Here is a 72,089-nt window from a genome sequence, read left to right on the forward strand (position 1 = left end):
CACCCGCTGCTAATGAGACCACTAAACTGTGCTCTCAGACAGGCCTTGGGCTGCTCTGTCACTGTGTGTGTGTGTGTGTGTGTGTGTGTGTGTGTGTGTGTGTGTGTACTTGTGTGTTTGTCTCGATGTGAGCAAGCTCTGTTTCGCGGAATTAAACTGTACAGTGTGAGTGTGTGATTTGTGTGTGTACATAATTACAGACATCATTTATAGCCCCCTGCAGGTGTGTGTGTGAGAAGACATCCAATGGAATGCTGCTTGTCTCCTCACACACACACACACACACACTCCTCTTGTCACGCTGCCAGTCTGCTAATTTAAAGTGTGTGTGTGTGAGTGATGTCAAACGTCATGTCATCACGTCAGGCTTCCTCACCGCCAAGCATGATGGGACGGCGGATTTATGGTGTTGAGTCAAGACCCGGGGCTCCGGCGTAGGGTACAGTGTGTGTGTGTGTGTGTGTGTGTGTGTGTGTGTGTGTGTGTGTGTGTGTGTGTGTGTGTGTGTGTGTGTGTGTGTGTGTGTGTGTGTGTGTGTGTGTGTGTGTGTGTGTCTACTTGTACTTGCTACATAGTGACGCAGTGATGAAAAGTGTGTCTCTCTCTGTCATCTCGCTGACACACACTCTTTCCTGAGCTGCCGTCCGACCCCTGTACTGTACAACACACTGAGGAGCGGGCGAGAGACAGGAAATGGGGGGGGGGCTTAGTGAGGTGTTTAGATTGAATGAGTCGAAGGTAAATTGTTTGCAGTGCTGCATTTCCAACTCCTTTTTTTTCCCCTTCCTCAATCTGATTGGAAATGTCGACGTGTATTGTTGTATTTTCTGTCCCTGACCAGTTTTTAGCCAAAAAAAAAAGCAGGGAGAGGTTGGGCTTCCCCCCTTTTTTTCATTAACACTCATTCACACCTGGAAGCTGCCCAGTACAACCACAATCAGATCTGCTGGAAACTGAGCAGCTGCACTGGAGAGGTTGAGATGACGTGCCTTGCTCATGGGAAAGGGCACCTCAGTGGTGGTAATGAGGGAGGGGAAAGTACCCCAGCCAGGTTTATTCTGCCTGTCTGGGGTTTTAACCAGTGACCTTCCAAGCCCGCCTCTCCACACTTTAGTTTAATGAAGGTTTCAGAGACACTTAAAGGCCCTGAAAATGTATTTTCTCAATTGGCTTCTTACTTTGAGCGATGTGGCCCGACATGAACACAAAGTTTGAACAGTTTTGTTTTTTTTCATATCAGAGATATCTGTGTTTGTGCTCAGATGGAGAAAGGTTAGTAACATTTGGATAAAAAACATGATCACAGTTGAGGGATTTATTGCTCATGTTGCATGGTCACTGTCTAAGTGCCAATAAATAATTACTAGCAATGTTTAACTTTTCAAACTTTTGACTGTTTCTTATTTAGTCATGAATATTTAATTTTATAGAGAAATACTTGACATTTGAAACCGAGTTTTTTCAGGGGTCACATGACAGATCCATATAGTAACATATTCCGTGACTGTGATTAACACAGTAACTGTGGTTCACTCTGAGACAACACTGCATTTTCTATCTCTGAGTGTTTTTAATAGTTTTTGGACAACTATCACAGAGGCAAAGCAATATCAGGCGGTAGCTACACAGACAGTACTTTTCTTCAGAGGAATTGTTGACTAATAAAATACCAGTCTTATACTTAATAATGCATATATCAGTAAGACTTAAACAACAGAGGGGACAGTTGTTTAGTGTGTGTCAGAATTTGATTAGTATCAGGAAGGTTTTCATCAACAGTTTGTTTGTGTCTCCATACCAACTGCAAACACTCTGTTCCAATAATAGACAAAACTTTACCGGACAACTGATTTCCAACAGATTCCGTGAAACCATTCTGTCATACACACATAGACACCCCCCCCCACAACCACACACACCCCCCCACACACACACACACACACACACACACACACACTTTTACCATCAGCTCAGACCACAAAATATGCCCTCCAACTCACTCCCTACTGTTGTGCCTGATTCCGTGAAACCACAGTCTCTCTCTCACACACACACACGCGCACACACACACACACACACCTCCTGCTTTTAAAGCGTCTCAGGGGGCCGCGCAGCGCTCTGTTGTGTATCAGACAGAGCAGAGATCAAGAAGATCAACAGATGACAGCGATTAGTGATGAAGAGGAAGTCATGAGTGCGTTCCCCCCCCTCTGAAGCTACACACACCCACACACAAATTCACACAGATAACACAACGCAGACTGTGACAGAGAGGACATGTGTGATGAGTGAAAATGACAACATACTGTAAGTGTGTGTTAGAGTGTGTTCCTGCTGAGTGAAACACCTTAAATGTGAGTACGATGATACAAACTGCAGGATGAAGAGAGAGAGAAACCCAAAGAGAGAATTAATGAAAAGATGAAAAACGAAGCGAGTAACAGAGAAAGAGGATAAATCCAGAGCAAATTAGTGTTAATGTGTGTGTGTGGTCACTCTTCCAACTCAACGTCTAGACATGCTTGTTTACATGTAGTGTAACAGACAAAACACACACATACAGTATATACCTACAGTAAGTATCCAGGCCATCTTCAGGCCTCTTTAATACATCTTTAAAAATTGTTAAGTGTTAAATTTAACATTTTGTACGCTAATTTTCTCCTTAGTAGCTTTAAAAGTGGAAAACAAAACCAGAAAGGGTTGTAATGTCAATGTTGACTTCTTTCTTCACATCTTCCAGTTTCTCACACATTTTTCCTCCTTTGTCTCTTTGTTTTTGTTGTTAAATTGGTTTTAAATTCAGTTCCAGAAAGAATTAAAAATGAGTCTTAAATGTAGTTTTGTGAAACCTGCCCATGCACCGGTGTCCCTGCTCACAAACAAAAACACCGAAATCTCAGAACCAATTTGGGCCTTCAGACTAAATGAAACATAAACAAAACAAATGAGACATTCATTGAACATTGGATGTCAAAATAATAATAATAATAATAATAATAATAATAATGATAATGTTGATGTAATGATGTTTTACCTTTTAATAATCCACACCTAGTTTGTATGAGTGAGTGTTGGGGAGCTATTGTTATGGAAAAGAAAATGTAAGATTTTGAGAATGAAGTCAAAATATTTAGAAAAAAATTTTCTCATAAATTTTCGACTTTACTCTTGAAATTATGACTTTTTCTTCAACCTAACAGCACATTTCAACTTTATTGTCAAAATCTCACATTTTACATTTTTATCATGAAGACCCTAATACTCTGCCATAAGTTTGGAATAAATCTATTACATTTAATTAGTGTCATTTTCCATCTTATTTTAATAATGACTCATTTTGACTCCTGTTTAAAACCCAAGTGGAGGAAGAGCAGTTCTAGCTAAAATGTCTCATCTGTCAAACTGTCCCCTCATGCAGAGCTGCATTCAGTCAAAACTTGTGTCGATTTATTTCCTAAAGTCACTGAAGAAAACTGCTGTTGCCATTTTACTGACCATCTGCAGGTGATGGCTGTTTGTTGTGTTGAGAGGTAACATGGATAATGAGAGTGATTACTTGTTTGTCAGGGCAACAGTTTACTGGCAGTCCAGTTTTTTTTCTTGCTGTCACTGCAGTAAACACAAGCACACATCATGCTGTGTCTTTTTGCCTTTCACTTGTCCTCACCATGATTTAGTTCTTTGTTAAGATGTACAAATGTGTCACACTAAAGTTTAATATTAAAGAGGAATGTTTGTTTTCTATTTGTTTTGTGTGCTTGCATGTGTTTTCCATTCCCTCCAATTATCTTAAAAGCCTCTCAGGAAACGAACAGAGCAGAGCCAGGTTCAGTTTGATGGTTAAACTGTGATTTTGTAATCTGAAAGATTAAGATAAAATTTGATTAAAAAGTGTTTCAATATCTATATATTTCAAATACATTAGGACCTGCTTCACATTGAAATACAGTATAGTCATGAAATTTAATTCACTTCAATTTTATTTATATAGCGCCAATTCATAACAGAAGTTATGTCATTGCACTTTTCCTATAGAGCAGGTCTAGACCGTACTCTATAATATTAATTACAGAGACCCAACAAATCCCACCATGAGCAAGCACTTGGCGACAGTGGCAAGGAAAAACTTCCTTTAAGAGGCAGAAACCTTGGACAGAACCAGACTCAATGGTGGGCGGAAAATGTTGAAACAATGGTACAACAGTTAAATGTAACCTAAATGTCTAAAAAAATCTACAGTTTTCAATCAAATTTGGCCCAGTTTTAATTGCTCAACATATCTGGACGTTGTGTTTCCTTCAAATCACCAAATCAGTTCTTTCTGAGAAATGAACAGTGCAGAAGTGAATTGTCTGTCTGTCTGTCTATCATGCCCATATGCTGTATTTTTCATAGTCATCATTTTTAATGAGTAGTTTGTGATATGAGAAAAACAGAATACAGGTGTATTTCAAATATGTTCATTATCACTTCTGTGACACTGAAAAGAATCATTTTACGATTAGACACTTAAAAATATATCACTCCATCGCACCAATTGTCACATTGGTTTCAATGGCCTCACAGCTTTTGGGACTAATTATGGGACTAATACACAGATGAACTGTAATGTTTAATGGACAAATTTAAAGATTTTTAAACTACCAGCAGGTTTTAAACTCTGTAATACAGCTCTTTGCCTGTAAACAACACTTTAAAATCATTTTGTAGACGCAACCATCACTGGTTCATTTTGAAATCTTGAAATCTTCCACTTGTTAGCGATACTTTCAGTTTACATCTACAGCTCAAAAGGAATTTTTGCATGTTACAGAAATTCATATATGAATATAAGAACTCAAATTCTAATGTGGAAAACGTTTAAGAATTAATTGTAACAGCTGATTGATGAGATCTCAGTGAGGAAATAGTTTCCTTTTCCTCCAGTAAACAATCAGCGAAACCAGAAGTGTGTGTGATTCTTGGTCTCTCTATTCCTGGCAGTGTGACACACACACATACACACACATACACACCCTCCCCTGGGCTCTCTCTCTTCTCTCAGAGGATGAAGGAACGGACGTCCATTTTTAATGAGTGCAACAGCGTTTGAAGTTTGTAATGATTCAAAGGATACAGTTCACTCCTCTCTCTTTCTCACCACACACACACAAACCTCTCTCCTCCTTATCTTCTTCTTCTTCTCTCTCTCTCTCTCTCAAAGACAACTTTCCCCTTTGCAATAAAACCCCTAAACCAGCCAACTCCCCCTCCAGCCTCACAAACACACACCAGCACCCTGCACAAGTACACTATATGGCCAAGAGTATGTGGAACTCTGAACTTCCACCCATGTATGAGAGTTAAAACATGGTAGCAAAGCATATACTGTATGTGAACAGAGTAAAGTAACATGACCAAAGGTATGAGAACACCCATATGTGATTGTGGGCTTTTGGAACCTGGCTGCAGGGATTTGCTCCAATTCAGCCACAAGAACATTAGTAAAGTCAACACGGCTGTTGGGTGATATGGTCTGGCTCACTGTCAGTGCTCCCGTTCATCCCAAAGCTGTTGAATGGGGTTGAGGTCAGGGCTCTGTGCAGGCCAGTCAACGTCTTCCACAGCAAACTGGGAAAACATTTCTTTATGGAGCTGGCTCTGTGTCATGTTGAAACAGTAAAGGGCCAAACACAAACTGTTGACACAAAGGTGGAAGAACACTATTGTCTAAAATATCACTGCATGCCGAAACATTCAGATTTCCCCTCATTGATACAAAGCAACCGAGACCAAACCATGAAAAACAGCCCCAGTCCAGAGGCACACCAAAATATTAGGACAGGGGTGTCCACATACTTTTGGCCATATAGTGTACAAACTTGCCAGACTTGTAAAAGTTCACTATTGAATGTAGGGGGTCAGGCTGGTCAGAAAAACAAAACAACAGAAACGCTCTCTCTTTTTCCTGGCAGTGCTCTCTTCTTTCCAGTCATCCCCTCTCTCTCTCACACACACACACACACACACACACACACAGACACACACAGGGACCAACCTGTTATTAACCCTGCCGCCCTCTAATAGGAAGGTGCTGAAGAGAGAGATGGACACACAGATAGAGATAAAGAGAGAGAGAATGACAGGAGGATGTGGATGATGGGGGCTTGCGAGCTTTAACACTTTGATCTCTCCCTCTCTCTCACACACACACACACACACACACAGACTATTATTATAAAGCACTGTGTGTCCCTTTCCACCCGTAGCCTTGGGATCAGGACACCAAGTTTGCTACCTAAGTGTGTGTGTGTTGCTGTGTGGCTCTTGACAGGCTGGTACAAACTGGCCAGAGTAAGGCCATGTTCAGGCCCGACATTAGCACTTGTTTAGTGTTTCTCCAGCCCCTCCCATCAACTTTACATTGAAATGATGTCGCACACATAAAAATAACTTTTTTAGGCTCAGAGAAAATACTAACCCATGATTTCAACATGCACAATATAACGAGCAACAACTGATCTTGTTTTCCGTTTAAGGTGTCCTGTCAACAGTTTTACAAACGTGTCTTTTATGATGGTGGTCTATGGGTGAAATACTTTTGTTGACTCACAGCAGCATTGAGCTCTATTAACATGTCCATGCCTGAGGCTGGTCTCAGATCCAACGTAGATTACTGTGAACTGTCTGAAAAGTTGTGATTGGACCTTCAAAATAGGGGATTTAATGCCTATTTCTCTGCAATGTTAGCATACAAAATACACAATATATGATGGTAATACACTTCCATGAAATTAATAACCATCATACATAAGAATTCTGGGAAGACACTTGTACTGTGACACTGTAGAGATGGGAAGGAACAGTTTTTATTTTATTTTTTCTTTAAAAAATGAACAGTTATAGTTTGTTTAATTACCATCATTGTCTTTTAAACTGATAACACAAGAGAGAGCTCCTTCTACACACACACACACACACACACACACACACACTGACTGAACACAACGGCATGCAAGCAAGCAGGGTTTTTTTTTCTTTCACATAATAAAAGAGGGGCTTATTTTTGTCTTTGTATGATCCCAACAGGTGGTTGCACTCAAGCACTGTGACTCAGCCATTTTAAATTTGTTGTGCAGAAGCACAAATATTTAAAAGTACATTTTAATGTTGCGTGACAACAGTTTATTTCACTCATTATTAAAATAATAATCCCAGGAAACAATATCTCATTATTGAGATAATGTTGTTTCCTGGGATGATTGTGGGATGACCTAATGTCACAACTTGCTCAAGAAAAAACGGAGGAGAGAATACAGGACTTAACTTTTTTTTACCTAAATAAGAAATAAGAAAAAATAAACTACAAACTCATGTGAAAACATGTATGGAGGGCTGTATGAAACACCATTGTTGTCAGTGACACGAGTGAGTTGAAAATGTGCTGTTGATTTATGGTGCAGCAAAGAAACCAAATGTAACCAAAGAAAAGCCAGAGGGCCAGTGGCTGCTGGCTTAAGTGCTATCAGACCAGGTGAGCTGAGTTTACCTGACGACCTGACTCTGCCCTCGTGCAGGGAGAGCATGTCCACGAGGGTCATCACCATAATGAAGCAATAAAATTTTTATAGTAGCATAATATGTATATGTGTGTTCTATATGTACATATGTGTACGTGCCACTGTTCATAAACATTTACATGCATAGGTGGTTTTACCATACGTCATAGGTAGGCAATTGCTTGGGCCCTCGTCTGCCAAAGCGCCTCATGAATTTGTTTCCTTTTTTAAAATTTAGAAATCATTTTCCCTTTATTGTCACTCCAAACGAATGATAATCTGTAATAGATAAAAATAAACCAGTCTACATGTAAATGCGGGCCTATCCAATGAAATATCTATATTTGACAATATTTATTCTCACCCACATTTCACATTTAATGGACTATTCCACCTTGACCTTCCGGTACCCATGCATGCTGCATTTGTGCCAAATCAAATGACAAAGCAATTCGAGTTACCATCAGAGACACACAGTCACTGTCTTTGTTATAAATAAATAAATTGGGGTCAGGTGGATGGTAAATAATTCGGAATCACATCATCTAATCGTGACTCCAAGGTAGGTTACATTTCATATCAGCTGCCGCCAAGTATAAATATCAGAACACTGGCTAACTGTAGCCTGTGACATTAACATGATAAACTTACATACTGACACTCTCCCACACACACACACACACACACACACACAGGACAGCCTCTCTGAGCCGCTACCTCAGCTACTACACAGGTTCCACACAGAAACTTTTACAAAGGGTCATGAATGTGCTTCTAGCGATGGTCAAAGCTCCAGCGGCCTGTCTGACAGCAGCTGCTAATGGCTGGCTCTTCCTGGTACACTGAGCGGTGGTCTGTCTGTGACACTGTAAGTCACTCTGCTGAAAAGCTATTTGATTCAGAAAACAGCAACGCTATACCACCACGCTACTGAAAAATGTAGTTAAACCCGTAACGCCGTTACTTGTAGCGCCGCTACCGCTCAACCCTGCTTTTAATCTTTTTCTTGCCATATTGCCTTTTTCTACCTGACTGAAGGGCATTTGAAGTTCTTCAGTTACAACAGTTAGAATTCTCATTTGGGTCTGTCCTTTAGTTCTGTGGCTTTGTTAACTGAAAAGAGCTGCCTCCAAATAATTTTTGCTCTCTAGCTATGATTGTGTTAAACAAAATGGAGAAGGGCCTCACTTTGGTCTTTGCCTGGGGCCGCCAAATCACTAAAACCGCCCCTGTTTACATGCACACAAGAGACCTGGTTACTGTAAAACCCCCATATATGCTAGCTAGTCTAATGTCTGGTCATGACACGACCATGGAAATGCTTACTCTTAGTACCAGTAACTAGCAGTTACCAACAAGTAACCATTAAAAAGTCGATTTTGGGGCTGCCAAATGTCCTCACCCATCACAGACACATAGACACAAACACACTGCCTCTGTGGTCCAGTAACCATTTAAAACACTTCCTCTGTAACTGGGTCAATGTGGCGCAGAAATGGTGGGCAGCAGCAAGAGCAGTGTGATGTATAAAACATGTGGTTGGTCTGCAGGGGTCAGTTGGGGACACTAAGATGCTTTCTGCTGAGTCACCTCAGTCATCCTCCACACGTGTGACTGCATGTGTGAGACAGAAACAGATTATTAACAAAGAAGTGTGTGCATGTTTGTAAGGCAGGAAGTATGAAAAACATGACAGGACAAACTGCAGTGTGTGTTCTGAACTGGTGTCTGGTTTGCAACTTCATTCATCCTTTTCACAAATTTGAAACAGGGTTTAAATGTATCTTTGAATTGTTGGTGTAAATCTGGTTCAGGTGTGACAAGTCTAACTACAAGTTTAGACTGAGACCAGGATTTATCTGATCTCATGTGGTCTTGACTGAGATAAAAAGCAGTTAAATAATTATTTATTTTCACACTGAAATAGGGATAAAATAGTAAAATAGTATTTTTTTCCCCCCCTCGAGTGCCACCATTGTTCAGATTTGACAGTACAGAAGGGTTGGATGTAGATCACGTGGACTGGACAGAAAAAAAAAGTGCAATTCCCCTTTTTTCTTTTTTTAATAAATAAATAATAATGTTTATAAATAATTTACTTTTTTATTTATTTATTTATTTATTTTTACAATTTTAGGTGGTGGAACAAGAGAAACAGAAGTATTTTCCCGTAAACCCTTAACTACATTTCAAGACTCTAAGGAATTCCTGAAGTTGGTTTTGCAGTGCACAGACATACTTAGCAATTACAAATAATGTAACTGACTAAAGAGATTGCAATTATTCTTTTTACTTTGATAAACAAATATTCGGGGAAAGACCCTGTGGATATTTTTTCTTGTCCCTTGTCTCATGGGCGATGCTTTCAGTTCATATTTACTTTGCATTACACAAATTGACCTGTTTCAGTCCATGCTGGTTTCATTTTCTCTTTGATATTTGCTGGATATTCGTAATAACCAAATTACAAAACCATCAATGAAAGCAATTTGGTTTGAAATTATTGTAACTATCTATTAAATAGAAAAACGTTATCCTGCATCTGAGCTCAGATTCTTCAGAGAGAAGAAGGACTGTCTGGTAGTTTCCTTTTCTTGTTTGCATTGTCATCTATTGAACTGAGATAACACCAATGCAGGAGTGTGTGTATATGGAAATCTTTAAGTTTTTATGTGCGTGTGTGGGCATGTGCTTTTGTGTATGTGCCTGTATTTGTGTGTGTGTGTTTTTAACAGACAATCCTCCCCAAAAATACCCCCGTATAGGTCGTCTGTGCAAGCAGCTTATTACGACCCATATTTACATTAAATGTTAGGCGGCAACCTCTAGTGGCCGTAGGAATTATGATGGGAGCAAAGGAGGAAGTCAGGTGAGGCGTCAAGGTCCGCGTACGGGGGAGGCCGAGGTGGCTGGATGGGTCAAACACAGGACTTTCACCCAGGACACCACTGTTTGTGTCCCGAGTGAAACCAGAAGTCAACGTTGCCTATTTTAAGTTACGTGGGTGAGTTAAGTTACACCTAACTCATGCACTCATAAGCACTTGCTTATTGCACTTCTGGTTAGACTTAAACTGCATTTCGTTGCCTTGTTCTTGTACATGTGTAATGACAATAAAGTTTAATCTAATCTAAGCCATGTTAGGTGTAAGGTAATGTTTTTTTCTTTTTTTCACGCCTAAAATAACGCCTGTCAAAGCTCTGAACATATAGCCTTGTGGGACTATAGAACATAGAATAGAAACTATTGGTGTCAGATCGATACTCAGTATCAGCAGATACCCTGAGTTAATAATTGGTAGTAAGGTATTGGTAAAATAGAGAGAAAAAGCAAAAGTTGGGTTGGTGCACCCCTAATTGTTGCCATTAGTGTATGAATGTGTATGAACGGGGTGAATGACATGTAGTGTAAAGCGTTTTGAGTGGTCGGAAGATTAGAAAGGCGCTAAACAAGTACAGTCCATTTACCATTTGTCTCAAAATGTGTCTCAGCTGATGTCGTGCGGTGTTACAGCATGTTCTAATCACTCCTTCTGCCTTTTGGTGACATTATGGAAACTCGAAATTAACGTTACCGATGAAAATAAATAAATACATTTAAATTGAATAAAATTGTGTCATCATCATTCCCAAAACATTACACTCATATCTACTAGCTATATGGGCTACTAGCTTTAGTTGCTAATTGAACATATGGCATAAATGGCTGTCGCTGAAAGGTTTCGCGTCACAGCAGATTGTGGAAGGAGACAAAGACCAAAGAAAAAAAAATCATGTCCAACATCTTTATTCTCTTCAGTAAAGACAAAGAGGAAACCATAAGCTGAGCAATCAAAGCTCTTATTGGTGACAGACAGCAACAGGATTTATGGGAAATGTGGTCTTAATTTGGAGAAACATTTGGCTCCCAATCGTCTCCATCATGCTCTCATTTGTTTATAACATTTTTGATGAGGTACAGCAGTCAATTTGATGACATATTGATGTTTGATGTGCAACTTCCACATCTTTAAACTTCAACAGCCTACGTCCACTCTTATCCAATCAAAATCTTCAGCAACTTTGTCCAACACCAAAAAAGGCTGTGACTTCCTGTCACTAGGTTTTGGGAAGCAAAAGTACATTTCGGGGAAGTGGGATGAAGGCAGAGGCGGGTTGCGAATCTGAGTCACCCATCCTGACCAATGACCCTCCTGTGCTGCATCTGAGCAACATGATGACGTACTGCAACACGCTTATGGTAAAACAGCCGCCGGGGACGCCGCTCGGTTTCCGAAAGCATCTTCGGTGGCGTCACTCTGGAACGCAGCTTGGGGGAGATGGAGAGAGTGTTTGAGTGTGTGTGTGTTGTGTGTGGGTGTTGAAGGGTTTGTTTGGTTTTTAGTTTCATTATGATAGAAACTAATCACAACATTTCAGGGGAAACTGACACAAGATCTCCTGAGAGACAAATGATGAACACTAAACGGAGACATGAAAGAAGAAGAATGTTTAATGTGTGTCTGTATTGTACGCGTATAAATGTTGGTGTATGTGTATGTCTGAATATTTGTGTTTGGAAGTACATGTGCATGTATACGTGTTTTTATTTGTAATTGTACAGTAAGTGCATGTGCTGTTTCCTGGTGTCTGTGCTTGTGTTTATACATTTCAAGTGTGTGTGTGTTTGTTTGTGTGAGTGAGAATGTGTGTGGTCGTGGGTGTGTGTGTGTGTGTGTGTGTGCACATAAATCACGAGTATCTTCTCTGAAACGACGCCAGCAGCGCTGTTGCTGTTTACTGTCGACTCTCTGCTGCAGCCTTACAGTCTCAAACTGCGTCCTGATCAGAGAAGTCTTTCTCGAGAGGAAAATTTCAGTCTGATAGTGGCACTAGATAAAAGGTCAGGAGTCACCAATATCTTTAGGATGCATCCTCATGGGACCATGAATACGCGCAATACATTTCATGGCAATCTGTCTGCCAATTGTTGAAAGATCTTACTTTGGACCAAAGTGTTGGACAGACCACCATGGCCATTGATTGCCACCAGCTCTGCTAGTGAGCAAAAACATCTTCCAAAGAAAAAATGGAATGCATTCAGAAAAGATATACCTCCCCTGCACAACCTTTTAAACATGTTATTTTAATAATAGAAAAATGTCTCCTGGATTAAAATACAATTATTGGATACATGTGCCTTCCTGTTTTTCATTTAAGTAGAGTTCATGAGAAAATTAGTGATGTTTTCAAAAAGAACAAAATGGACTGAAAACACAACTTCCTATCACTGCTGCATTAAAAATCCTAAAACAAAAAACAAAACAAAAAACCTCCCCCTATCCCTTCCACAGGAAGAAATGACAAATAATTGAATTAAGGGCAAACCTTGTTAGCTAGGGCAGCAGCTTAAACTTGGTTTGATACAGAAAGGTTTTTGTTCCTTCCAAATAAAATTTAAAAGGCAATACCACCACAACATGAGCAGTGAATAAAATGAAAACATAAGGAACCCTATTTTAATTGTGCAAGTGCAACAACAAGCGCATAATGGTAAGTATGGAAAAAGACGGATTACTGCTGCAATGTCCACATACGGCAAATAAAGTATTGTAAAGGTATAGTTAAGATGATCACTGTCATGGCTGACACTGTTTGTCTGAGACACATGCATCACTGGGAAAAGTGGGAGAGGGCACTCTAAAATTCCAAACCGTGGTGGAGAAGAGAGGGAGTGGTAGGTCTTCCCAGGTCAACATCTTTGATCACTTCAGGCCAGTGTGTCAGCATGAGCAGAAAGAGTAGAATTTCTCTACTGGACTGAAATACCATATCAAGGTATTTCCATGAGTAATTTTTATGTTGATTTACTTCTTATTATAATTGTTAGTGGAAAAAGATCATTAGTGGAATAAAAGGTGACTAGATATAAACATACAGTATGTAGAAAGGATATTAGCTCTAAATGACACAAGTATTACTACCAGCCCTCAAATGGGCTACAGTTTCCTTTAACTTTAAATCGTAGGCGTCCCTTTTCTTCAAAACTGTGGGTTTGTCACTTAACATGTTCGTGTGAACGGGAGGACCTTGTAAGATGAGGTAAAATTTGAAACTTTATCAAAGCCTCTGGGGAAATCGAATAGCGAATAAACAAACTTTAACTCAGCTCGGGCGAGTGGAAGGCAGGCCTATTGTTTCAGTACATGCGTTTGGGGCCGTGGGATATCCCCCCCCTCCTCCAATGGTGGTAGGTGTTGTCCTCCCCCGGTCAGAAAAGTGCTGTGAAACCCCGGCGTCATGATGCTGAGGTAGTGGAACTCGCTGTGTCAACGGGTGACTTGAGAAGTTTCCCTGATAGTAATAATAAGATAGAACAAACAGGAAAGAGAGACGCAGTGTGCAAAAGTGAAAGATGCTGAGTCAAAGGATGGGGGCGCACCGAGTGTTTTTAGTTGGGTGATGAGGTAACGGATCGATACTGCTTTCTCATACGGTGACTTTTAATCTTTGTGGGCTCCTTAATAACATGGAGGTGGAATGTGTTTTTATCACTTCCGTTCTGCCAAATGTCAATTTGTACAGCTGGGTGCTGTACAGATAGTGTTAGCAGAAATCAGTTTCGAATTGTCAAATCTGAATTTGTCATATACCTGTGGCACATCTGACTTTAAAATCAGTGAATATATAAGTGTAATGTTAATGAAGAAAATGTTATTTGTAATTAAAGTTATATTCAGTGGTTATCACAACAAAAGTTGATACAAGGTGGGGCTTTTTTTAGACTTTGCTATCAACCATTACTGCTTTAAGCCCCCTGTCCCTTTACAATGTTCACCATGTAGGAGAACCCATTGTGCTGTTAAGTATTCACAATCCACATTTTGTCATCATAATTGTATATACTATCACTTTCTGTTGTGAATCTGTTCTGTACACATGACATCAATTGATCCCTCCTCTGTTGCTCTTCCTGAGGTTACTTCCATTTTGTCCCTGTTAAAAGAGAAACGAGGGTCTAAGGTCAGAGGGTGTCGTATGCTGTACAGATTGTAATGCCCGCTGAGACAAATTGTGATTTGTGATGTTGGGCTATATAAATAAAATTGACTTGACTTGGAAAGTAGAAGCTTGTTAGCTTAGCTTGCTAACATTAGCACTGATTCCCACTATATGTTGCTTTTCATGCATATTATTTATTTCAACACCTGGAGTCAGTGGCCACTCCTGCAAAGTCAGTGTTGTGTTTGTTCTGTATTACAGCAAAGAGATGGTCTAGGTAGCGTTAGCTGTCTATTCATGATTGATATGGTCCAGTGATGGCAAACAACTGTCAAATCTCGCCGCAACGGGTAGTTCTGTGTCCTCAGTACTGTGCATTACTCTGTGTTTTGATTCAAGTCATTGAGTAACATATTGAATGTTGAGGTCCCAGGTGGGTGGGTAACTGCCTGTTAGGCTGATGAAAGTGAAGTAATAGGACTAGTTTTAGTGCCTGTTTCAGTTTGACTTAAATCTAGTTGTTACAGTTTTATGTGCCCTTATCTCTCCCTTGTGTTTATTTTCTCATTTTTGTCATTAGAACAGCTCTGGCATAACTGACCATATTAGGTTTCATTTGAACCCTTAATCATTTGATCTTTGACCTTCCTACTGTCAGTCACATAATTTTTATGATTTAAGAGTTGAAACTTACAGTTGGGTGTCGGTCCAGATAGGATGCTAAAATTCACATTCTGCTGAGATTGTACAGTTGACTGATGACTGTAGGCTCCAAAATGAGTCATGTTGTCTGTATGTCTCCTGCATGCAGGATAAAAGACAGACCACAGTTACAGCAGCCCATAGGGCACGGGGAGCTGTGTTCCTATTTCCTGCTCCACTCTTAAAGCTTGGCATTGCACGGAAATGGACATAAAGATTCACGACTTTCCACCAGAAAGCCTGGTTTACTGCAGGCTCGGCGGTAAAAGTTGAAATATGTGAATCAATGTTTTTTTGCCTGAGCTGGTTTGTCTACAGTTTGTATAATCTGTCTCTGTCTTGTATTCTATTCTTATACGGCCATTTACTACTCTTATTTGATGGGTTTCATCTCTGACCAAATTATGCCTGGGATGAAAGTAAAACTCCACCCTCGGTGGTTTTCATTTATTTTGGACAATTAGGTCTCTGCTCAGGTTGAAGTTGTGCCGAGCTATAATGGGAAATATGTGAGGTCACCATACTCAACAAACAAATGAGAAAGGTATAATGTCCTGCCTCCGCAGGTGCAACAGGAAAGTGTGGGATATGTCCATCAAGCACAGCCTGTACACACCCACAGAGAGTTGAGAAGAGGTCTAATCAGACAAATTAAGTGAAAACACCTTCATGGGTTAAGGGACTTTATTATCCTAAATCCTTTTCTAAAGCAATTTACAGTTTTACAGACTGCAATCATATGTATCTTTTCAAATACTTACTGATGGCTTATATATTCCTCTTTTTTCCAGCTGAAGGACATTGTTTTTGAAGCTTTCATTTCACCCAATCTTGACTATCGTAAGTCTGTTTTCACCTGTCCTGAAGGATACACCTGTTGGATTCAAGTGTCCCAGAATGCTGCTGCAAAGCTTTTGCCCAAGTCCTCTAAAAGGTCTCATGTAAGTCTCCACTTGTTTGTTAATTTTTTATTTTATTCATTATTTTATGTATTATTCTGTATTTTATATGTTTCTTTTGTTGTTTATTACAAAGTGCTATAAAAAAATAAACCTTACTTACTTCTTTATGTCTAAGAGGGACTTCAAATTTCAGTCCCTGGAAGTATGTCCGCAGACGCTACAGTATCTCTAAAGTTATTTTCATTTGACACATTCAAAAAAGAGAAGTGACAAGAGTAGTTAGGAAGCCTAAGTTAGCTAAATAGCTAAGTTCCTAAGTATTCCTAGGTTATAGCTAATAGGTTTTAAAAAGAAACATGTTAGCTGTAATTAAGTGGTCTGCTCAGTAAAATCTATAAATACCGTTTTAGATGACAGTGGCAGATGTGACTGTCAAATGGATCATAAAATTGATCATTCTATATTGCTCTGCATATAAATTTATATTAGCTCCAACACTACATAAATAGTCATACAAAGATAAGCCTTATTTTTTGCCATTAAGTTTTGCCAGAATGTCTGTGCCCTTCCATTTTCATTATCTAAGATGATTATTATACCAAAACACACACACAAAAAGAAGAATAGAACACACAAAGCCGCAGGGTTTAGATTAGAGCAGTGAACATTTTTATCATAATTTACACTTTTTGACATTTTTGCACATAAATAACTATGTAAACCAGAATGTAAACAGAGACAGTCCTTTCGGGGATTTTCCTCTGGAGTTAAAGCTCTGATCAGAGAAAGAGACGCTTTGGTCGAATATTAGTTAGAGAGAAAGATAATGAAACAGAGGAGAGAGAGATACTGTATAGAGTTCAAGGTGTTGATGTACAACTGCTGCAGAAAATCACAGTTGCTTTAGTGACATTAAGTTGATTCTTAATATCATTATGACCAGTTTCAGTGATATTGTACACAGTGTAAATGGTGCAAGCATCGGCACTGAAGTTATAAAGTAGGAGGAGGGGGCCAGTGCATAAAAGAAGGCCGAGGTGCTTTGGTGTATGCCAGTTCATTAACAAGATGGCGGACGGGTGGGGTTGAAGAAGGGGCCATTGCTTCTCAACCGAAATATTAACAAACAACAAGAACAACAACAAAACATCAAAAAATGAGAGAACACAGCTAAAGAGCGAACACTTCATTATATACACACAGTATATCTTCCTTTCTTCAGCATTTTGATTCCTTGAGTCCTTCTTCCCTTGTTTTGACTTTCCTCTTTTTTGGTGTGTGTTTGAAATTAAAGCCAAGTGAACTTTGGTTTCTAGCATCAAGTGTGAATCCCTAAATCTGAGGATGTTCACTTCCCTGTTGGGTGTTGACAGTGTTGTAGAAAAATAAAACAAAAGGAGGGACGAGGGGTCGACTAGCCAGCCTCCCAAGTCCATTATGTGCTACATGTTGAGCGGGCCGTGCCGCTCCTTTGGACCACATGAAGAGCTGCACTCTAGTTCAGTTTGGTTTCTTCTTCTTCTTATTCTTCTTCAAGTAGCAGAACGCAAATAAATAGAAAGCTCCCACCTCTAGCTGTCCCTTTAAACACACACACAAACACACATACTCATATGGTCACATGCACACTGAGGTAACTGTTGTGAAAAATATACAAAAAAATGCCCTTTTTTGTTTCATTTAAATTAAGTAGGCATCAGAAAAGGACACAGACATACCTTAGGGAAGCTATCAAGCAGGGCTGAAATAAAGCTCTTCTTGCTAAATTAACAAATTTATGTGCCGTACTTTGGCAAGTTCTTCAACCCCTTTTTCACCTGCTATATTGGTTTCTAAATTTAAATAGATAAAACCCTGAAGAGTGGACACCACTGATTCTATAAGTCAGAGGTCTGGGACAGATATAGGCATAGAGAGAGTGACTATCTACAGAGAAATGGCCACAGAGAGAAGAAAAAAAACCATCAACAGAAAAATAGCCTTTTATATTGATTTCACCCCGTCAGTGTAACCATCCCTTCCACTTATTGCTTTTGAAGACAACAAATAAAAATTATAATAAATTAAGGAGGTTATATAACAACTAATTGATCAAAAAACAGACATTTGAAAATGGAGACCAAATAATACAACAACAATAATGATAATAGCATTATATTAATTACATTAAAGGTAAATCCTGGGTAGAAGATTGTCTCTAAGTATAATAAATGCTGAAACTGCTAAGTAGTCATGGGACAGTGTCTCTTGAGCCCTGAGTACGCGAGTCCCTGATAGGTTAAAAAACCTGCTGTAATCATGATGACAACCAGGTAGAGAATTAATTATTTACAGCTGTTGCTCCTGGCAACCAGTCCGCCTTGAGTCGTGCAGTCTTGACTCTATGTCCCTTGGGTTTAAAGGTCACTTAAGCGTGATCCTCTGACTCCTGCTTGATGGTGAGGTTGGCAGGAAGCGGTAGGATGGGGCTGCTGCGCCGCATCTTGATGACTGACGTCTCATTCGGGGAAACGTATGCACCATAACCCGCAGACAGAAGCTCTGTGGTGCCGCCCTTGTGGTGGGGATGTAAGTGGGAGGACTTAATGTCGGTCTCCCTCCACAGCATCCCCAAGACTTGCTTCTCCAACATGGCCTCCACCTCCACCCCTCCCTGAAGCTGCTCCAGCCGCTCAGCATGCTCACTGACATCAAAGCGCTCAATCTCCTCGTTGGCGCGCTGCACCTCCTCCATGGCAGCCTGACTGGAGACAGCTGGGCTGCCAGGGCCAGAGACAGCTGCCAGGCAGTAGCCCTTCAGGTGAAGCCGCAGGCTGCACAGGTGGATGTAGTGGCGTTGGCAGTGGGGGCATTTGTGTGGACGCTCGCGGGAGTGCAGACGCTTGTGCAGCTTGAGGTGGACAAACTGGGTGAACTTGGCTGGGCAGAGTTTGCAGTGGTAGGGCTTCTCCCCTGAGTGGAGGCGCAGGTGAGTTTTCAGGTTGCTGGTGCTGCTGAAGCGCTTGTGACAAACCTAGAAGAGGAGAGACGACAAAGGAAATGATGTCAGCAGCTAGTAGTAACCCACCAATTAACCATCACATCTGGTTATTAACTCATCCGTCTAGGAAATCATCTCACTGAAAGTGCATCATCTTCAGCATGATTTCTCACCTGGCATTCATGTGGCTTCTCCCCAGTGTGGACCAGGAAGTGCTTCTGGAGGTGAGCCAGCTGTGTGAAGCCTTTGTTACAGGTCTGACATTTGAAAGGTCTCTCTCCACTGTGAACACGAAGATGAACCTGCATGACAGAGAAGAGGAAAGAATTTAGTCTGCTTAGGCATATTAAGATATTATCAATTTATTATTATCAAACTAAAAGATTTCTAATTGGTTAAGAAATATTAACTTGATTATCTTGACAGGAGACATAATGAGCATTTTGTGACACTGCAATCCTCACAGTACAAAGGAATGGAATGACAATAAGGCAGTAAATCAAAAAAATTGACATGATGTTGAAAGTCAAACATGGAACAACTCGGCGGCATTTCGAGCCTCACCTTCAGGTTCGACAGCTGTCCAAACGTCTTGCTGCACACGTTGCACTCGTACTTGATTTTGCCATTGTGTTTCTTCAGCGGGTATGGCAGCGCCTTGTAGCCCGCTGAGCCCACACCACGCTTCACCTTGGTCAGGTTGATGGCCTCCTCATCATCATGCTCACTGGCATTGCCCAAGAGGGCTGAGGTAGGCTTGGTGGGCACCCGCTCACTGGAAGGTGCTGTGCCTGCTGTTGGGGAGCCGCTGGAGGGGGCGTGGGCAGGTCTGTGTGGGTGAGGGTACCCGGAGTAAGGGTGGTGAGGTCCTGCTTTGTCCTTCAGAGAGGTGGCAGCTGAGAAGGCACTGGTAGGCCCGGGAAGGAGGAAGTCTCTGTGGGCAGAGATGGACGAGGGATGGACGGGGTCAGGCATCAGGAAGCGCCTCCCTGCTGTGTCGGAGGGCAGGAGAGGCACGTGAGGGGGCAGGAGGCTGCTGTAGAGGGGGTACATTCTGGGAAAGATTCCTCCTACGGTTGGGACACCACCACCAGGCAGAGGGTAGTGATGGGGCAGGAGATAGCGCGAGTAGGGGGCCCCTGGAGGGTAGAAGGATGAGGAGAGGGGGGCAGATGGTGGGGAGTAACTAGGGTAGGAACCCAGTCCGGTGGAGTAGAAAGAAGCTGGGGATGGCGCCAGACCCGAGGGGCTCCCCTGAGGGCTGCTGTCTGGGCTGCTCCTCGCCGATGGGCTGGGTGTGGCTGAAGACTGGTTGCCAGGGGAATGAGTTACAGGGTAACCAAGCTGGACAGGTTTATGGCTAAGGAAGTCTTCAGGGATGTGAGGGTGGGGCCTGAGAGTCGGGTAGAGGGCGCGAGGGTACAGGGGGCGCTCAGGGCTGTCGGCACAGTGCAGGCGGGTGGGAAGTGGCCGACTGGGCTCCCTCTTCATGGTCGAGGAGGAGGAGGTGCTGTTGGTGCCACGCAGAATAGAGAGGACACTGTGTTCCCTCTTGGGCAGGGTTGGGGTCACTGCGATGGGGGACAGGCTAGAGGCTTCGACCAAACGCTCCTCACTGCTCACCTGCTGCTGCTTGACCTCCAAGAGAGACTGCTCTGAAGAGACAGAGAGAGAGAGAAAAGAGGTCAGTGGGAATTCACCTGATCAAGATAGGGTCCCCTTGGTTCCCCCAGGGGCCGATTAATAACTGATTCCAATTTTTGCCATTTAAAGTAGTAATCATGACTTCTATTTAACAACATAAATACTCAAATTCCTTTGAAACTGAGCCTCTCTGCAAAGATAAACCTCTGCAGTTCATGTAGTTCTCTTCAGCAGATATGTGTGTGTGTGTGTGTGTGTGTATGTGTGTGTGTCACAGGATTAAGGAATACCATAAGTAACTCAGTGGGCCAATTAAGGTGACAGATTTGATGAACGAGCGTGAGGGGCCAGGGTGGGGGCAAAAGACAGGAAGTGAGGAGTGACAGCTGCCTTTGGGCATTGTGTGTGTGTGTGTGTGTCTATAAAATCAAGATAAAATCAAAATGGTGGCAAACAGACAGGGCTGATGGAAGGTTTCCTGCTAAAGATATCCTCTGAAAAAGCTTGGCCTCCACCTGCCCTCCACACACACACACACACATACACGCTGTGTGACAAGGTACGCACACAGAGGCGGCTGCAGACAAAGGCCTCTGTCTGATTTGTTGACTCTTCCACTTTTGGAGAACACACACGCACACACTTTTGATCAAGCTCCTACTCTCCTGATTTTCCTGGCAATTCGCTTTTGTTTCCGGGTCAAAGGTTAGATTAGAGAACTTCCTCCTCAGTCACTCACACCTACTGTCTCCTCTGCATGATGAAAGAGTGGATTAGAAGGAAAGCTCACACACACACACACACTCTCTAAGCCCTGGGTAGTCAGCTAGCAGCACATCTCAGCTGTTAAATGACTGCAGATGGGCCCTTAAAGCGCCGCCGTCTATTATCTGTAAGCTCATTTACTGCCCAGTCAACTTCTTACCATGAGGTCGCCCAGAGGGGAGTGTGCGTGCGTGTGTGTGTGTGTGTGTGTGAGAGAGAGATGGAGGTTGTCAAAGTTAATCCTGAGTGCCAGCACTGATGAAATTTGTTTGACTCCCCCTGATTCACCCCTCACTCACACATACAAACAGTCGGTGACCCTTGAATCAGTAGTATAGCGGCGGTGTGTAAACATTGAGGTTATCAGTTAGCCTTCCTCCTCCTCCTCCTCCTCCCTCCTTCCCTTTTCCAGAAAACAAACAGGGCCGCCATCTTGGAGATATCAATCTGTCAACACGGCCCTTCTGCCAGGAAGTTCAAGTAGTCAACAGAGGGGGTGGGAGGTGCGACTCTACCTCTAGCACTCCCTCCTCCACCTTTTTTCTAGTCTTTTCAAGTGGTAAATATATCAGGGCAAATGGCCGACACACTTTCACACACACACACACACACGCACATGCATAGTATGTGTGAGCTAGCATGTGTTTGAGATGAAAAGAGTGGGTGTGAATGTGTTGGCATGTCACGCTTATGCCTGTGTGTGTGTGTGTGAGAGAGAGAGAAGAGAGTGTTTTTGTCGGCAGAGTGTCTTTGAACACAACACACACACACACACACACATGGCTGACAGGTGCTTTCAAGTGCTAACGCTTGAAGAATGCTAAACGATGGCGACAAAAAAGTGAGAGAAGGAGAGGAGAAAGTGAGGAAGTGAGACCACAGTACATGCTCAGTCATTTTGCTCACACACAGATGTCAACACACACGTCTGTTTTTGCTATGACTGCACTGGAAAGAGCCAAAACTGGTGAAAAAACACGATACAGACAACAGTAGACATGTTGTCGCACTCCTCGGGAATAAAAGACAGGATGTCGCTGGGATTGGACCAATAATTCTGGTGCTTCCCTTGGTACAGAGAGTGTAATTTTAAAAAAGACCAGAACATAATAGTGAGATGCATCCTCTTACCAAGTTTTATCAGAGTCTAATGAGAGGTATCTGATATTTGAATTGATTAATGGACCTGAATGTGTCTCCTCTGATGTCAAACAAAACAAAATATGTTGTCATTGAAAACAGTAGTATTCAGATCGAATCAGAGTTTGAACTTGAAAGAAAGTTAAATAACTGGATTGCATTTTTTCAGTTGGTAATACGATTACTAGGATTCATCAGAGTAGCTTCCTCTTCATTTACCTTTTGCCCTTGTAACTGGCTTTCAGTTTAACGTTACAGATAGTGGTTTTCTTGGTTTTACTCAGTTGATGAGATTATTTTTGACTCCGTTTGTAGAGCTAAAACTCCAGTGGGCCACACCATCAGTCAAATGTTATACCCATTTTAGGAACGTATGCTCATCAGACCGAACAAAAAAATGTAAGTAGAGACATTTGAGGCTCTGATTGACAAAAAAAGTGCAAGTAGTGTTTCTGCTGCAGTATTCAAGTCACTGGCAGGTTAACAGGAGCCTGTGGGGCTAAATGACAGAGGAAGCTAATTAAAGACAACACATGTACTGTATATACAACCACACGGGGCAAGCAGGAGGGGCCGAGGGTACCTCCTGCCTCTGTCCCCCAGGTCATGCGCATTTTTCCTTGGGCAGTGGAGTCGCCCAGGCTAGGTCTGCTCTGCCACCTTAATACTGCTATTAGCCTGCAGTCACACCTGGAAACCCCTGAGCTCCCACTCTCTCTCTTTGTTTCCCTCTTAGCTCACTCTCTCTTTGATCAGCTCAACTAAAGTGGAGTGCAGTTAGTCTGCTGTGTCATGAATGTGTATGTAGGGTGAATTTTAGTGCTGTATGCCCAAATTTGTGTCTTTTTGTCTTCCTGCTAAACATATATAAAATCAATTTCAGTCATTTATGATATTAGTTTAAAGGTTTAGGTTTTGGGCTGACATGAGCAGTTAGGGGATTAATATTGTTTTAAAAGGTTAACAAAAGAATAGTGAAACAAAAATATTTAATACTTTATAAAGATTACTACTTGTCACTGTACATATGTGTTTCTCTGTGAGGACAGAGGACTCTGACGCTTACTTTTAGATGTTTTCTCATAAAAAGGTCACTGAAGACACACAGTCATGCAAATGCACACTGTCTCTGCTCCTTTTATTGAGGCTGAGCAAGGTTGTGTGTGTGAGTGTGAGCTTTCATGTTAAAAGCGGGTCTTTAAGTGTGTAAGACTGTGGCATTAGGGGCCATATCCCCCTGCCTGTGTAATTACACTGTCACCGGCACACACACAAACACACACACAAAAATACAACGATGGCACTGACAGAGATGAAAGGTTGTTGGTCTTGTACTCTTGTATATGTGTGTGTGTGTGTGAGATAATGACAGGCTAACGTTCAGAAAGGAAGGAGACACAGCTACACTCAAAAACACTGTTAGGCTTTAAGAGCGGCGACAGGACACAGTCAAGACACACACACCCACACACACACACATCTACATTGTCTATTGATTTAGTTTTTTATGATAGCAACTCAGAGCATCATACATTTTGTAAAAATAGCCTGTTCTTAAACAATAAAAGTCAGCTTATTGCTGTTCAACGTGGTAAAAATATTGACCTCTGAAGCCAAATAACTAATTTATTTTCCATTAATATCTTCTTAAAAAAGCCAGGTTCATATTTCTTCCAGTAAATGTCCTTATTACTCCTCATCAACCTCATTGCTCATTAAAAGATAAAAAAAAAAACGTACTGAGTTTCTGCATCATCAGCTCTCCGGATGGCGGGTAGTGGAGGCGTCGGGCGAAGTCGTGGCAGTACCAGACGAGCAGCTCAGCACCGGCCAGAACTGGCTTTACTGTGTAGAAGTAAATCTCCATGCCATTTTGACACGCTGCTAAGTTCTGCTCTGCTGCCGAGTGGGCCGGGTTCACGTACCGCATCCAGTTAGAGCGAGTCTCATCCAGGCCGTCGACGAAGTGATGGAACTCCCTGTCCACGTAGATCTGGAGTGAGAAAGAAAGAAATGTTAGTAAGATTTTAGTAAGATAATGATTTCTTTTGTTTAAATGTCAGAAATGAACCCCTGTTTGTGATAAGAACGAACGGGATAGAAGTTTTAACAAAACTAAATCAGTTAATTCAGTTGGAATAAAAGTAATAAAAGTATTTTTTGTAAAAAATAATCACTTTTCTGACAAACTTACTTACAGTCTAAGTGAGTTACCAACCACAACAGTAACTAAATAATGGGGAAAGTAAGTACATAAATACATCAGTATACTTCAACTAACTGAGTGACTAAATCAGTATGTAAATGAGTAAGTAGCTAGGTAAGTACTTACAAGGTAAGTAACTGATAAGAAAAGCAAGTAAATGAGTTACAGATAAAAAAAAGCTGACTGACTAAATAACTACAGTAAATAACAAAAAAGTCAGTAAGTAAATAAATAACTTACCAAGTAAAAAGTAATAAATAACAAACTAAGTGTAACTATAAGTTTTAATATAAATCACACTACATCCAACCATCTCTTCTCTTATCCCTCTCTCCGTCCCTCCATCCTTTCATTCCTCACCATGTCCCTCTCTTCACCTTCATCTCCTTCAGACAGCGTTGAGGAGGAGGAAATCTTCTTTTATATTGAAAACAGAAAGGAAGGGCCAACTCATTTTTTATCTCTCCTCCCCCTCTCCCTGCCTCTCTCTTTCACTCTCTCTCTCTATCCGTCTCTCGTCTCAGTGTATGTCTGTGTGTGTGTGTGTGTGTGCGTGAGAAAGTGAGATATGAGCATGAATGGAACACCTTTCTGATTTTGTGTCTGCTTGTGGTTTGGAGCATAGTGAGTCTCTCTTTTCATGCAAGTCAAACACACACACACACACACACACACACACACACACACACACACACACACACACGCACACACACACACACACACACACTGTGTAGGCGTTGGTCAGGTAGGTGGTTTGTGAGCGTATGTACTCTCACTGTCAGTTACCGGTAGTGATGGAGTGTATTCTGTCGTGTGTGTGTACTTACAGGAACCACAGTGTGACATGCTATTTGTGTGAAGGTGACATCACATCCCCATCTCACATACACAGAAAAACAGCGAGCCCAGTTTCCTGTTCCACTGACTGACTTTAGATGTGTGTGACGTCACAGGAAGGGGTCCCTCCGGGTTCTGAGGAAGTATGTGTTTCTGTAGGTGTGCGTGTGCGTGTGTACTCACCCTCCAGAAGTACTTGCGGTTGGCGTCTTTGGGGACGCTGTCAGCTGTGTAGATCTCCCCAACCAGGGGACCGAAGCAAGTTCCTTTGGGGATGTACTCCCTGCTGCACACGCCGACCACCTGCACGAGGACACGCACACACACACAGGTTAGACAAAAGATCGAAGAGGTCTTTGAAGTGGATTGTGTGTGATGTTGTTTATGAAGTATGAAGATCTTTACATGCTAAATTTTCACATCTTAACAGGAAATAATCCAGTCCAGTCTTAAACCACTAAAATCACGTTTACACATTCATTTGTAACATCTAAATGCCTTTAAAACTAATTTGTTTGTTCTTTTGATGTGCTTTTACAGTGATTCACATCCTTGTAGCACAGTATTACACAGTGCAAGTGGCATGGAAGCATCAATCACCATTAGCGTGATTACACAGCAAAATTCAAAGTATTAACTGGCTTTTAACATCTTAAAATGCCAGATTGTAGCTTGTTAAGATGCAAGAATTTTGCATGTGATAACACACGAGAAACAAGGCGTTTTTGACCACACGGTTTGCCGTTGATTGCCGTGTGTGTGTTTTCATGCTGTTGTGCACATCCATCAGTGATATGTGTCATTAAGTCTAATTAAGTCTTACTGTATATACAAATACAGACTCACAGACACACACTATCAACCAGTTGTCAACACAGATGATGATTAATGAACCAACTTCATGCTTCAGTTCATTTGGAGTGTGTGCGTGTATATTTGTGTGTGTGTGTGTGTGTGTGTGTGTGTGTGTGTGTGCGTGCGGCTGGAGAAAAACTGTAAAATCTCTTCTTTCATATCTCTTTCTCTCTCTCGTCACACCTCCACTCTTTGCCACATCAAACCAGTGCTGCCACTACAGACGCTTCGCGGGGGAAACATCCAGATACTCAAAAGAAGAAAAAAAAAAAACCTTTTGTTTCTCCGTTTTTTTCCCTCGCCTGATTCAATCAAAGAACAAAAAATGGGAGGAGGAAGAAGAAGAGTAAGAAGAGAAAATAGAGGGATTATGTGGGAGACTAGATGTCAGACTCCAGCCGAGAATGGTAGAGAAACGCACACACACACACACACACACACACACACACACACACACACATTTCCTTCATGCATAACCCACACAAACAGACGTCTTTCCCAAACCCCTGGTGACATGGGAAATCCCCCCTTCCCCTTTTCCCTCTTTAGGACCAGACATGAGTGTGTTATTGTGTGTGCACATGAGTGTGTGTAAGAGGTTTTTTTTTTACTTATTAACAGACTTTTACAATGCTCTCTCTCTTTCTTTGACCCAAAACTTAATCTTCTTTGATCACAGCGACAAACTCCCATCCTCAGCCTTTCCTTTCTTCCTCTCTTGGTCCAGATATTAGCTGATAGCCTATCAGCTCATAAACAAAACACATTTCTCTCTCTGGCTCTTTCCTCAGTTTCCGTTGATAAGCCCCTAATGACAGAATGTATGCGATCACGTTGCTAGTTTGCTGACAAACTCACAAAGTGTCAAAATTGCCAAAGTCAATATCTCACTGTTATCAAATATCAGTTTCAACCTTTGATGCTTTGACATTTGCACTTTTTCACCTCCAGTTCGATCAGCGACTAAAACTAACTAAAACCGTTTGGTTTTGTCAAAAAGTCACAAGGTCGCTTTTGATTTTGTTAGTTGAGAAAGATTTACAGGAAGGGAAATGTGTCGTGCAAAGCAGGGGGTTTTTTTCTGCCCAAAAACAAAAAATATCAAAATATATAACTGCAGATTTGACACCATTGAGTCAACTGATTTTACCAGCAAAAGTTGTCTATTTAGCCTCAAACTCTGTTGAGAAACAGAATCTTTCAGGAGATTCAACACACCCTGATTCATATACAGCTTAATTTTTAAAGAACATAATCCTTACAGGCCACTGCAGATTTGACATGTGAAACATCTGAGGGCACAAAGTTCACATTATAACGTCATTAAATGTCACTGAGTAGCTTTAAAATCAGCAGACAGAAGCCGTTTGATGTGTTGTGTTTATTCAAATGCTTAATTGTGCCCCCTGCCAGCAGGGACAGGTACTGCAGCTAGTTTAATGACAGGAATGAAATTAAGCCTTTGAGATTTGAAAACACACACACACACACACACACACACACACACACAATTGGGATAAGGCCATCATAATTTTCTCAGATCATGAATGAGTTTCCATGGATTCATAAGAGCTGATGAAGTCACAGTGTAAACAAGCAACTACAGTTATGGTGTGTGTGCGTTAATTCTGCTTCAGGCGTTTCACACACCCACTCACATGCACAGATTCCTCTCTGTAATGTGTGTGTGAAGTTTTACGACGAGACACGACCCCCTCTTCATTACATGACCCACATCTGACTCATGTGTGTGCAGATGGCTTTCTCGGCCTGAGTGTGTGAAAAATTGAGACTGGAGAGAAAGTTAGCATGTCTGCCAGTGTGTGTGTGTGTGTGTGTGTGTGTGTGTGTGTGTGTGTGTGTTTGAGTCTGACCTCCTTGCTGTCAGCTGAGTGTTTGAAGACCAGGTTTCGGGGCAGCGACGCCTTAGCTCTGGTTGTTGATGTCATCATGGCGTCACTGTCTGGCCCCGCCTCCCACGGCGTGTCTTTGACGATGTATGTGCACTTCTCCTCGAACTCTGCCTCTGTCCATCTGGTCATGTCTGCCTCCTCCACGTCCATCTCTATGTCGATGTCTGTGTCTGCCATCGTCTCGGCTCCGTCTGAGCTGGCGGTGGAGGCGATGGAGGCCATCTTGGCTTCGTGGTGCATGTCGTCCTGCTCCATGGTGTGCGCCCCCTCACTGGTCAACATGGCCGAGCTTTGAGAGGTCGCCTGGTTGGCATAGAAAGAGGGGGAGAAAAAGAGAGAGATTTATTTTTAATCTCCATTATTTAAGCATTTCCACCAATGAAAACTCAAAAAAGTACAACACTGTTGAACTTCAGAAAGAAAGACTTAATGGAAAGAATGAAAGGAAGAAAAAAGAAAGAAGCATGGAGGAAAGGAGGGAGAGCTGAGGGAAGAAGACAAATAAAAGAAGAAAACCTGAGGAGAAAGAAAGAAAGAAAAGGTGGAGGCTCAAAAATGGAAAGAAACATGAGATGCAAAGAAAGAAAAATTTAAAAAGAAGGTAAAGATGAGAGGAGAAAGGGGAAAATAGAAGGAGAAAATAAAGAAAGAGAAAGAAATAAAGTAAGAAAAAGATGAAAGCAGAGAGAAAGGTGGAGGACTGAACGGAAAAATGATAACTTAAGTAAGAAAAAAGATATGGGAGGAAAAGACAAGAGAGAGAAAAGGATTAGGACAAAAAGTGATAAAAACAGACAGAGAGATGAAGGGATATAGAGGGAGAGAAAGAAGAGAGGAAGAGCTGTGATTATTATGTGGGGTGACTCAATGGGGGGGATCTGACTAATGCTGCTGTCACACACACACACACACACACACACACACACACACACACACACACACACACACACACACACACGCACACGCACAAACAGATGGGAAACAGTTTGTCTTGTCAACTATTTACAGAAAACATGAAATAATTAGGGAATAAAACCTGCATTCATTCATGACTAGTAATAATCAGATGACTTTAATATGATAATGATAATATTATAATGTGGGTATTATTTACCAAAACATATCCAAACCCAGCAACATAAAATGTTTTACTCTTAATGTTATTCATTTGTTTGATTTTGTTAAACACCTCAGATGAACCTTCTCTGCTCATTTTTATTCTCAGATGTAATAAGAAATAATAATAATTTATGTTTCCAATCTCCATAATTAATTTAACTGAGTGATTTCGTATCTTGAGAAATCTCTTTTCGGTCTATAAAAACTACAAGGTAAAATTTTAAATGAGTCAGGCTGAGATAGGAGACTTTGATCAAAGGGGAATAAAGAGGAACTGATAGAGGAACTCAACAAGTGTCTCATATAGACAGACACAATCAATTGATGCTCTTTCCAATTATGTAAATCCTTAATTATATTAACAATTTAGTTTCCAACTGATGTATTTCATAAAATCAAATCAAACAAACGCTGACACTTTTATACATCAGCTGATACAAATACTGAACAATGAATGTCAGCAATATTTTCCATCAAATCCACAGTTTCTGTAAATGAACAATTATGAAAAAAGAGACAAAGTGTTAATTTAACATTAAGTCAGAGTCTGTTTATCAGCAGGTTTTAGACTCTTTGTGTCCTCTTTCTCTCTCTGAAGCAAATGGACTTTTCATATTTCCTTTGCAGTCTTTCTGCTCTGTTCTCTGTGACTTGGGCAGTTATCAGTTTCTACATATCAGAGACATTTTGAGTATGCTTAACAATGTGGTGGATTTACTCCTCTGTATCCTCCCTCTGTGTCCCCCCTCCTCCCTGTCTCTTCCTGGGCTTGAAGACAGAGGAAGGAAACACTGTCTGTGTCTGAATGAAGCTAAAATTGGAAGCAGAGTGGCACTGCAGCGGAACTGGCAAACCATCCCGACTCCCAGCGTGTGTGTGCATGTATGTGTGTTGGTAATGGATGGGAGAGAGGGGGGGGGCATTGAGGAAGGGAGCGCCATAACTTTTCCATTTGGGGGGCCACAGCAGCACAAACAAAACTTCAAACGCGATCCCACCCAAGTCACACACACAGGCAGATACCCACACAGGGACAAACATGCTGCTCGTCCCACGCAGACGAGCGGAAAGCAACAGATCTGCAGTGACCACATTCAGCTCTGTGAATTCTTCTGGAGCCGCAAGAAAGACAATTATTTCACATCCAACTGGCTCCAGTCACAACTTTTTCTCCAAGCAAGAAATGACACAAAGAGATGAACTCAAATCACTGGTTACTGACGAGGAGTGATTCTAAAAACACAAACTGACATTTTCACATTGTGATCCCTTTCAGGAGCCACACACTGGCAAAAACACTGGTTAATAAGTCAAGAGCCTCATCATCTCTTCTTATTAACAGTAATTTTAATGTTTTTTGAGCTCTTGCAAATCACACAACTGACCTTCTTGTTCTAAACTAGTGAGGAAAGGCTCTTAAAATGATTAGAATACTTCCCAAACCTGAAAACCTGAATCATTAAGAAAAAAGTCGATCTTCTTTGTTTCAAATGCAGTCTGCATCCTCACTTTAACAGTAAAGCCCATCAAACTGGAGCAAAGCAAATCATTCAAATTACATTCTAATCCCACAAAATCCATTGTTTGAATTGTAAAACTATGAAATTTCCAGCAAGAAAATGTCTTGCACTTTTTCCCACAGAGAACAGACCAGCAGAACAGAACAACAGTTTCTGCTCCATTTGCCATTTAAATGAAGCACATTTAAAAAACTGATCACATATGAAAATGTTTCTTAATATTTCAGCTCTCAGCAGAAGTCAGAATCCTCTTTGCATAACAGCTGCAACATCGAAAACTAATAGTGAAACCAAAAACCAAGAAACAATTCACCTCTTGCACATTTAGACCAACTGAAAATACAAAACCTGAGTCTGCACACAGTCAGAAGAATTTGAAAAGGTGCTATTTAATAAGACAAGTCAGGATGAGTCCAGCTGTCTTCATTACAAACCAAATGTAAACTCCTTAAACTCTGCAACAAAACAATCCCAAACCGAGGTGCTGAAAAACACCTTTAACCTCCAAGCAGCAGTTAAAACAATATCAACTAAATAAAAAAAAACTGCTAAAAACACCAGCAGCACTTCATCAGCAGCATTAAGATAAGAAATAAATCGGATCCAGTCAGAAATAAAAACCTCTTTGAATTTCTAGTCAGAAACAAGCACCAAAAAGCCAAACAATTGAAAACAACCTCAAAAGTAGATAGTAGTGAATTCAAGATGCAAAAAATGTCTTAATTTTTAGAATTTTACTTACTGTTTTAGTCTGTTCTCACAATCCAGAAATTGTTAAACAAAAAGTCAAAATCAAACACAAACGGCGCTCAGATCTATTTTTAAAAATACATTCTTCTTGGTTTTTAATTTTGGTAAAAATGTTAAAAGTTCGAGCTGCTCCGTACTCACCGTGTAACTTTGGTCCCATCCACACATAGGGACGACCGTCAGATCCTCTGTGTATGTGTTTCTGAGGATAGAGTGTGTGTGTAGGACAGGTGCAGTTCTCCCCCTCTGTCCGTCCTGCTCCGAGCGCTGATACTCCACGCTGGTGAGAGTGTGTGTGTGTGAGTGTATGATCCACTCGGTTTCTTGTGTTCAAATGTCTGACAAAATCAACATCCCTCTGACTAAGTTGGAAAGAGGGCCGCCTCTCTCTATCTCTCTCTGTCCAAGCCACGCCCCCACAGTCCTTATTCCTGCTCCTGGCTCCGCCCATCTGCCCCCCCGCGCACACACACACACACACACACACACACACACACACACACACACTTTTCTTTAGAAGAAGAAGCAGCAGGCGCTTTCACCTGAAGCCATGAGTCTCACACACACACACACACACACACACACACACACACAGAGAAAACACAACTTTTTCTGCATCAAAATAAAGTATTTTTTTCCAATGATTATGGTGGTGTGTGTGTGTGTGTGTGTGTGTGTGTGGGAAATGTCTGTTAGCAGCTTCAAAAGGATAAACAACATATGTGTGTGTGTGTTGGGGGGAGCACTGAGTCACTGTCACAGGATGTCCCTCTCTTCCCCAGGAAAACACACACACGTATACACTCACACACATGCACACGCACACACACACACACACACACACACACACACACACACACACACACACACTTTGCCTCTAGGGGGCAGGACTGGTCTGCCCTTGTTGCTTTCGCTGAGGAACTTAAAAGTACTCTCTCTCTCTCTCTCTCTCTTTCTTTTCTTATTGTCTGCGTCTCTCACCCTCTCCTTGTTACTCCCCCCTCTCCTCTCATTCTCTATCATCCTATAGCTCGCTCTCCTTCTTTTTAAGTTTCTCCCTCTCTTTCCCACTTTGTCTCTCTCTTTTACTTTCTCTCTCTTTAAAGTGACTTAATTTCAAGTTCCTAATTTTAATTTCAACTTTGGCTTTTTTTAGCTGATATGTGGATATACACGTGTTGCCAAAGCATGCGGAGGAGGAACGCAGTGGATAAAGGAAAAATGTGATTACAATCTGCTGATGTGTGACACTCCCCCCCCCCCAAGAATGAGCAGGATCAGCTATGCACAATATATTCTCTAATGTTTATAACATGTACATCTTATCTGATTGTACAAATACATTTGTGTACTTCATTATTCTCTATATCACACCCTCTTTCTCTCTACATTTTCCATATAGTCCTAGTCAGACATGGAGTACATAACATTGCTTGCTTCATCTATCTGATGGCTCTCTTTTTTTGTCATTCAGGCATGCTGTTACGTAAAAGTTTCGTAATTTCTTTATTTGGACATGACAGAGTTTTCAGTTCTCTCACTGGCTGCATCAGTGATGGATTTTAAAACTTATTTTGCTGTTGAAGCTTTAATTAATGGCCATTGTGAGTGTGAGGGACAATCACCTCCTAATTTCACTTGCAACCTTATCAGCAGTCAACATCAATTTCCAATTCTGCAAAACCACTTTATGTCACAAAGAAAGATTATGGCTATGGCGAATTATCTATGGTTAAGGTATGGTTAGGGTTAGGCAACTAAAAGACTTGGTTACGGTCAGGGAAAGATCGTGGTTATGGTTAATAAAAGGGCAAACATTAATTGCAGGTCTGTGACAGGAGTTGAACTCTAGTCTAGTCTAGTAGAAAATCTGACAAGCTACATGCAGGCCACACTTAATTCCTGCATTGGCACTGAACGTAAATCATTATATATGAAAGTAAACGCCGCTTAATAATGAATCCTCCATTAATTTTGCATCATTTGTTAGATAGATAATTCTGCTGCTTTTTGTGAAATATCAGACAGTGATTGTCATGGAATGACAAGATGTTAAGTTAGTTCCTATCTGCTCACATGCCCTTTTCTGGATATTCATAATTTCATCCAAGCTGTTGGCATGGATGAACACACTGATCTGATCTGACGAGAATCTCCTCAACAACTTAAAACGGGCTCATTCACAGCGTTTCCTGGTTTATTAAAACTATTTTCTTTTCTTTGTTCATTAGAGATGATCACTAAGTGATAACTTTATTGCACTGCTCTTAATAAAGTGAACAAGACTTTGTGCTGCTGTGGTCTTTACGTTAATGTGACGCAGTTTAATTCAGACTTGTGTTAGTTAGGAAATGTTATTAGGTTGGACCTGGTAAGATTTCTGTCATAAGTTTAATATAAAAATGACACTTATTCTTGTATATATATATATATTTATTTATAAATAAAACAACTCACAGTTCTCACTCTCCCTGTTGTAAGAAAAGCTCACTAACACTGGAAATTCCCATCTAATTTTCCCCCTGACTCCCTCAATTTACCTCCTACTCACTCGCCTCCCGCTTCTCTTCTCCTTCCCTTTGATTTCCACACTGTATTAACAAAAGAGATTTTCCACACTGACCTCTCTCTCACTAGTTTTTCCATCACTTTTCTCTCTCACTTTATGCTCTTGATGCCTCCCCTACAAAATAAATAAATTCAGAAAAAGTCACTGTTCCTCTTACAGAATTTTTGTGTTTCTCTCACTTGATTTCCTTTGTTTTAAGACACATAAACTGCACTGAAAAGAAATCAGAACCTGACAAAAGAATAAAACTACAATATTGGCAGAAACTGGGACAGAAAATGTATCAAAACGTGTTTAAAAATGACAGATGGAAAATGAAATGCGGAAATGAAAGAAAATAAAGAGTATGTAATAAACTCACAAAAAACACAAATCCAAATAGAAAAATTAAAAACAATAAAAGTCTTGCTCACTTACAGCAAATCTGACACTTGTAGCTGATTTTGTTGTTTGATTAAAAATCAGACAAGTCAAGTTTGATGTGAAGGACATGATGCATTAATTAATTCCATATTGATTGTAAAATTGATCAACAGTACATTGGCAGACAATGGAAACCTCTGAACCTCAGCAGCTGATTCTAATGAGACATTTTGATCAGATTCCAAAAAATTCTGATTAAATGTATTATTATTTATCTCCTGGGTTTTTGCATGTAAATGAAGACTTTCTTTCCAGAATGGTATCCGATGTCCAGTTTTCTGGCAAATTCAGCTGGCAATACTTGAAAACATGAATGATTCTGTCCTCCAAAACCAAAAAATGTTAATCTTCACACTAAAACACAAACAGATAAGAGACAATTCTGGGAGAAAAGCTGCATATTGGTAATTTTCTTTCCTTTTTGGTGGCATGAAACCTTTGTCAAACTGAAAGAAACTGAATCTGTGCACATGATATCATTGCCATATCAACAATCATCAGTATCAGCCTTCAGAAAGCCAAATGAGACTCTGTCTGTTTGTGTTTTTTTCTTTCTCTAATGAAGAACGATGATCAGGAAAAGAAAACAAGCAACAGGAAGAAGAGAAGAAGAGAGAGAGACACGGGACCTCCCTCTCTCTCTGGTGACAGAGGGTCTGACCACATCACTCGCTGCCTACTGCTTCCTGCCAACAGACGACCCCGACACACACACACACACACACAGCTGCAGATCTGTCCCACAGCTGTCGGACATGTTGATGCTTTGCAACCAAGCGATTCCTCCCTCTGCAAAACAACCAGAGACAGAGAGAGAGAGGGCAAGAGACATAGAGAATGACTGAGAGGGAGAGAGCGAAAGAGTGAGATTAAAAAGAAAAAGTTTTTAAGTGCACATGCCCTGGTTGCACATTGGCTGATGGCAATATGTCTAGACCTGGGTGCACACACACACACACACACACACACACACCTAGACACACACCTACCCTGTCACCAAATGATGGTACACTCATGTGCAACTATTTAGCATAAACAGGTATATTTTGGGGGAAATGTAATGCTGGACAGTGACTGCTTTCAAATGGGAACGTGTTTTCCATTTTCATTAGAAAACTCCATATGAACGACTCTGTTGTGATATTTTTAACAAATTAAAAGTAGTTTTCTGATCCCTGTGAATTAAAATCTGTTGTATGGTGATATCTTTTAAAAACATAGCCAAGCCTGTGGAGCTTGATCACGACTGTCATCCACTTTTTTCTTTCCTTACTTTCAATGACACTGAACAGCGTGTGCACATAAAGAAACGGTGGGGTGCGAGCAGCGGTGATCACTTACAGTACTTGTGGGCGTATTTGCATGTACCTGGAGGATTAAAAACGTCCAATTTTGCACAACATAAACATACTAAACATGGTGATGTTAACAGCGCGATTAGTTTCTGTCCAAAACTTTCTACCATCACAGAGTCTGCTGCTGACTTCATATCATGACATGCTGCCCCCTGCGCATGTGGAACTACATTTTGTCGACACATAGCACTACTTTTCCAAAGGAATGTCGGATACGTGGGGTAGCCAAGATGCATTGAAAGCAAATATATAAGCATTCCACGGTAGCTTCCATTTTTGTTATCAGTTGCCTTGTAAAGGTCTTCTCAAGGGTTAAACCATCTGAAAGGTGTGTCTGTGTCATCTTCTCGACTCCCCATTTAAAAAACACAAACTCAAGTTCAATTTGAAGGCAAAATAATTTGCAACACTGATTACGTTAAGAGGCATCGTTCAGTACCAAACGCAGTATGAGAGATTTGCAATAATCATAATAATTTTCAACAAAAACATGCGAGGGGACACTGTGTATTTGTCCGCTGCCTCTCTCCCCAGCCCCAAATTCCTGTTGCGCTCTCATGGGATCCTCCTTGTCTCCAAGGTGCTCTAGCTACAAGCACATCTTGTTTTGGCTACATTAAAATCAAACATGTTTCAGAATCAGAATCAAATCAGCTTTATTGTCAAGTAGGTTTACACATACAAGGAATTTGCACTGGTATTTTGGTGCAAAATAATAAACAGAGTAGAAATATAAGAAATATAAAGCAAGTACTGCAGGTCAAGAATCGTAAATATGAATTGAAAATAAGATATTATAGAATATAAAAAATAAGACAATAATTAACGTTTGAATATTATTAAGGAATTACTAGAACAGCTCAAGACGAGGAATTTGCCTGTGACAGGCGAATTGTGGCAAAAGTCATGTAGTCTGCACTACTTAACCGGCCCCGAAAATCTTCTCAGTATTGAACATTCCCCACTCACCTTCAGTGGCTATGAAAAGCCTTTTATAAACCACTACTTTTGCAGCATAATCCACTTCTGCTGGGGGGTATCTTCAGAAGGTGGTGGCCGTGGGGTGTATGGAGGGGGGGTGTATGTAAGGCTAGTTTACTCCCACTGCATGCAAACAGCTCTGAAGTCACATTGAAATGTGTCTTTTTGTTTCTGCAGTGGCCCTGCATGCATGCCTGCAGGAGACAGAGAGGAGAGACAAAAGAGGGCCCAGAGACCACCTGGATCTCTGTTAGTTTAACAGAGGGCTTCTATCACACACACATACATACAAGAGTACGTGGGCAGTGGGCACACACACTTTCCTCTTACATAAACTTTCTACTCTGCTCGGGAGTTATAACCAGTGAGTTCTGCTGAAATCGGTTCTCTGTGAGAGCTTTTTAAAATACAAGCCATGAGGCGGAGAGGGGAGGAGAGGAGAGGGGGAGTGAAGGTGAGAAGCGGGAAAAAGAGAAAGAGGATGCGGATGGATGAATGGGCTTCGGAGGATACAGGTGGGATTAACACTCCACATTCCTTTTGATGGTAACGTAACCTTTCAGTTTGTATTCACACACTTACAGCAGTCAAAATCTGGCAGTCTGGTTATATACACTGTGCGGTCGAAAGTATTTGGACACCCAAACATGACATGTATCTCCTTCCAAAACCGTGGCCTTTAATCTGCTTCTGTACCAGCCTCCACTCTTCTGGTTTCAGTCTTTCCACCAGATGTTGGCCCAATCCCAGCCTGGCTGCAGGGATTTGCTCCCATTCAGACACAAGGGCATCAGTGAGGTCCAACGCTGATGTTGGGTGATCAGGTCTGGCTCACAGTTGGTGCTCCAGCTCATCCCAAACGTGTTGGAGGAGGTTGAGGTCAGGCCTCTGTGCAGTTCTTCCTCACCAAACTGGGAAAAGCATTATTTTATGGACTTGGCTTTGTACACAGGGGCATTGTCATGTTGAAACAGAAGATTTCCTGAACCTTAACCAAGTGTTAGCCAAAACCTAACAACACATGGGATGTAGAATTAACTGTGGTCTCCAGTGTCAACGTCCTTTGAACGTCTAACCATGCCCCTGACCATCTCCCTATGACTTCTGTTCAGAATAAGAACCTCATACTTTCTGAACTGGAAGAAGTGTTGCCAGCGAACGTTATCCAGGCTGCAATTACACCTCCTCCAAACCAAATCTGGCAAAGCAAATACATGTATTTTATAGGAAATGGGGTTGACTTCTGAAGCTACTGTACCTCACATCAGGTTTGGTGATGCGGTGTCACTTTCCCATTCAAATAAATCAACTGCAGCAGTTTGAATGTAGGTGATCCAGCAGAAACATGCACATGCATGTGTTCTTTTTTCAGTCTGATTTTTTTTTTTTTATCTCCCACTTCTGGAGAGAAATTCCAAAAGAAAACACAGATTTCTTTGGATTCGCGAAACTGACTGGGCCAATAAAACATACACAGACACACATGCAGATGCCTCAGAGAAAGCTCTGTAAAAGGAAACACACACACACACACACACACACACAAAGAGAGAGAGAGTTCATCCTGATAAAGTTCTCCTGAGTGTTAAATGCTTTCCTCTCCTTTCTCTCTCCCTCTCTCCTCCTCCTCCTCCTTCTCCTCTTTCTTCTCCTCCCTTTCCATCTTCCCCCGTCTTCTCTCCAACTCCTCTCCAGTCCTCCCCTGAGTCCCAAACATTTTAATTGCAGCCCACAGGCCATTTGATGCCTCACCAAATCACTGTGAAGAGATCAGCTATTGTCCATTTCCTTTGTGTGTGTGTGTGTGTGTGTGTGTGAATGTGTGTGTGCTAATGTATGACTGTGTGTTCCAAATGACGGTTATACTGTAGGCCAATGCATGGTGGACCCTCTGTATATGTGTGTGTGTGCGGATTTAGGGAGTTAATCCCTGAATAGAGAAGCAATTAGGGAGAATTAGGCAGGTTAGACCCAGCCATGATCCCCTCTCCCTCTCTCTCAACCGTGAACGCGTGGCATGTGTAAGGGTCGAGGGCCTCAAAAAGAAGGGATGGAGTTGCGTCGGGGATGAAGGAGGAAGGGGTGTGGTAGCCAACTCACCTAATCTTGCCAATCCACTCCTGCTGTGCGTTCATACACAAACACACACATACACACACACATACATATACACGAGTGGGTTCATCTCCACACTCTCGCAACAGATGGCTGTAGCAGAAAGGCCAACTTGAGCAATACCCAAACCAGACAGTCCCCCCCTCCCCAAGGGTCTACAGCTAATCAGTGTCCTCAGCACGCAACCAAACACACTCTTCATTAAGAGGCAACTGAACACACACACACACACACACTGTGTTCAGAGCTGACATTAAAATCCACTTCACGTGAAGCCTGAAACAATCTGCTAACACGCAGAGACGTTTGTATGCATGATGTGGACATGGGATGAATCTGCAGATTACGGTCAATTGTAACATTTAAAAAAAACATTTCAAAATAATTAATTCCTACAATGACAAATTAACAATAATGCATTTCAACTATAGCACAGTTACGGGCTGGCAAAGGTAAAGATAATACACAACATAAGCCTGATAAAGGTCTGATGTTGGAGACAACAATATGCTGTTTTATCCTGTGTAGTGTTTTGTAGAGCCAGCAGCCAATTAGCTTAGCTTAGCATAAAGACTCAAAGCAGGGTGAAACCGCTAGCCTGGCTTTCTCCAAAGTTAAAAAATACGCCTGTCAACGTCTGAACAGTGGGTGACTGTTCAGACAAACATTTGTTTGTGACGTAAAAACGTGACTCAGTAAACATGGCTATGATGAAAACGGTTTTCTCATTCTCTTCTCTCATTAGTAACCTTCTTTCTGTTTAGAAAATTGATGAAAAGTCCATAAAGTCCAACAAAGTTACAGGCGAACATCTGTAGTACACAATCTTGACTTATCTGGATACTATAAGCAACCAGGCCTAAACACAACAAAAGTTGTGCAGTGACTCTGAGCTCACAGAACTTCTTATTGTAGTGTTTGTACTTCTATTTGTTGTTCATTTTCCAGTTTGAGTGCAGAGCAGTCAGTCATGTGAGTTTGTTTCACTGCTGCGTACGTCACTTTCAGCCAACAATGAGCGTCAGTCCTGAGATGAGCTGAAGAATCCCTCTAAGAAACAAAAATAAATCACTAAAAGCACTTTAGTAAGAAAAAAAGGGACCCAGAGGCTTCCCGCACTCGCTCTCAGGTAGCCATTAAAAACTTCAGGACATAAACATGTTCCAGCAATATTCCAGTAAACAGCGGAAACGTGTAATGAGTCACCACATGCAACAGCATGGAGATAACACACACACACACACATACACACGCCTGATGTCATGTTACCCCCTGTCCTGGTAGTTTCCATTATAACAAGCCTGAGGACAAACCACTCTAGTGCAACTATTATACTTAAAGACTCACAGTGAGTTTGTGGTTAAAAAAAAATCTAATTAATAGTGACTTCATTCTTCTTTGTGGTGCTTTTATCTTCTACTGTATCACTGTTACATTACTAAAGTATTTTTAATAGTCCTAAAGGGACTTACAGGGTGTCTGTTGTACTTTGAAAGGGAATTTAGAGTGACATTATTGTACTTCTATCTTCTCTTGTACTACTTTAATATTCTTAAAGTTTTCTGGTATTCTTATAGGAGTTACAAAGAGTCATGTTCTCAAAAAAATGTATGATTACAGATTTATTATTATATATTATTGATATATATTAGCTGTATCAGTGATTAACCTGACAAAAACTACTAACATGAATACAATTGATCCAGGAGACACTACTTATCGCAACTTTACTTGTTTTGACAAAACAAAAAAATATTTTATTTTGTGTTATAAATTTAATCATCACTTTGATTCCCAAGACATCAGGCATTATGCTGTAAGCCATATCGGCAGATATTTAAGATATCGCAAATTTAAGTTCTTAATTGCTAATTTAGGTTTTTAATCTACTCCATCTTTTATCTTTTCTTCTTTCCTTTTTACTGTTTACCTTTTTCTTCCTCAGAGCGTCCATCTGAAATAAAGCGAATTTAATTGAATATTCATATTGGAAAGCATATATAGATCTATACCTGTGTGTGTTTTTAACTGTCAGCATTTTATAATGACTGAGTGGTACTTTCCTAGGAGTTACACTTTTAGTGGTTCATTCATCCACCCATATTTATATTTCATTCATTCATTCATGCATCCATTCTTTGTCTCACCTGGCAGGATCTGTTTTGATTTTGATGTCTAAAGTGGTTTCCACCTGTCATCAAATTTGAAAAGTTTTAAATTTTAATTGGAAAAGCTGAAAAAAGTTTGGATCAAACCTCATCAATGTGTAAAAAAGGCAGAATTTGTGACGGTGTTATAATTACAACTTAGTTTGTGGACTAAATAAACCAGAACCTCTGCATGACCTAAAACTGTGTATGTAACATGTTGGACTAACAATATTTTAACTTTCTGACTTCTGAATTCTGACATTATAATAAAAAATCATCCTAACAGATTCAGAGAGATAGTATACCCACTATAGTAACATTATAGGAAAATTACACACTGATATAACAGAATAGCAGTTAATTAAGTCGAATTTCATTACATACTTCATCTTCCTGAAGATAAATAGGAATATTATAGCCAAATAAAACTGACTGATTAAAATACCTGAATGAAAATACAGCCACTATAAATTCACAACTGATTACCTGAGAAACTGTTTTTATTGGCGACTAATACCAAATTAAAAATGTTCACAAACTGATGGTAAAACTAATAAGTGGAAAATCCTTACAGCAACTGAGAGCTGACTTGTCTCTCCCCTCCCCCTGCAGACCTCCCGCAGCTCTCACCTGTTCCTGCATCCAAGCACCAGAGCTATCCCCTTGTGTTGACTGCAACGTGCTCCTGCAGTGTTCTTACAGTTTTTCTATAATATAGAATAATACATAATAGTCTTGCTTAAGCCCTCCCCTCCTTCCCCTCCTTCCCTCCTTCCCTCCTAACTTTTTTATCCTTCCTTCCTCCCTCCATTCTATTTCTCTTTCTCCCCTTTATCATCACGTTTTAATTTAATCTCTTGCTTTTTTCCTACCTTGTTCCTCCCCATTTCCTTGCTCCCTCTTTCTCCTCTTTCCATCCTTCCTTCCTACTCTCCTTCCCTCCAGTTTTCTCCCCTCCCTTCCTCTCAAACTCCTCCTTTTTCCCTTCCCTCCTTCTCTTCAAGACTAGCTTGTAGCAAATATGATAGCATGTTGTTGAAAGAAAACTGTGAATTTGGTTATTTGTTGGTTGCAGATCCAGCCCAAAGAGGATACGTTTGTTGGAGACTCAAAGAGGTGTGTGTGTTTTCTTAAATGAAAACAAACACTCAATACACAAACTTTATGCCGTTATCTGTCACACATCATGGTAATTGGTACTCACACCTCTGATATTAATTGTCCAATTAACACCTTCTACTTTCACTAATGTGATCACCCTGAGCACACACACACACACACACACACATACTCGCACACAAAACACACACACAATTCCTATTAGCATGGGCAGGGAGGAAAACTGTTGATTCATTGTTGACACCCCACAGCTCCTAACCCTGAAAAGACATGGAGACTGTTTAACATTCTTGTTATCACATCCTCAGTTTGGAGGAAAAGAAGTTCTCTAATTTCGGGGTTGGACCAACTTTCAGCCATTTTTGCAGTAGCAGTGTAGCGCGTGTACTCCATGAAAGTCTTTCTTCTGAGTTATGATCTGTGTGAAAAATGAAATCCATAATCAAAGAGCAGCATTTAAGGCTTCAGTTCCTGGTCTTTTATGATTGGTGTTCACACTTTGCACAATTGTCACACAATAAGTATAGTGTGATCTTTAATGGTTATGTGACTGCTTTTATTTACAATTCAAACATGGAGAAAATGGTGTGAGTAGTCATAAGTAGTCAGAGCGACTTTGTTCCAGAAAACTGACTCCATGTCCTTCTTCAAATATGATGATAAAAAAGTAAATGCTTGGAGAGAATTTATTGAAAGGTGCTACAAATCAAACTCAAACACACGCACGACACATTTTGCCAAATGAAGCAGAATGAAGTGAGACAATGACCACAGTCGGCAGAAAGTGGGTCACTGTGGGGAGTTCAGTACGCTCAACTGACAAAAGTGCAGCTCAGCTCGCACACACACATTTTCAAAGAAAAATATTTTTTAAATATCAGACACAGAGACAAATACAAATTAGCAAAGAAGCCAATACACATTGGCTGTTGAAAATATTTCCCTTTAAAATCTGACACTTAGAACCTTAATGTCAGTTACCCAACCAAGAGTAAACACTGATTAGATCAGTTGTGTCAGAGTCTGCAGCAGCTCAGTGCACTCAGCTGTGAAGCCTTAATTACACTATCTGTCATTACAACCAGCACTTTAATTATTCCTAAATTCATAATGTTCATGTGTATGTTCGTGTGTGTCCAGATTGAGTGACCGGTCATTAGGGGGTTAAATAGGGTCTGTTGTCCGAGTGCTCTGCTGATTAAGCTGGACTGGTCAGGGCTGGTGGGCACCTGCCATAAGCAGCCTCAGACTCATCCATCACCCACTGACCTGGCCGGAGCCTGGCCCCTGGACGTTGCAGAGGCCACAGGGCCTGGAGGCTCCTCTGCCTAGGAACTGACCACAACCATTACCCCCTGGACCTGGAGCCAGGATGACCCACAGAGACCCCTTCTCCTTTCTAACCCCGGCCCCAACCGTCGCTCTGACCCTCAAGGATGACCACTACCATAACCCCCAAAAACTTGGAAAAATTTAGCTAAGCTGAATGAGCTAAGGGATTGACTAAAGCTGCTAGATCCAAACCTAAAGCTGACCAATGCTATTAACCCTCAAACTGAGAATTAAGTTCACCTTTTGATGCCCCTTCCCCTCTCTAACCTAGGTCTGAGTCCCAAATCCATCCCTCCATGCTGACCACTACAAAAGTTCCCAAAGACATGGAGACATTCAAGACTTGGGAACCCTTCTCAACATGATTTGGAAGTTGACATTGCTCCAAGTCCAAAAAACTGACACCATGACACTGAAGAACTGGAGCTACCATAACACTAAAAACACCTTCTTTCTGGCTTTTGTTCCTAAATACAAACTGTGGCTGACCAGCACCTTAACCCCCAAACCTGGAGTTGAGATGACCCTTAAAAGCCCCTTCTCCTTTTTGACCCTGGTTCAAACCTTGGTACCAACCCTTGCATCAACCCTAAAAGCCGAGCAGTGCCATAACCTCCATGACCCGGTGCCAAGTTGCCCCTTGGAGGCAATTCATGGCAAAAAGCTGACCACAACTGTAACCTTCAAGACCTGCGGCCAAGTAAGGTGTCGCCTTCTTGCCCTAGCCAAAACAAACAGGGTGTCTGCAGCCCCTGAAAAGTCTTAAATGGGTTAAAGGTGCTGCAATAAATCATTAACAGAGATATTTTTTGAATAGCATAATCAAGGTAAGGTAAGACTTTAAGCCTGTTGCATCCACCAGAATACACTTTACATTAGAGTGACTAGAGAAATTTACATTATAAACTGAGGGAAAGTTTGCTATGCAGCACAAAGGAAGAAACAGAATTTTAAAATTAAAAGTAAAACATAACTATCTTTCATTCAGCTTGTCAAGAAGCTGCTGACATCTCAAATACTTCGTCAAGCTCTTAAGAATTATTAAAATCAGAAGGGGGGGCATCCTGTTCGGTGGTTACTTCCTGGAATGGATGCAGATGGATAATGTCTTGGTATAGTCATGTGGCTATTTTACCTATCCAAATTAAAGAAACTTTAGTAGATACTCTAGAGTTCAAACATACTTGGTGTTAAAGACTCCTAAAATCCACTTTAGGTTTCTTGTAAAGACAAGCCTGACCGAAACATAATTGTACACACTACTCTGTACTAATTTTTTTAAAACTCATTGCAGCTTTGCTTTTGTTTGATCACACTCCAGAGCAGTTTAGAGGTTCATAACTGTAGTCAAGGAAAACCACTATTAGTGACAAAAATATGAAAGCAACAACAGCTGCAGCAAATAAGCAAAAACAGGTGAAAGAAATGAAAGCTTTAGAGACATTTTTCAGTTTATCTAGTGCAAAAAAATATGTTAAAGGCAAACTACAAGAGCTAAGTAGCAACATGATAAAAACAGACAAGATCAGGCAAAAGTGGTTTCACAGGGGTGACTGCGATGCGACTGCGGTCCGAGGCAAGGCAGGTGAGAGATGTTTTGAAGCCCTCCGGGAAAGCCGGTGGGCAACGCAGAGGCAGATGACATGAGCAAACCTGGGCACAGGGAGTTAAACAGGCGTTCTGTTATCATGCAGGTAATTTCTTAGCATGGTGGACAAGAGCCAACGCATTATACCACTGAGGTAAACAGACAACCTGGCAAACATTGGTGAGAAGAGCCGGGTGGATGTGCTGTCAGGTGTGATTGTGGATGGAGAACAGGTGAGCAGCAGTTGATGGTTCGCAGGTGTGTCAGTTGCTGATTGGCAGTACCTCGGAGGCCGCGCACCACAGCACCCCACACACACACACACAAGGAGACTAACAGGGGGGACAGACAGACAGGAACACTAGGAATGGTACAGCCGTGCCATGACAATTTGGGCTTAACAGGCGCAAACAGTAAAGTATGTAGATTTTTTAATAAAAGCAGATTTAAAAACCCATCCACTCCACCAGGGCAAAGCCTTAACCAGACAAACAAGCTCAAGGCACTCACCTAACCCAGACTCAATACTTTAATATCATCCGCCTTAAGGAAAAAAAATCAATAAAAAATAATCAACGGCCTGTGTCCTCCACAGCCCCCAGCTGTCAGCTATAAATCAGAATCAGATTAATAACCCGATTAAAAACAATACATCTAAATTAAACTGACTCTGCTCGTGTTCATTGTGTAATTAGGCCAAAACACGCCAGGGGGTCCCACCAAAAAAATAAATACAAAAGGTGAAAGTTGTGTTGTGTTAACAAAGACTGGATGTCACAGCAGGACGTTTTGTCTTCATAATAAAAATTAATAATTAGTCACAAGAACAGCGTGTCCTGAATTGATTTTAATAAGCGCGTTAGGGTCAGACTTTTTGGGGAAAAATCCTTAAAAAGTGGATTCCTAATTGAAGTTATGAAATCTATATGTTGACTATATAGTATTCTGTTCTCTTGTATAGGAATAGTGAAACCAGGTTTGGGTGTGGATGTAAGTGTTTGTGTGTGTGAGCTGGTTTATGGTCTATTGAGATCTGATAGAGCTCAGTTCACTGTTTCTTTATAAGCAATAACACACACACACACACACACACACACACACACACACAGGCAGACACTTATGCAGTCCCTGCGATCTCTTATCAGCATGCAGAGAGGCTGCAGTGCTGCTAACACTAACCCAGTGACCTGTTGGCCTTGAAAAGTGAAATGGATTTACTGCTCCTCTGTTTTCAGCCTTTTCCTCTCAGATTGCCTGGATTGCTTCATTGTTGCTGTCCTCAGCTTTTATTGCAACAAGCAGTGGTTGTGTGTGTGTAGTAAAATATACATTGGGGTTATTGACCATCATGGGTTTTTCAAGGCCAGTGCTGAAGTTCATATACAGTATATAGTAACAGTGTGGGCCCCAAAAGAACCAATAACCAATAACAATCTTAACTCAGCCATCTATTCTGTTAGAGAATGTGTGTATTATTGTGTCCGTGTTGACTGCTGAGTTTTCCTCCAAGTTAGGGCCCAGCCAGATCACTACATATGGCAAACTTTTGCACGGAATTAAATTCATTTGAATTAAACTGTCAGAATCAGAAGATTCATTCATTGATGCTAAGTGCATCAGCGTAATGCTTTGACATCAAGTTCCAATTTGTTGAATTATGACACTCAATGTAATGCTGTTCATGATAATGTAACAGTGTCGCATTAGGTAATGCTAGCTTCATACTGTACTTGTAAAATAAAAATTGCAGCACAAAAGCAGAATGTGGTTTGAATGCTTGATAGATAGGCTTCTGGTACTATGGTAGTATAATTGTGAACCTTATCTAGACCGTATTATATTTTTTTTGTGACTTTCTGCGACAGAAAATAAATCAACACCACTTTTCTATGGAAGTTATGTTACTAACACAGGTCCAGTTGCTGTCAGATCCGTTTAATATGGCTTGTGTTTCTTTTATGGTCAGCTCCATCGCAGGTTCAGTATGACACTAACAATTCCTTTTTCAGGTTGGGTATTTTCAGACCTCATGCACCAAATACCTTCACATGTATGCACCCTGTCATCTCTCACACTCACAAACTCATATATTTTTTGAGTTACACACATATGTTCACTTAAACTCTTTCACACAGAGGCCTCAGACACACCTCTTTATCTCTGGTAATGTCTGCTTTTCAAGGACAAGAAAGAGAAAGGAGGTGAAAGACAACAGTGACACATATTCTGCAACAAAGCAAGCACTGTGTACGTGTGTGTGTGTTTGTGTGAGTGAGTGTGTGTGTGACTTTGAAGTGGGACACTTCTCAGCACAAAGCTACTCATCTTAGGTGCATTTGTTTACCTGTGTGTGTATCAAAATTCCCAAGTATTCACACACATGCACACACACACACATACACACTTATACAGTATCACAGGAATATAAGGTGACACCTACACTCTGAGACACTGTTCATACAGTATATACCTGCACACACTCTATAGGGTCTTTATCAGTCTGATGTGACCCCAAAAGGGCCACAGATTCTCCAACCCTGTCTTCTATACATTATGTTGATATACTTGTAATGTTTTATTTGGTTTTGGTCAAATATTGAAAAAGTAAACACATCCTGTCTCGTGCTTCTAGTCAGTGTTGACTTTTCATTATGTAACAAAGACCCCGATCTTTCCCTAACCTTAACCAAGTGCTTTGAGTGCCTAAACACAACAAAAAAAGCCTGACTGCACCATTTGCTCACGATTTGCCTCCAGTTTGTTTTAAAGGGTCAGTTCACCCCGGTGACCCAAGTTGCCCAGATTTTGAGATATTCACCTCTGACAATTCTGCCACCCAAATACAATGGAGGAGAATAGAGTGAAATGTATTGGGATTGTGGCCCAAGTTTCTGAGGTGAATATGCCCCCCCCCCTGCATGGCGAGATCCCACCAAACTCAGATTAAAGTCCAACTGGCTTGTAACAAAAACATTCAACTTCCATTGGTTTCTGTCTTTGAGGCGGCCTACTGTGAAACTGACTGGAGCTGGCTAACACAGGTTTGAATGCTACTTCCTAGCCAAAACACAACACAATCTCTAACATGAAGCCACATTCAAATCAGCATTTTTGCATCATTTTGATTGTCTGACTAAAGAAGCAGCATGTGTCACTCACGTTGCCAGACTGTTCTCGGGTCCAATCAAAATTCAGAGCAGAGCCGTTAGACCTAGACCCCAGGTAGACTAGAAAATATGGACCTGAAACCCAGGTGGGTTGTGCCCACCTGCAACACTACAAAATAGAAATCTCAAGATACAAACACACACACACACACACACACACACACACACACACACGGCAGGCTGCAGCGCGTGGCTGCTGCTGCTGCTGCTGCAGGGAGACGTTTGGCTTCAGTCCGTTTGCCTGGCAGTCTGCCAAGCTAAACACAACACACACACACACACACACACACACACACACACACACACACACACACACACACACACATTCACAGCTTAGTGCCAAGCTAAAGATAAAGGCTTCCCTCGATCTGGCTGGGTGGTTGTTCCTGTGTGTGTGTGGACGGAGAGAGTGGAGAGAGAGGAGGTAAAGTTTAAGTACAGTTAGACAGGAGAGAGTAAACACTGATAAGTCCCAGCTGTATGTGTGTCCATGCGGCCATGTGTGCACGCCCCCCAACACACACACACACACACACACACACACACACTAAAAGACTTCCGAGCCCCCCAACCTTTCCATCAAATCCATCATCCCACACACACTTCCACCACTTTGATGAGGTGAAGGAGTGTGTGTCCGTGTTCAGCCTGTGTGTGTGTGTGTGAGAGAGAGAGCCTGATCTGTTTTGTGTAAAGATCAGAAGACTCAGCTCATGGGCACGACGGAAGTAAAAGCCACACAGTTTGAAGAAAACAGAAGGAGAGAGGAAGAAGAGGAGGAGGAGGAGGATGAAGAGGAGGATGAAGGAGTGTGGGTTAAATAGAGAAAACAGCAGCTCTATGAAGTAAACTAAAGTCAGCAATAATGTTACTTTATGTTGCATCACTGCAACATAAAAAACGCTGCAGTGTTGATCTTTAGAATGAACTAGAAGAGTCAACTTGAATGGTTGACAATGAGCAAGAGCAGTAAGCATGACGTTATCTGCATTATTTATACTGCACTATGATTAGCTAGCTTGTTACTTCGACGTGTCCTTGTAATTTGATGCTAGCTCCACAGTTTTTTCTGTCCAATTTTTGGCAAGTTCCACTAGCAACTAGTGACACTACAGACGTTGATGATAATGTAATAATAATGCAAATATAAATAAATGTTAAATCTACAGGAGGGATGCAACTCAATTTAACTACACAATTTAACCCTTTGGTCATATAACATTTGCTTCCAGCAAATCATGTATTCATAACCACAACTGTATTCAATGAACATATTACACTTAATCTTGGACCATGTGTTGCCATTGAGAAAACAAAGGGTTAGAGAACTGTATAAGATAATAAAATAGGCAAAAATATTTAAAATTAAAGCATTTCACTTAAAATAACATTTGTTATTTTATCTAGGGAAAAGGCTATGCTTATTATCTTAACCTATGCGCCTCAGAAGTATTAGTGTCAGTGTGGTAAATTAACTAATCCGATCTTTCCTATTTTGTAAAGACCAACTAGAAAATGAAGGCAATGCAGACGAGGGAGCACCTATAGGATCCTCCTAGGGGCACAGCTGCGCTCACAGCTAGCATCCAATCACATAGATGCATCAAGGTAACAAGTGCTAGCCATCACAGCACTGTAGGGAGGGACTTGACTCTAAACTTTTCTTTCTTTATATTGGGCCACAAATATATAGATTGATTAAAAAAAGGCTCAATAATTTCCTAAAACTGTAGTTTGATACACACACGATACTTGTTAGTAGATCAATTGATTGTTGGTTTTGGTCTTTTCATGGGATTTATTGACCATGACAAAAATATTAAATATCACCAGACCTTATTCTGTCTTATTATTACTGTAAACAAATCCCATGGCAAGACTAAAAAGTATGCTAGCTGTGCTAAAAGGAATATGTCAGCCAAGTACAAAAGTGCGCCTATTTAATATCCATTAAATAGTTTTTAGATGACAGTTGAGAATCTTATAGCATGGAGTAATGAGCTATATCAGGCCATGAACACATGTTGCAGCAGTTATTGTGGTTTTATTGTCTCTGTTTTATTGTCGTCTGTTCCTGTGACAAAACAAAAAAACGTTTTCATGCTTATTTCTCACTGTAAATCTAATTATAACATCAATAAGATATTTTTACTTTATTTTCTGCCTTTATTCATCTATGGGGGACGTTTTTTGTATTTCTTCCTGCTCTAATCCTCTACGCACTTTCACTTTCTCACACTGTCAAATTCTCTATATTCACAATTCACATTTCTCGAGCCATTCATTCCCTGGATGCAATTCTTTAAATGTAGTTGATATTCTGTCATTCTGTCTTTCAGACCTACTATTGCACAAACCACCACCTTTCAGTCTTGTTCAATAAAGAGTAGCCAGAAACCAGTTTGAACCACCAACCAATCATAAAATGTCATAAAAGTCAACAGATTCTTTATATAGTTATTGCCGATGCAATGTGAATGAAGTTAAAACAGGATCTGCAGTGAATCAGCCAATAACTGCTTCATGTCTGCTGAAGCCATATATTTTGCATTAAAAGTGCTTCATATGCAAATAAAATGTTAACGGAGCAGTTTAAGGTGTACGTTATCTCAGACAGTATCAGCTGATTTGCTTCTACAAATACAAACTTGCAAAACCTCAAAACCCCATGAAGTTGAATCAGAATATGAACATTAGTGTAACTGCTCTTTTTCTGACCTTTTCCAAACAGACTAAAACTACCTAAAAATAACTTTCTTTTGTCAAGAGTTTTTTTCTTTGATTTCTTAAAGAGGTTTTTTTTAACCACTTTTGAGCATTTTAGGATCAGTGCTTTAGGATCAATGTGTAACTCTCACATTTGACTACATTTATTGTCATTAAAAGTTGCCAAACTTGCCAAACTCTTGATGTAATAGCACAAAATCTACAATTCATACTCAGTTACTCCTGTCAATGCTAATAGACAGATGAAGGATGGAAGGAAGAAATTAAGTAAGAAAAAGAAACAGTAGAAAGAAGGAAAGGATGTATAAAGGTCTGGAGGAAGGCCACAACTGATGGTTCGGTTTGGAAAATGGTCTCCCTTAATTTAAAATATACATTAAATTAAAGATAAATAGGCAAATAAAGGACTCGCTGACACATTTTCGCTTTCTGTCAAAATGACAGAACGTCTGCTCATCGCTCCCAGTTTTTCTCTGTGTTTATCTCTCTCGCTCGTGTTTTCAGGCTGAAGCTGGATGTTCGGCTCCATGGCGGTCGGCCTGATGACACACAGCTCTGTCTGGCCTGTGGTTTAATCTCAAGTGGTCCTCAGACCCCCCCCACAGAAGAGCACACGCACACATACACACATACACTGGATACAGGGCCAAACACACACATAGAAAACAGCATGCACAGACATAGAAACACACATCAAGAGATACACAGATTGATGCAAACACACAGGATGAAAACATGCTGCATCACACGTGCACACCCACGCACACACACACACACACACACTTACACGTATGCACAAACAGCTGTTGCCAACATGCTGAGGCGGTCTGGAAACCACTTCCTCTCAGCGGCTCAAACACATTTTATTCATTTACTGTTCGCTCAAACAGGCAGACAGAGCACTTTCACTGCACACACATGCTCTGGGTGTGTGTGTGTGTGTGTGTGTGTGTGTGTGTGTGTGTGCATGTGTGTGTGTGCGTGAGAAAGAGTAAAAGAAAGAGGGATGGAGAGGGATGTGTTTTTGCATGTTTGGATGAAATTGAGTGTGCTTTCAAGAGAAACAGAGAGTTAATCTGAGCACTTTGTATAAGTTTGAGGGAACTTTTTACGATGTGTTTGCGTGTGTTTGTATATATGTGTGTGTGTGAGAGAGAGAGAGAGACCATGTGTCTGAGTGTCAGAGCTAAAAGTTGGTCTGATATTAATTGTAAAAATGTGTTAAGTGAGTGTTAAATTTTTTTCTCCTGTGTATTCTCCAGCGGTGCGACTCAGCGAGTCGATATGGGATGGGATAATGTGTGTAATAATTTCACACACACACACACACACACACAAAGATACACACTCGACACACTCCTTCATGGAATGGCTGGTGGCCAGAGTCTGCTTGGCTCTGATTGGCCAGTGCTCTGTAAATATTTAGAGGAAGCGGAAGGGTCCACGGTCCAGCCTGTCGCCACGGGAGACGGATTGCCTCTCATCCCTCAGCCCCTCCCCACACACACACACACACACACAAACACACAAAGACCAATACACACACACCCATCTCCGGTCTCTCGGATCTATAGCCACGGCCACCGGGTTGGATGGATCAATCACACACACACACACACACACACACACACACACACACACACACACACACACATATGCACGCACACACACATACTGCAGGGTATATTAGACAAGGTGTTGATATGCCCCCCCTCTCTCTCTTCAACCCCTGGATGACCTTTCACTTCACCTCTGTGTTACTCCGGCCAATCAGAGGTCATCTCTCCCTCCCTCGCTCTGTCCCGTGCAGACACATTACAGAACCAGTTGTTCCTTTATTCTGAATACAAACACTCATGTGTTGCACCCCATGTTTGCAGACTGCAGAATGGACTTTTGTTGCAGCATGGAAAGACATATTAAAGGAACATGTCTGTGTTTTTACATATGATTTTTAAAAATTGCTAATACATTACTGCTGCTGACTGTTTTCCAAAACACACAACATGTTGATGGCTGCTTTCCTCATTGCTTAATCTGTCAACAATAGACAATCTGTCATCAATTTAATTAATAGGTTATTCTTTTAGGTATAAAATGTCAAAAAATGCAGATGATTGATTTAAAGTCCGGAGAGCCCACGGTGAACTCTTCACATTGCTTGTTTTGTTGCCCAGCAGTCCAAAACCCAAAGATATTCCATTTAGAATGACATAAAACAGAGACAATCAGCAAATCCTCACATTTCAGAGGCTGGAAAACTTGGCAGTTGTGCCGGATAAAATATTTGACTGAGTAATTAATTATCAGAATTGCGGTTGATTCATTATCTGTCGATCAACTAAGCCATTTATTGACTAATTGTTAAAGTGCTACACATTTTCAGACTAATTTCCGACCTTTAAGGCAACAAGTAAGCTTTAAAAATCAACTTGCACAGACATGAAACGTGCATGAGTTATGTAATTCATCAAAGTGAACATTCTGGCTTCTTTATTTTTTGTCAAAGTTATCATTGTTGAGTTACATCTATGGCTTACACCTATATCAAAGAAAGCTCTGATACAGCTGTTGAAAAGCACCGGTTTTAACTCTACAGACTGCTAAATTGTATTAAAATGTATTACCTATTGTTTGTCTTCAGATTTCAGCAGATCTCAAGAGGAAGACGAAAGTTGATGATAAATACAACACCAAGGATAGTTTTTTATGATGCAACTTTGACAAAGAGATGAGTAAAATAATGGGTGTGAATTGTTTACTGTGTTGGATTGGTTATCTCAATCAAGACGTACTTTTAAGTCGCTAATTTCATAAAGAGATGAAGCCCAGAAGAGAAGACTAGAAGAGAGACTGTTCCAAGACAGTGGCACATACATACTGTAACAGCAGCCCAGTAGGAATTACGGCCATATTGGATTATTCTGCACCTCGCAATTTACATCGAATTCTAATGTTCAGTGCCAGCGCAGCGAGAATTTTAAAAACATTGGTATTGGACAACAAAACTGTGGCAATGAACTTAATCCAGGGTTTTGCTAAATTGTCCAATTCTGACGTTCTCATCTGGCCACTGCAAGGGCGATGGGGGGGACATGGCCCCCTCAAAATCCTATTTTTGTCCCCACTCTCTATTATTATACCAGGCATCATACTAGAACACTGGAATGAACCTCGATGCATCATACAGAGTCATTATTACAGTCTGGATGTTGTGCTCTTTGACCTTTAACCTACAGGTTGTTGTTGTATTTGTCATTCAGGAACTAAAACTTGGGTGAGCAAAAAGTTAAATAATTAGAAAATATAACTGAGACAACAGCCACACACACACACACACACACACACACACAAGAACACGCCCACATCGAGGCCATTACCTCTCTACCTTCCGCTGTAATCTGCCTCTGTCTCTCTCTCTTCTGTCAACCAGCCATACATCTTCTGATACCACACACACACACACACACACACACACACACACACACACACACACACACTTCCATTACTGCTTCATCATGTTGACCCCACATCAACCCCCCAACGTCAGCTCTGACCCCAGTCTACCCTTCCTCCACTCGTTCCTCTTTTCTCCCCTCCTCCTATACCTCCTTTCCCCCTTCTTCTCCATCTCCTCCTCATCTTCATTCTCCCAATCTCACCATAATATTCTCTTCTTCCCCTCCTCTTTCTGTCTCCTCCATCTACATGAAAGAGTCATTGTGTGGCCATACTGAAGGGGAAAAGAGAGGCAGAGCAGAAGGAGAGACATCAAAGTTGGAGGTGGAGGCGGAGAAGGAGGACAGATAATGAAGGGATGAATAAGTGAAGAAAAGAAGGCGAGAAACAGTGTTGATATTTAATGTTAGATCTTTTTTGTCTGTCTTTTAACATCTTGAGGCCTCACGGGGAATAGGTTTTCTCACTTTAAAATGTTATAAGTGTGTTTTGTAGACCCTTAAATAAATCAAATCATATCTAAAATACATGCAATCTGACATATCTGTAATTCTCTCCTTTTTCAGTCTAAAGATTTATTTAAAAAAATAATTGTAGGAACAAATTAAGTTTAAATTCAATATAAACTTTAACTTGATTTTGCAAATCCTTTTGCAAAAAGTAACATTACAACAGTGTGAATTAGGATGCTGTTGATTTTGATGTTTAATACTTTAATGCTTTAAATTCCTAAATGATGCAAATTATATATTTATTTGAAACATTAAATATATTATTGTATAACAAATGTTTTTAACATCCAGTTCACAAATTTTATGAGCTTCACTTCAGCTCAGTTTCATTGTTTCAACTCAGTTTAGTTCAGTGACTTTTTGGCCTTCACAAAATGTTTTGTTCGTTGGCTTTCTCTGTCAGAAGTTGCCTTTCCCTCCCCCTCGTTTTCTTGTCTTTTACATTCATCCATTCATCATTGTACACTGTATGAGCAGGGAGGTTAAACCTGTTTGTTGGCGTCTTTGGGAGTTTGATGTCATTTTTACGAGCTTGTCAGGGCATTCCTGACCGCTGTTCACCAAATTTAACACACTGCTAATTAGAGACACAGAAAAGGACAGAGAGACGGAGAAAGAGAGAAAGAGGAGGGGGGAGGTGGAGGAAGCAAAGAGAGTGTTTGTGAGTAAAAGGGCGGGGAAGAGAAGAGTGAGTGTAATAGCTCCTATTAGCACATACCTTCAAAGAGCAACATGTTTTACAGACTCACAGTACATCATAACGTCTGAGGAGAGAAGAGGAGGAAAAAGGAAGCAAACAACAATATTGATATCTGATTGTGCAGTAGTTTCAGTTTATAGATGATATGAATTTTCCCCTAAATCCTAATATTTTCTTAAAAGTTTGACCAAATTATTCTTATCTTCAGAAGAGAGCCACCATTTGAAGCTTTAATTGCATAAAATCTGATTTTCCATTTCATTTTGCAGACTATCGCCAGTGGAAGAGAGTTATCTGGTGCTTGAATTAGGCCAATACACTCGTACGGAGTATTAGCATGTTAGATTTTTGTCCAACTGACTACTGTCAAGATCACTTTTTTATGAATGTAGGTGCTGTAGTTATTGTAAGTGTTGGGCAAAAGAGGCCAGTTTCCTGTTCAAACAAGCTGCGAGACGAGACAAAATGTACAACTCTGTTAGGTGCAATATGTTAGAGCTTAGATTTCTGCTAACACTTTGATAATCCTCTGTCCAATACCTCCCGGGCTCTGTGGCAGGTATCAGGGGTAATGTGTTTGATAATTTGATTTGTTTTGAAGAGGAAAACATGGAAATCATATAATTAATGAAACCATAAAGCCAAGAAACCAGATCCTTAAACTTCTGGAACTTCTTTCAAAGTGCGAAAGTTTAATATTGTGGAGTTTAGAATTGAATGGGAGTGAATGAACCTGACGTCTGACAATACTGATTTTAAAATATATTTAAATGTGGCTCTTTAATGTAAAAACAGCCACAAATGATTTATAAATGGATGGGAATTTTATAACTCAAATCATGTTGAGATTGTTGTGCAAAAAAGAGGGCAGGTAACAGAGAGAATGAAGAAGAGGAGAAGAAAATAGGGTGAGAGGACAGGATATAGTGGAGAGAAGAAGAGCTGGGAGTTTGTTTGCTGGGTTATCTGTCACATGGTTCAAACATCAAACTGCAACTGCTGTTGTTCCTGGACCCTGACATGACCTCATTTCTGATGTTTAAGCACACTCTGAAAGTTAAAGGGCCAAAAAGAACCAATATGGATATTCACTAATAATCAAAGAGAAATCTAAGAGTGTTACTTGAAAAATTCTGCCATGAAAGTTTTGAGATCACTGATCGTGCTTCCCTTATAGGATGTCAGTCATATAATACAGCTAAAGTCAAATTCGTACTATGTACTGGAGTGTGCCCCTCCACCTACCACGTTGAGACCACAAGAGCTGAGCCTGATCAGCCTGGACTGCTGATTAGACGGGACATGATGGTCTTTTGTGACCTCTTGTGAGGAACCGTGAAGTGCTTGGACCCTCATTTTAAAGTGTAGATCTTATTAAAACCAAGTTGTTCTTCCTTAGAAAATCAATCAGGACAAATGTAGCATGATTCAGCTGAGAGAAGGTGAAAAGGTGAAGGAGCAGGGTGCAGACACCTCCAAAAGCCTCGCCGTCACCGACTTTAATGTTTAGTCAGAGATGCAAAAAGCATAATGAAGGCACATACACTGCAGGAATATAGAAGCTTGTTGTTAATAAATACATAAAGTAACATCAAGGTACACAAAGTATAGATGTGAGACAACTGTAAGTAGTCTAAATATATATATATATATATAATTATATAAATTATTTGTATATGTAATATAAACAATATCCTTACCATAATAATGCCAAAGTGCTATTTTCCTCACACACTCACTCTTATGCAAATTATTTTTAATTTGGTTTTGTCGTAGAAAGTCAAATATTACCAAGCACACAAAATTTACAGTATAAGTGATGTAAGAGCAAATATTTAAGGATTTAGGATGTTAAGGTAAAAGTTTTATCCAGTGTGCTTCATGGTTCCATGAGTGCTTATTGTTAGCATGAGTAGTCCCAAAGGGAATCAACCCAGAACCCATCAATATTAGTCCCTTGCCCCCACAGAGAGAGAACTGAACCCCGAACCTGTTACCCAACAGACTTTTAGTTACTCAGTAACTCACAGCCTCGCTTATCAAACACCTTCCTGTGGATGCCTATCAACACCAGTAGCGTGCTAACACTAACTACTTCCCCTCTGCCTTCCTCTTCCTCCTCTCCTGTCATCAGGTGACTCGCCCCACCTACTTCTCCTCTTCCCCCACTCCATTTCCCAGCAGACAGGCCTTATCTGACCTTTGACCTGTGATGAGCAGAGATAGAAGAGACAGTCCACACTCTCTCACTTTAAAAAACAACAAATCACCTCTTAGTAGCACTGGAGCCTCGGGTGATGGCTCGCCGCATTCGTGTTTGTGTTAGCTTGTTAGCTCACAGTGAGTTGGTTTTGTGAGTGTTATTCTTCCTTCAGCTGGAACTTTAGTTCATATTAGGCTCAGTGTTCAAGTAGTGTTTCAAGTGTGTTTAAAGTTGTAAGAGCACTGTTGCTAGGCAAGTGACAACAAAATGATTGTGAATGATTTTGTGTTTTGTGCATTTCAACATTATGAAGGGAACAAGCGGCGAGTAGACAGTAAATAGACAGCAAAAAACACCGACAAATATTAAAAAGTAACTTCCATGAACTCCAACATTTTTAAAAACATCAGCATTCATTACAACTTGTGAATTCAGAGCTAGCTTCTGTTAGCCTTGTGTAGACAGTGTATTATTAAGAGGGTTTAATTAATCAGACCTTATGAAGAACATTAACATGTTGGGTGTTTTCTGTCTATATTAATAAATAAATGGCTATCTACTACAGTACTGCAGAGTACAATTTTAGCACACTGTGATATTAGCAGTGTGCATTGCTAGCATTCAACAGCTCACATGAGGTTTTGAGAATAAAAAAAACAATAATGTAAAAACATTTAACATTTCTTAATTAAACTTCATCTGAAATTGCACCAGAAAAAGTAATAAATTCACTGTAGCAAATTCTGGCCATTTCTATCACCGATTAAGTGAGATTTAAAATATTTTACAACCAAAGGTATTTGGTTGTAAAATAACAATGCAATATGCTGGTAGGCAATGATCAAGGCTTTATGACACTTTCAGTTTACAGTCACTGAGGCCAAATGCAGCACTTTGATTTGATGGCAAACCCATCGTTTGGCCCTATGTAACCAAAGGCATCAAGCCCTACAATCACATTCAGAATGAGCAAAACAAATTGTGGATTTAAGGGTAGAGACAGGAAGGGAATATGTTAAAGAAGTCATAAAATTACATGTATTTTACTGCAGTTTCGCCTAGATTGAGAACTAACCTACAGCAAGTTAAATTGTTCAAATAAACATTAAAAAGAAGTTGAATTGCATTGGAGACAAGCAGAGTTGCCTCAACACGTTGTCAGAGTTTTACTTTTGTCATTTCAAGACTAACTGACTTGTTAAGGTGGATATTTTTCAGTGGCAGTGTTTCCTAACCCGAGAGGAGGGGTGTGTCTTCACATTCTTGTGTGTGTCAGGGGTGGATTTTGTTATGGTCTGATCTGATTGAGCTCTTAGTGTTAAGCAACAAGAGGTTGAAAGGGTGGAGCGAGAAAGAGAGAGAGAGGTAGTGACAGGCAGAGAGTGTTGTTAGGTCTCTGTAAATGATATTATAAAGAGTACGGTCAAGACCTGCTCTATAGGAAAAGTGCAATGAGATAACTTCTGTTATGAATTGGCGCTATATAAATAAAATTAAATTGAGTGTGTGTGTGTTTGTGTGTGTGTGTGTCTATATGTGTGTGTGATCCTCTATAATTTGTCCAGGCCTTGCACTGAGCCTGTAATTACCCTCCTGGCATGCACACACACACACACACACACACACACACACACACACACACACACACACACACACACACACACACACACAGCATGGCCACAGTATGTGTCTCACGATAGCCCACGTGAAAGAGATAAGTGCAAAACACAAATACCACACACTGCACAAACAAAAGCTGCACACACACACACACACACACACACACACACACACACACACACACACACAGACACACACACACACACACACACACACACAGATACAGATAACCAGGTATGTCTCATGTGTATCCTTGTGTGAAGACAAAAACTGCTGCTATTGCAACACACACACACACACACACACACACTGTCGTGGTGGTGAATAACTGCTGTGGTGGACATACTGACACAGTGGACTGACTGTCTTCTAGCTGGTTAATATTTAGTTAACCAGCCACTCACATGACCAGAAACACACAGTGGGCGACTGATGTAGTTACAAAACTTGACGAAGTGTGGGAGTGAATGAGGTAGAAAGAAAGAGTAGGAAGAAAAATGAAAAGGAAACCGTAAGTCAAATAAGAAAGAACAAAAGATAGAAGGAAATAAGCGAGAAATGAACATGTGTGTAATCTCGGCCGGTTGATTCTCCAGAAATCAGTCATCCTAAAACAAACAAGTGTGTTAGACTGGCTCCAGGCACACACAAACATTCCTGTTTGATAACATTACTCATGTAATAGAGTTACCAACTACACATGTACATTCAGATTAAGATGCAGATAAAAAAAAACTTGTCAGCATTTTCTAATATTACAATACAGTTGTTTGCATGCTACATCTGATTTATCCTATCCATTTTATTTAATCCGTAATCCATAAAATTATCACTTGTTACGCAGAGAAACCTTGCAAACTGAGTTGTATTTCAAGCAAAACATTTGCACTACAAACCACATTGCAGGCCTGATTCTTCTGTTATTTCAGAGGACCAAATAAAGAGTCAACAGCAAGGAGAGTTTTTGTTGACAGTAAGAAAAAATGTAGAATATTGCCAGCCTTCTCTTGTATCACATTCAGAGGATTATACAGACTTGAACGTCTCAGCTCTGAGTTCGGAGGCTCACTAATGTTTGAGGTTTGAATCTTTTGAACCCTGCTGTCAGAGAAATTTTTACAGAAACAGTGTGTTCACTTTGTTGTTATACAGTTATACATTTTACACTGCATAACAGCTATGAGTGTGAGTCTTTGTGTGTATGTGTGTGTATGTGTGTCCTGATGTAACCCGCTCTCAATCAGCACTGAGTTTTAACCCACAGGAAGCCACACATACACCAAACCCTGCAATCATTAACCGGCATCACACACATTCACACAGACACGCGCAATAACATACACACAAACCCACATGCACATGCCAGCATACAAACTGGTGGATGTTCACACACAGTGACATGCACAAAAAAACAGGTTTACATGTAGACACGCAGACACAGAAGCATAACTTGGAATGTGACACACGCTATTTAATTGTCAGCACAGGTAACACACACACATCCCACAAAACAAGACAGAGTCATGCCAACCAAACCACCACGACTAGTCATCAGCTCGTCAACAAACACACACACACACACACACACACACACACACACACACACACACACACACACACACACACACACACACACACACACTCAGCAGTCAGGGCCTGGAGATATGGAAGCTGCTAATGCCTCAATTTAGGCCAAAGCAATCAATCACTGATAAAACATACCAGCTTTATGGTATTGGAATAAGGTGACCACTGTTTACACACACACACACACACACGTAGAGAGTTTGAGAAATAGAAAGTATAGGGGCCAAGGGCTGGCCCTGCAACACACTGATAAAATATGTCACCATGAGCCGCCACATACACACAAACACACAGCTAACAATGGAACAAACAACAGAAATATTTAGTCTAAACCCTTCTTTTCCTGAAGGGCTGTTGAGCAAACCTGGCAACATGTGACCTTCAACCTTTAACAAAAAGCATGCAGTGATTACCAGAGACCTTAAAGGTATAAAACACTTTTTCTCTGTCTTACCCAGAGTAGGAGGAGCAGATGGATATCAGTTTCATCTCTGTATATCATGTACAGACCCTGTCTGAAATAGACCCGGAATAGATAATTAGACCTTAGCAAAAATGTGGTTTACCTGAACAGACCCAAACAGAAAGAGAACAGCAATCACCTCTATCAGGTGGGTGGATTGGTAAAAACCGCCGGCGCTTCAAAAGTCGATTCACCCAGATTACAAAAAAAACAACAACAAAAAACAAACAAAAATAACTGGTTACCATGGTTAGTGAGAAAATGTTATTTGTCCAGATTATAAGATATTTGTCCCTGAGATTTCTGCCTCCTCCTCAATAGAACAGAGGTGAATGAATTTTATTTGTGGTGCTCACAGCATCGGAAAATGACATTAAAAAATGTACCAAAAACATCTCTGTCTAGAAACAGTCAGTGCGTAAGTGGGACTGTGACTGTTAAAAGTTTTGATAGGGACTATTTCTGAAAAATGGCCATTTATTGATCAAGCATCAATTGTTTGGAACATACTGGACCATCAGATCAACAGTGGATTATTGGATTAGGCTGCAGGATTGTTTTGATTGTTTTTTTGTCATGACTCTGGATCTGCATTAGAATTCAATGTAACTGTTAATGAATCCAAGCTGACAACAGCTGCTGTCCTCCATGAAAGAGAGAAATGCAAACTTTTCAGAGCCACCTTTCAAGACCCTTTTCAGTGAAGTATTCCCTTAATCTTAATGGGAATTAATGATGACTATGTCAGAAATCAATTAAATTAATCAAACACAACATACTGAGTGATTTTATCTCCTGATTGTCAACAGGAGCTGAACCAGACTTTATCTGACTCGGTCCAACTTGGTTTGGTCAGTTGTGATGCCCAAATCATAAGTGGAACAGAGAGTGACACAACAAATACACACACATACAACTCAAATCAACCAGTGACTTTCTCATTCACTACCCCCCGCCCCACAAACACACTCTGACCAAACTGACCCACACACAGTGACCAAAGGGATCCACCAGCACTGCAATAACAAGGTAACAAGGTGACAGACACACACACAGACGGAGTCCTGGGGAAGATGGGCTGGGGGGTTTCAAACAGCTGAGGGTACAAATTGATTCTAATAACACACACACACACACATACAGATTGACTAAGAACACACACAGACACACCCTGACCCTAACCCCGCTCCCCACACACACACACATACACACAGGTAATGAACAGACTGACACACACAGTAGAAATGACAGAGCTGTATGGAGACAGAGTGTCTGGCTCCATATTTAAACGCCACTCTGTCATTGTGTGTTTGTGTTTCTGTATTGCTCAGTCTCTGTTTTATTACTCTGTTATTTATCAGCAGTAATGAGCTCAGACCTTCACAGCCTCGCCCAGCTTTGCACACCAACCTGAGGGGAGGAAAACACAAAACTCAAATATTTCCATCAGTCTTTTTTTCCTCACTTATAGTGATAAGTATTTTTCCCCACTGTAACTTTTCGGTTAATGATATGTCCTGGATACTTTAATAAAAGGCTTCTGTAAAGGCCATTGATTTGAATTATTTCCACTTAGAAGCCCGTGTTTTGTCAGTGTGGTATGGCAAATAGCTCTACATACTACGCTACCCACGAGCCTCAGTGGTCCTTTTTGTGGGAAATATTCCAGCAGAGGTTAAAAAATGTATCCAGAATCTGAAAATGAACTGATATAAAATGCTGAATGTTTTATCAGGTTTTTTACATTACTAAGTGTAATCTTTATCTTAGATTTCATTTAAATAGCCCAAAAATAACTGGATATACAATCTGTACACCATATGATACCCTCTATCCTTAGACCCTTGATAAAGAAAAACTCCCAAAAAGTGCTCAAACTATTTGTCACCTAACATTGTCTGTGTACAAAAATGAACAGGACTTTTACTTCTGGAACCCTGGACACTCAAAATAACTTCTCCTGCTTCACTCCTTTACAGCTGCAGCAGTTTTCTTTACGTAAGTGGCCCTAATGGTGCCTTCAAGTGGAGTGTTGTTTATCATGTTTACTAGAAGAGTCCATTGGAATATCCCACTGATGTGGTATTCATAACTTACTAAGTGGGCATTTTCTGTAGGTCCAAGTTCATGAGTTGTAACATAATGATGTCAGATCTAATGAAAGTAAAATTTTAAATAGTTTTTATTAATTGCTTTTCTTGTTCCTAGCATTAGACAATATGCGTTTTTATTATCAGTCAACTAGAAATCTTTCTTACAACTCAAACCACTTGAACACCAACACTATTGCGTACTCGACCTCTAAAGTTGAAAATACAACGTCCTATTGAAACTAACTAAGTGAAATCACAGCTGTTAAATTTTGAAGAAGACAATTATGTTCTTGCTCTATTGGACTCTGGACTCTGTTGTATCGATGTTGTCGTGTCCCTAGATATCAGCAGTTAACTTGAGCAAGTTAAATGTCTTCAGAGCTGATAAGAGGGATGGCCAAAACCACAATGAGCCAAGCTGTAAAAAGTCATGCCCCAGTGTCCTGGTTCACGGGAAAGCACACAAAGCCACAGCAAAAGACTTCGACTTCAAAGCTAGCTGGAGACTTGACTTGTAATTTTCTAATGAAGACTTGAAACCCCGAAAAAAACTTAACAGATCTGCTACGAAGATGTTTTATGGGACCTTTTCAGGTCAGAATTCCCAACTGTGTCTTTAACTGTAATTCGAGATTAAATTTGGATGTTGCATTTCATCGGGAAACTGCAGTGTTTCTGCAACTTGTTCTATTTTTGATAAAATCTTTGTCTTTGAGCTTTTGTCTGTTTTATCAGTTTCAGTGAATGCTCATTTCCATGTTTTCACCCTGAATTCCTCCACATGAAACAGGTTTAGAAAAGACTGAGTAAACCCTGAGTGACCTTTGTATTACACCACACACACACACACACACACACACACACACACACAAAAGCAGTCCATTTGGTAGTGTGCCAGCAGCTTTTCCTCTGTAATGTTATCAGTCATTTATTCATTACACTGGGCTGTAGTATTCACTGGAGCAGTGCCAACAGCCAGTTGTGTGTGTGAATGAAAGAATGAAATGCCATCATATTGTCTGACTTAATCCTTAAGCAGCATAACACCATGTTCAAACATCAAGTGTAACGTCACTGCAAGTATTTACCTCAAGAGCGCTGCAGGGAGGTGAAAACACAGGTGGGTGAGACTTAACAGGTAGAAAACAAATCCCACCTAGATGTTCTGTCATTCTTTAAAGACACTTAAAAGAATGACAAGCTGAATCTAGGTTATATTTAAGGTTATTTTTAAACATTCTTGAGTGCACAATGTTGATACCACTACGTTGAAGCAGTGCAATGTACTGGTATCAATGCAAAGGGCTCTGGCAAAAAAACACAGCAACTCTGCATCGGCCAATCAAATCCATGCAAGAACATATTCCAGAGCAGGGGAATCCATCCTAATAGTAATATAAAACACTGCAGTGTTTTAGCGTTTGATAAGCCAACAACCTCATGGATCTACTGTATTACTTAAATTGGACTTCCTGGATCGGATCTCGTGTCTGAAACAACACATCCAAACCAACGCAGGCCCTGTGTAAGTAGCTAAAGTTCATGTTTGGCAACTTTCTAAAGCAAATGTCACAAAGTGCTTTACAATAATAAATAGATAAAGAGCATAATATCGTCCATACATGTAACATGATGAATTTAAGTGTATTTATATGATGTTCTGTTTTCCACAGATCCAGCTAACATGGTGGATCAGTGTGTGTGTCACAGTGAGAGTGACAAAGAGGTGCGAGCCTTTTAATTACACAACTGACATACGTAGGAATGCAAGGAGTGGTGTGTGTGTGTTTGTTTCGGCCCCAACCCGGCCCTGACCTTGTGCCTCTGTGTATGTATGTACATATGAATGCTTTTAATCCTCTTGAGTGTGTATGTGAAATACAAGGCGTCCCAGCTATCCCAGGCGGCTGTCCGTTAGCTTGCTCACCTGTCGTGCGGCACGAAGCCCAAAGCAAGCACGGTGGCAGCTGACGGTGTCAAAGTGCATCCTCAAGTGTGTGTGCGTGTGTGTGTGGGTATCAGCTATTGTTGTTCTTTCTCCTTTTTTTCACCCCACCTTGTGTTCAGTAACTCTAGTCTTTTTATAGCTGCTCTTTTACCACACACACACACACACACACACACACAGTGATGGCAGCAGTGAAAGCTGGTGCTGCTGTCGATTTTCAGTCCTCCCTCTCTTTCTCTCTCTCGATCAGCCACAGTGCAGATCGACTTTCACACCCGCCTGTTGTCTGCTTAGCACCAAAGCACCTTCACTTCACATACACACAACCCACCCACACACACACACACACACACACACACACACACACACACACAGTGACCATAATTATATATCATATATCCACGACCATGTTTGCAGATATCAGATTTACATTTAGTATTTCAGACCGACTGAAAACCTATGTTTCGATAAATCTTGTAAAAACGTTTTAGTGTGAGTCCACACAAAGGCATTAATTTGTTGAGAGAGGCCAATTTAAGGGATTAAAAAACCCATACTACTGTAGTTCTATACATTAATTCATTCATCATTAACATTACCTTTTTACTTTTTTTTTTAACTATTTCACATTCAGAACAATAAGCTGGGAGGAAATTTTGGGGTGGGGGGGGGGGGGGCACTATTGTTTACTGTAACAAAATCAGAGAGTTCACCTTTTAGTAAAACTAATTTCGATGCAAGATTTATGCTTGCTTGGTTTCAAATGTATTCCCTCCCCCAAGCTGGGATTCATTGAAAAATACATCCTCATGAAGGTAAGGTGGAGGGGACCGTGCCAGATCTCAATTCCACCACAGTGGTGCTATTGTTGACTTGATCCAAAAGATAACAAAAACAATGCTGCTGATTAGCTTCACGTTAACAGTAGTCTCTAGAGATCATGAGTTTACATTTCTGATTGATAAATGACTTCAATGATAATTAAAATTGCTGCCGTTTAATTTTCTGTTGATGGAAAAATTGATTACTTGACTTGATCGCTTCATCGCTACTCTACACTTTTGAGTAGCACACACATGAACGCGCACACACACAGAAAGACAAAGGACAGGGTGTGTGCGACCCCTGACTGCGTCTCTATTCCTGCCCTGTAGCAGGGGTCAGAGTTGACAGTGGTCCTCATACTGCTTTTACAGGCAGTAAAAGACTGCAACTGAATACACAAGTCAAGGTGAGGTGGGGGCATTACTTCAAGCTCCCTTTAAAGACCAAAGAAACTAATCAGTCATTGGTCACCTTCTTTGTCAGGCAATAACTGATGATTATAAAATTATGACCTTGACCTGTTATTTGATGGAGGTTGAGATTGATAATTCAACTCATAGCACTAAAAGTGAGTCACAGTTAATATTCAGATTCAAGTTGATACATATTGTGAACGTACTGTGATTTCTAATCTATTCCAACAATACATTGAATCTCTACAAAGTGGCTGTATGGGCTTTACAGGTTAACAGCTTTGATCCTGCTATTCCTATATTCTGAAGATTTTGAATCAGTTCAAAAGGACATCGCAAAAGAAATCGCTAATACATTATAAAATATATTTAAATGAACCAAAGTACTACTAAAAATATATGGCAGTATCAATTCAATTTAAAAAATAAATCATTGCTTGTAAGTAGAAAATATATAAAAATGGCCTTTTTGTTGTAAAATGTAAGCTACATTTCTGAATATGAACAATAATATAAAGATCATACTTAATGTGTTTCTGGAAACAAATACAGAAAGTCCTGGAGAGAGAGGGCGAGAGAGAGAGAGACTGAAAGGGAGCAAAGAAAAGAGGAGGAGAGAGGGAGAGAAAATTCTCTGAGTTCTTGTCTTTCTTTTTAAGTGTGAAAGGAAGAAGACACACTCACACACACACACACACACACACACCTGTCTGAGGAGCAGCTGTCCAGGGAATCGATCTGTCACTCCTGGAGCATGGCGAGGATGAGCTGCCTTTGTGTGTTTGTAAGAAGAGCCTGTTATTTGTGTGCGTGTGTGAGTGTGTGAGTGTGTGCTTGCCCGTGTTAATGCGTGTTAATTTGTGAGAAGTGAAAGAGAGTGTGTGTATATGCCTATTTATGTGTGTGTTTGTGCGTGTGCCTGCTCTGGCATTCAGCTCTCGTTGGCAGCTTGAAGATCTGAGCCGGCCGACAACACAACTGACAAAACCATATCTGTGTCAGCAAAAAAAAGTGCGTGTATTTCTGTGTGTTGTCTCCATAACTGATACTGTGTGAGGGTACTCAAGTGTGTGTGTCTACATGGCATAAATGCTGCATTAACTCTAACAGTTACAGTTTAAAGAGAGGGAATGAAATCTTTAAACAGGCAACACACGCATGAACAGAAATGGGCAGTCCCACCAAACAATAAGCAGGAAACAAAGTCTACTGGGCTGCTGTTGGATGCTGCTGACAGCAAACACCAGCACAAGGTCTGTTGAGTTAATGGCCTCCACATTAGCTGAAGAAAGTTACAAACTAACCGATCGTAAGCCCCACTCATTTCCCCTCAACACTCCAATTACAGAAATGACAAAATATTACCATACTGTTGTTTAGACCAACAAGAGTTAGTTCCACTAAATCGGTGACAGACAGCTTATGATTCCTATAGCTGCTTCACAATAAAAGCCTCCCTGGGAAACAGCTCTGATATGGCTGGTGAAGTGATCGGTAAACAGCAATAAGGCTGATATCTGAAAGTATGAACAGGAATGTAGGAGCCAAACTGATCTCCAAACCATAGAGGTTCAGTTACAAGATACAAACATACTGAGAGTTTAACATAGTGAGAAATAGTGCTCGTTTCTATGACAACTGCATGGATGAACTTATGAGTATCCTGTCAAAATGCTTTACATACAGCATGTGTGAAACTTCCCCACTTAACGTCTTGTCATTCTATGCTTGAGCACTGTCTGGCGTTATAAAGTAGGCAGCAGAATATTGTATCTAATCATCATTATTTAAGGCTTCAACATAGCTTTTTAAATCCATCACTGATGCAGCATCTGAGGGAAAACACTCTTCTTCCTTGACATCATGATATTTTCAGCTGTGACACTGCTCCTTCTGCGAACAAGGTGACAAATATTGGGCAAGCATTATGTCTCTTTCCGTAAATGTCCTGTCATGTCCGAATAAAGCCATGAGAAACATTTACGTAAAGGACACCAATGTCTGAATGACAAAGAGACATCACTTCAACAGATGCAGATTGAAGCTAGCAATGTTATGTATTCCATGTGATTTTTCTTGTTTGCATAAGAGAGATAGAAAAAAGAAACAGTGAAACAGGCACTCATTTATGTACAAGTTGATCCATCATGCAATGCAACAGTTATTCCTTCACCTGCACATACAGAACATATCCAGTGTGTACGTGTGTATAAGTCCATCATGTTGTATTTTGCACACACATATTACCTGGTGAGGGATAGTGTTTAGCGGCTGGGATGATATGTGTGCCATTTGTGTTGGAGCTGACACAAGGTCAAAACACACACACACACACACACACACACACACACACACACACACACACACACACACATCCTTGTACTTCTATCTTTGTGACGACCGTCATTGACATACTACATTCCCTAGCCCCTTACCCTAACCTTAACCATCACAACTAAATGCCTAACTCTTACCCTCACCATAACCATAACCTAATTCTAACCTAACCCTTAAAACCAAGTTTTAACCTTCAATCAGCCCTTTGAAGTTGTGAGGACCGGCCAAAATATCCACACTTTCCTCACTCTGTAGGTAAAAACCGTGTTTCAGTTCTCACTATGTAGCAAGTACAAAAACACACACACACACACACACACACACACACACACACACACACACACACACACATAACCTGCTGTTGAACTGACAACCTGTAGCATGTAAACGGATGACAGATTACAATGGCTGACCAGATGAGTGTGTGTGTGTGTGTGTGTGTGTGTGTGTGTGTGTTATGGGGTCTGATTGGGGCTCTGATCACTCCATGGACTCAGCTGAGCCCCGCCAGTAAATCACACCCACCACACACACACACACACACACACACCCACCCACACTCGGCTTCCCTCAATCTCCGACAACAACACACCCTGATTAGTCTCATCCGACAGTTGCTAATGAAGTCTAATTAATGAGGACAGTGTGTGTGTACGTGTGTGTGCGTGTGTGTGCGTGTGTGTTGAAGCCAGCTGCCCCCCTTCACCCCCTTGGGAAATCTGTCACTCTCTCTCTCTCTCTCTCTCTCTCTCTCTCTCTCTCTCTCTCTCTCTCTCTCGTTTCTGTCTTTATTCCTTGTTTGCTCACAGCTCTCACCCTTGTGTCCTGTTTTCATCCTGGACTTTCTCTCTCACTCTCCATATTTCTTTCATTCTTTCTCTCCCTCCTCCTCTTTGTCTGTCTCTCCTTATGTTTCACCTTCCTTAACTCTCTCAGAGTTTTAGTTAATTTGATATTATGTTATGTTATCATTTCTCTTCCAAAATCTGACCCTGTGTGGAACATTTACTCTATTCTTGTACTTGGTTCAGTGAGATTCAACCTGACTTATTATAAGCAAATGAGGGCTTGAAAAACAAACATAAACTCACATGTAACTTGATTATCTCCTCTGCCAAACAGCGGAGGTAATAATCATCTGTCTATGACCAAAATATTTGTGAAACTAGAGGCCAGAATGTAATGAAATAATAAGACAAAACTGCCTAAAAACAGTGAGAAACCAGCAGACTGCATGTTCTGTGAGTGACAGTAGCTATAATTTTGAATCCATTTAATCAGGTTTTAGTGCAGAGCCACAGTTCACCTGAAGTTCACCTCATACTGATGAAGTTCCCTTCACCTCCAGTTTTCTTTGTAGAATTTACAGTTTATGTTGTCCTCATCTCTCCATCTCATCCGCATTTAGTGTTTACCTCAGTTTCTTTCCCTTCTCTGTGTGGACTGCAGTATAAATTAGCAACGGCAAACTGTTTTGGATGAATGTCTGTCTCTGCTTTGGTACAGGAACATGTCATAATTCCTGATCTGGCCTACTTACTGCCCAGCTTATCTCTGTATTTACTAAGTTGTTAAGTATGTGCTCCTTCTGTGCATGCTGGTGCAAAAACTCATTATCTAGTCTTTGTAGCTTTCAGCTAGTCCTCATGTCCGTCCCGAGCATCTTATGGAACAGATATGCTTCAGTTTTAGTCAATAAAGGTGTCTTCAGTGGATTGGGCCTCTCACATTCACTGATGGCCTAGAAGGTGGTCCAGAGGTGCATGTGTTTGAATCGCTGGTGTGTTAGCGAGGCTTCAGCAGATGCGGCAGAGGCAATGGAGAATAAAAGGAAAGGGATGTTTGCTTCAAAATTTACAAGTAGAGTTGATCTGTGTTTTTATTGGGAGGTGTTGCCCAGATCAGAGTGAATGTTACGTTGCCTTGCACTTTGGAGAGGTGGAGTACAAGTTTAGCATTAATCGACATTTCTCTGGAAAAAGGCAACTGCCACTGCAATTGTTGCAATGAACATTATAGACTGGGATTAGAATATATTGTATAATAAAGTTACCGTGCATATAATTTAAACTAACTAACTAACTGAAAAAAGTGTATTTAGTGGGAAGTAAACTGGACATGACTTTCCATTTAAGGAAGCGATGCACTTTGGAGCTGAAAGAGTGGAAAAAGATAAAGTAAACAGGAGTGATGGGAAGAGAAACTGAGTGGAAAGAGAGAGGGAGAAGGAAGGATGAGATGAAGATGTGCAGGAGGAAGTGTGTGTGTGTTTGTGTGTGTGATTGTGGCTGGTTAACCTTGGTTGGTTTCATTAGTGGCCCAAGGCCAGCAGGCTGAGGATGAATTAGGAGGCTGGGGGCCACAAATTTATCCTGGACAAGGCCTTCTCTGATTAAATCTGCTGGACACACTCACATGCGCACACACACAGACCCACACACACACGGACAGGTAAACACATTTACACATGGACAAAAGCAGTCACGCATATAAAAATTTTAATACGTGGAGAATTCAAAATGCACATAAACATTAAGCAGACAAATACA

General features: G+C 40.8%; 1 protein-coding gene across 1 annotated transcript; it reads right to left on the bottom strand.

The window, feature by feature from the left end:
- Positions 1 to 16,771: 16,771 nt before the first annotated feature.
- prdm1a (PR domain containing 1a, with ZNF domain) lies at positions 16,772 to 32,218 on the bottom strand. The gene is made up of 7 exons (XM_044209477.1): positions 31,996 to 32,218; positions 28,427 to 28,768; positions 25,881 to 26,000; positions 24,395 to 24,647; positions 19,670 to 20,760; positions 19,279 to 19,407; positions 16,772 to 19,138 (listed from the first exon to the last, which is right to left on the bottom strand). The coding sequence occupies exons 1-7, from the start codon at positions 32,020 to 32,022 to the stop codon at positions 18,533 to 18,535; spliced, it is 2,568 nt and encodes an 855-aa protein (XP_044065412.1). The 5' UTR covers positions 32,023 to 32,218; the 3' UTR covers positions 16,772 to 18,532.
- Positions 32,219 to 72,089: the final 39,871 nt, after the last annotated feature.

This window comes from Siniperca chuatsi, linkage group LG9 (assembly GCF_020085105.1).
Source record: "Siniperca chuatsi isolate FFG_IHB_CAS linkage group LG9, ASM2008510v1, whole genome shotgun sequence".
Taxonomy (NCBI): domain Eukaryota; kingdom Metazoa; phylum Chordata; class Actinopteri; order Centrarchiformes; family Sinipercidae; genus Siniperca; species Siniperca chuatsi.

What these genes read in the sequence shown, in the direction of transcription:
- prdm1a (XM_044209477.1), bottom strand. Translation starts at nt 32,022, where the DNA reads ATGTGTGGATGGGACCAAAGTTACACG. An exon ending in GACAGCTGTCGAACCTGAAG is followed by an intron (nt 19,408 to 19,669) that starts GTGAGGCTCGAA and finishes TCTGTCATGCAG; the next exon opens with GTTCATCTTCGTGTTCACAG. An exon ending in AGAAGCCACATGAATGCCAG is followed by an intron (nt 19,139 to 19,278) that starts GTGAGAAATCAT and finishes CTCCTCTTCTAG; the next exon opens with GTTTGTCACAAGCGCTTCAG.